This window comes from Nasonia vitripennis, assembly GCF_009193385.2.
Source record: "Nasonia vitripennis strain AsymCx chromosome 2 unlocalized genomic scaffold, Nvit_psr_1.1 chr2_random0002, whole genome shotgun sequence".
NCBI lineage: Eukaryota > Metazoa > Arthropoda > Insecta > Hymenoptera > Pteromalidae > Nasonia > Nasonia vitripennis.
Genome location: NW_022279608.1, coordinates 381,929 through 453,231, shown reverse-complemented (window position 1 = coordinate 453,231; position 71,303 = coordinate 381,929). Strand labels below are relative to the sequence as shown.

The 71,303-nt window shown below is 36.3% G+C and overlaps 7 protein-coding genes across 10 annotated transcripts; 2 read left to right on the top strand and 5 right to left on the bottom strand.

Annotated features, from left to right (window-relative positions):
• Positions 1–839: 839 nt before the first annotated feature.
• Positions 840–3,416, bottom strand: LOC116416247. Its single transcript, XM_031923940.2, has 4 exons — positions 3,175–3,416; positions 2,068–2,193; positions 1,681–1,943; positions 840–1,595 (listed from the first exon to the last, which is right to left on the bottom strand). The coding sequence occupies exons 2-4, from the start codon at positions 2,168–2,170 to the stop codon at positions 1,578–1,580; spliced, it is 384 nt and encodes a 127-aa protein (XP_031779800.1). The 5' UTR covers positions 2,171–2,193; positions 3,175–3,416; the 3' UTR covers positions 840–1,577.
• A 25,997-nt stretch (positions 3,417–29,413) lies between these two features.
• On the top strand, positions 29,414–32,473 carry LOC107981810. Of its 2 annotated transcripts, none has more exons than XM_031923930.1 (7): positions 29,414–29,871; positions 29,953–30,060; positions 30,159–30,362; positions 30,441–30,620; positions 31,399–31,661; positions 31,747–31,855; positions 31,933–32,473. In XM_031923930.1, the coding sequence occupies exons 1-7, from the start codon at positions 29,769–29,771 to the stop codon at positions 32,079–32,081; spliced, it is 1,116 nt and encodes a 371-aa protein (XP_031779790.1). In that variant the 5' UTR covers positions 29,414–29,768; the 3' UTR covers positions 32,082–32,473. The 2 variants fall into 2 exon arrangements, with proteins under 2 accessions (XP_031779790.1, XP_016843981.1); XM_016988492.2 differs by having other exon boundaries at positions 30,423–30,620.
• A 1,210-nt stretch (positions 32,474–33,683) lies between these two features.
• On the bottom strand, positions 33,684–34,852 carry LOC103316736 (putative nuclease HARBI1). The gene is made up of 4 exons (XM_008212037.1): positions 34,644–34,852; positions 34,386–34,532; positions 34,061–34,328; positions 33,684–33,953 (listed from the first exon to the last, which is right to left on the bottom strand). Exons 1-4 carry the CDS (start codon positions 34,850–34,852, stop codon positions 33,684–33,686), a joined length of 894 nt encoding a protein of 297 aa, XP_008210259.1.
• Positions 34,853–38,464: 3,612 nt separating this feature from the next.
• LOC116416234 lies at positions 38,465–39,836 on the top strand. The gene is made up of 2 exons (XM_031923915.1): positions 38,465–39,187; positions 39,682–39,836. Exons 1-2 carry the CDS (start codon positions 38,761–38,763, stop codon positions 39,834–39,836), a joined length of 582 nt encoding a protein of 193 aa, XP_031779775.1. The 5' UTR covers positions 38,465–38,760.
• Positions 39,837–47,929: 8,093 nt separating this feature from the next.
• On the bottom strand, positions 47,930–49,240 carry LOC107981809. 2 transcript variants are annotated; one of them, XM_016988491.2, is made up of 4 exons: positions 49,081–49,240; positions 48,903–49,018; positions 48,611–48,830; positions 47,930–48,534 (listed from the first exon to the last, which is right to left on the bottom strand). In XM_016988491.2, the coding sequence occupies exons 1-4, from the start codon at positions 49,106–49,108 to the stop codon at positions 47,939–47,941; spliced, it is 960 nt and encodes a 319-aa protein (XP_016843980.2). In that variant the 5' UTR covers positions 49,109–49,240; the 3' UTR covers positions 47,930–47,938. The 2 variants fall into 2 exon arrangements, with proteins under 2 accessions (XP_016843980.2, XP_031779797.1); XM_031923937.1 differs by lacking the exon at positions 48,903–49,018 and having other exon boundaries at positions 49,081–49,216.
• Positions 49,213–50,819, bottom strand: LOC116416246. 2 transcript variants are annotated; one of them, XM_031923939.1, is made up of 4 exons: positions 50,330–50,819; positions 50,178–50,228; positions 49,499–49,666; positions 49,213–49,352 (listed from the first exon to the last, which is right to left on the bottom strand). In XM_031923939.1, exons 1-4 carry the CDS (start codon positions 50,435–50,437, stop codon positions 49,344–49,346), a joined length of 336 nt encoding a protein of 111 aa, XP_031779799.1. In that variant the 5' UTR covers positions 50,438–50,819; the 3' UTR covers positions 49,213–49,343. The 2 variants fall into 2 exon arrangements, with proteins under 2 accessions (XP_031779799.1, XP_031779798.1); XM_031923938.1 differs by lacking the exon at positions 49,213–49,352 and adding an exon at positions 49,910–50,105 and having other exon boundaries at positions 49,527–49,666.
• Positions 50,820–52,419: 1,600 nt separating this feature from the next.
• On the bottom strand, positions 52,420–54,590 carry LOC107981811. Its single transcript, XM_016988493.2, has 2 exons — positions 53,587–54,590; positions 52,420–53,409 (listed from the first exon to the last, which is right to left on the bottom strand). The coding sequence occupies exons 1-2, from the start codon at positions 53,877–53,879 to the stop codon at positions 53,316–53,318; spliced, it is 387 nt and encodes a 128-aa protein (XP_016843982.1). The 5' UTR covers positions 53,880–54,590; the 3' UTR covers positions 52,420–53,315.
• Between the last annotated feature and the right edge of the window lie 16,713 nt (positions 54,591–71,303).

The window sequence follows — 71,303 nt, the reverse complement described above, 5'->3', positions numbered from 1 at the left end:
ATCTGACTGAGATTGCTGCAAGAACTCGTCTACCGAGACTATGTTAGCCGTGCATGAATACTTATCGTAGACTTCTTGTTACTCATCTGATTGTTCATGTTTTGCTACGTTTAAAGAAATTATCCAGTTTGGCTTTTCATACGTCCCAGCTAAATACTCTTCGTCTGAATTTTTATCGTAGATTTTAAGTATTTTATTATCCAAATAAATACTCAAATCTACGTCTGCAAAACGTCTGAGAGAGATCAGATTGTCTGAAATATTTTTGGCAGAAATTACATTTGTCAAAATTATTTTGTTATTCTCATTTGATTCTGATTTTAAAATTAAATCTCCTTTGCCGTCTATAGAGATGTTTGCAGATTTATTTTTATTTGCACTTCTGATATATTCGCCTGAACTTTTTCTGAAGTTACTTAAAATTATGCTCTTATTTACTATATGCTCTGTTGCGCCAGAGTCCGCAATAAGTACTAGTTTTGTAGGTGTTTTATTAATTATATGTGTGTTGTTACCTGTTAGCATCGCTTTGACCTTGTATCCCTTCTTCTGATTTCGGCCTGGTGTTTGTATATCGACCTTGCGTTTGAAAGATCCCCTTCTTACATTATTTCCTCTACCTCTGACATTATTATAACCACCCCTTCCTCTGTTACCTCTACCTCTGAAGTTATTACTGTTGTGTTTGTATTGTGTGTTTGTGTTGTTATATGTATAAGATTTTACATACCCATCTTTGGGATTGTCCTTATTTGGACAATTATCCCCTTTGTGTGGAGCTACAGCCTGGCAATAAAAGCAGTACCATAGATTGTACTCTTTAAGAGGACAAAAGGCTGCTCTGTGTCCCACCTTATTGCAGCGATAACACTTGTCTGTGATTATCGCCTGTTTAGCTGCAATTTTTTGCCTGTCGTCTGAAGGCTGACCGTCTGATTTGCGTCTGTCTGATTCCAGCTGTAGTATCAAAGTTTTTATGTCATCAAGGCTCATCTCTGATTTGGTTGCTTGAAGTCTGATAATATTGGCCCATCTGATTTCTTTAAATTTTATACTAACAGCTTGAAAGAAGGCCGATCTTATCTCTTCCTCCGTCAGAGGTGTTTTGGTAATACAATTTTCAAAATCTCTGATAATAGAGTCAAAACGATCGCAAAATTCGTTTACTGATTCTCTATTGTTCATTTTGAGACTATATAATTTTTCTCTGACTGAAGAATCGGTAACATTGGCCTCTGCTCGTCTGAACTCTTTGATTTTAATCACTATTTCTAATGGGTCTTTTATTTGTAAAATCTTATTATGGTAATAATCATCTACGCGACTTATTAGAATGTCTCTGACTTGGTCTTTTCTGTTTTGTCTTTCTATTACTGTCTCTGAAACGTCTGATTGTTGAGAATCGTCAAGTATGTCTGCAAGATTATTAGCTTTTAATTCAGCATTTATATTGTCTAACCAAATGTTAAGTGGTACTTTTTTTGTTAATTTATAATTTCTCTTTATGTTTATTTTTGAATTAGTTGCGTTTAGGGCAATAGATCGTCTGAGTTCATTACAAGCTCTGCTGAGGTCGCCTAATGCGCTTGTTCCGTCTGATAAGTTTGTTGAATTGATATTGTTACTAAACTCTGTATCACTTATGTCTCTGAGTGTGGAACTGGCAGGGTGGATAATTACCTCTGAAGTTAATTTTCCTATTTGTTCTGTGAGTTTCTGTATGACGGTGTTTAGGTTGTCAATATTTTCCTTCATATCGAGTATGGCTACTGTTTGATCTCTGATTATTTCAGCATGATTGTCGAGTATATCGGAGTGTCTCTCGAGAGCATTCTCCAGATTATCCATTCTCCACTCCATTTGTGAGTCAGTAGGTTGAGACTTTCCCTCCATATCTCTTTTTGGGGGTGTACCCGGGGGTGTATACCCTTCTATATCTGAATCTGTATTATAAACAATTTCTCTGATTAGCATTCAATTTTTATTTATTATTTGAACTCTGAATTTTAGGCCTAACTTCTGATTCTGAATTAATTGTTTATATTCTGATTTAAAAACACTTTGTACCTTGGTGGATATTCAAATGATCGTCCACTTGATTTTCGTTGCCTTCGTTGGCCACCTCTTTCTCATTTGATGGTAATGGGTCTGAAAGACTCCAATCAGACATAACGCTTCTGATGTTCTTTTCCTCTGAAATAAAGTTAGAATGCTCACTCTGACAGTTTTCTTTGATTTCTGCCAAGTTAGACCGCACAAGTCAAACCAAGCTTGAAAATCAAGCACTAGCACCGTGCCTCCCGGACGCCACACACGTGCTCCCCCCCAGTCTAAGTAAACGAACGCAATTCACTTAATAATTTGCGAGGGGGCGATCGCACACGCGTATGTCGTCCAAGAAATCACGAAAGAAAGTGTAATTATCTTTTGATAATTTTAAATTTTATAGAAATTCAAATTCACTGCACCGCCGTTTCATTGAAATTTCTATCAAGGCGTGTTTTTAAAATTTATTCGAGTGCATCTGAACACTAATAAGCCAACAAAAAATTGAAGCTTTTTGATTTACTCGAATAACTCTGACATTCTGAATAGGAGTGAGAACGATATAACTGGAATTATTTTTCTCTGATTTTATTTATTACATATATACACCGATAGCCAATCTAATCCGTTACGTCTGGTTCTGATTAGACCATATATTTTGAAACTCAAAAAGGAGAAAAAAAAATTTACGAGAAAAATCCGTGCGTGTAAAATTTGTTTTGATTCCGAGAGAGAGAGAGAGAGAGAGAGAGAGAGAGAGAGAGAGAGAGAGAGAGAGAGAGAGAGCACAACAAACCGCGCGCTCGACTCTGACAGCGTCGCTAGTCGTGGCTCACCTCCCCCCGATTCCCGGAATCGGCTCGTGCAGGCTTTTGCCGGCGAGCTCTCGTGCGTTTCGTTGTCGCGCGCTTTTGTCTCGTGTTAAGACTTTTGATTTTCTATAACCTTCTGATCTATTCTGTAATTATTAAGACACCGCACTGTCTTTTCCTACTATTCTTTACGCAACTCTCATTTTTCTTGTCGATGCGGTAACACAACACACTCCCGAAACCGATTAAAAATTAAACTTTCTTTTGCTATATCTGATTACTACTCTGACTACACCTTACAAAAGCTTGTACTTACGTTTTCTTCTGAAATTTGTCCTCTAGACCTCTGATACGTCTGATTTATTTTCCTCTGAACAAAGATAAAAATAAAAACTTCTGAGTCGTCTTCTTCTCGGTTCTTCCTCTATTCCAGCGAGCTGGCCCACAACCTGTTAGATTAATCCTAGTTGGATGGTTGGTGAGGAGAACTCGTAATTAAACTAGGCTCTAATATTCTGTTTTAACTCTCTTTATTTTCTTCTTATATATAACTCGGGCGACGGAGCTGTTGCTTCGAGAGCGGTCGGCAGGAGAGTGAGTACTTTGCAGAGCACGCGTGAATACCTAGCGCTGCCCGCATGGTGGCGCTAGATTAGCCCTGTAGTCTACTATAGACGGCAAGCGGCGCGAAGACTCGCCAACATATACGCTTATTACTACCATTAGCCTGCATTGTATCGTTAATCTGTTTTCTAATTTTTTGCACAGTGTCTGGTGTATAATATAAATAGAATTTATTTAAAAAGTGAAGTGACAGAATTATCAATTTTTTAGTAACTAGAATGTATAACAACAAATGCAACTTCAAGTAATAAAATAATACAATTTTCATTGCCATTTTCATTGCTAGATTTAATTTGATACTTAATATTTTTATTATGCTTAGCAGCACGAAAATTGAATACTTCTGACGTATTAACAATTTTCTTTTTATTTTTATTTGGCCCATTTAATATTTTTACGTAAGCAAACATTTTCTTACTCTGACATTTTACATTTTCACAACGAGCAATTTTCAACATGTGCATAAATAAAATGGCGTCGCTTTTTTTTTTTTTTTTGTAGAGTAGGTCCAGATGGATCTGGGCCGCGGCTTGACTGACGTCACTTCGCCGACCTCACTTGCTGGTATGAACGTGGAGGTTAGAGGGTTTCCTCTAATCTCCCTGAAGTAGGCTTTGATGGGAAGGAACCCCGGTTTCCTTAAGTGGTTTTATTGGAAGGCTTGGTTTAATTTTATTTGTGTTTTGCGACTTGTTTCCTCTTGGATACTTGCATATGGTGTGTTCCTGTAGCACGTTCCACTTTTCTTGGTTGTCTGTGCTCCTTATTGCGCTGAGTGCTGACTTGTTTTGGATCAGTGCTGTATGTATGTGGTTTGCAGGTGACGCTTTGTGCTTTTTAGTGGTTATGTTCCACCATGTCTTCTGCTGACCGCGTGTCGAGCGTCAGCTGTTTGTTTATACTTCCAGTTTGGCTTCTCTTGTTGTGTTTCCGGATTCAAATTGGTGCATTCCAGACCCCTCACCTCCGCATAAAAGCGAGTCTAATGAGGCATCCGGAGGAGATTGATATGAACCGCATCCATTCCTCCCAACTACACTCTTATGCCGATTTTTAATAGGAATTCACAGAAGCTGTCTATCAAGTCAAAGTTCATTGATGCTAAAACCGCGTTTGTATTATGTGGAGGGAACATGCCGTATTTGAAAAGTTTTTCTATAAATTCTTCTCTTAACACAATGTGCTGGTTGCAGTCCCAAATCAGATGATTCAGATCACAGTGCTCCCAGCCGCAAGTGCATTCTGTGTGGTTGATCATGTTAAATTTAAATAGTGTTTCTGGTGTGCAGTGTGAATTTTTCAGGACTCTTAAGTATATAGTGAGTTTTGCTTTTGTGAGGTGTGTTGTTATTGTCCAAAGTTTGTTTGGGTGGGTAAAGGATATTTTTTGTAGGCATTTAGATCCCTTTTTTTCCAGTTCTAGTGTGTGTTGATTGTGCCATGTGTATTGGTGTTCTGTTAAGTTTCTATCGTATATTTCATTCCAGTGTGACTTTAGGTTTATGAGATTAGACATGTTTAGTGCTCTTTTTGCTTCCCTATCGGCTATAATATTTCCTGTTATTTGAGTGTGGCTGGGTACCCAGACTAATTCAATATTTTGGTTGTTTCTTTGGATAAATGAGATGTTTAGTTTGCATTCTAGGGCAGTTGCATGGATTTTTGAGTGAAACGTTGTCCCTGTGATTTGGTTAAGAGCTTCTTTTGAGTCTGAGAATATTATATTGTTATTTAGTTTGTTAGTCTTGATGAACCTGAGTGCTACCCATATTGCGTATATTTCACTTTCCATAGAGGTACTTAAGCCAGTTATTTTGTATTTTGCTATAAAGTTAGTGTTATCATGGTAAATTGCGCAGCCATGTGCTTGCTCAATTGCAGATGCGTCTACATAGAATCTGTTGAGTTCTGAATAACGCGACAAGATCATTTGGTCATAGTTGAGAATCAGATGATTTTGTGTGTTTTCAAGGAGGTTGCTGTATTTTATATTTTGTTGTTGACTAATTAGTGGAAATTCGTAGTATATTGGGAGGGTTGTTTGAAAAATTGTCGAAAAGTTCTTTTTAATTGTATTATATCTACTTAGTGTTGTTTTCATTAATTCACATGTGTGTGGGTTTTTCCTCTTCTGAATAATCTGTGATAGTTCCTCTAGTTTGGGGATTAGCAGGTGTGATTTTAGGCTACTTATTTTGTATAGATATTTGTCTATAAACATATTACGTCGGTGTGTAAGGGTGTGTTCTTTACAGATGTTTAAAGTCACTGCATTGGATGCAAATTTGGGTAGACTGAGACATATTTTTAGGCCCGTGTAGTGTACTGTCTGTAAGGTTTTTAACTAAGTTTTAGATGCATTTGCAAAGCATGTATGTCCCCAGTCCAGTATAGATCTTGTGAGTGCTTTATATGTGTTCATTAGGATCTTGGGGTGTACTCCCCATTTTTTATTGGAAAAAGCTTTTATTATATTGAGAGTACTGAGCGCTCTAGATTTTATATTTTTGATATGCGCCGTCCAGTTTAATTTGGAGTCGAATAAAACTGACGAATAAAACTCCGAGGAATTTTACCTGATTTTTTGGTGTAATTATTTTGTTTTCTATTTTTATCTGTATGTTTGTTTGTATTTTTTTACTGTTGTGGAAGATAATTAAGCTTGACTTGTGTGGAGCTATGTTTAGATTTCTTTTTCCCAGCCATGCTTTGAGTAAGTTTGCCCCTCTTTCTACTTGTGACGTTGCTTCTAAGGGGTCAGCGTGTGCAAATACTATTGCACAGTCGTCTGCGAATTGCAGGTTTTGGCAGAGGCCTATGTTTTGAGTAATATCTCGTACGTATAGATTAAATAAAAGAGGACTAAGTACTGAGCCTTGTGGAAGGCCTTTTGAAGTGGTTCTGTCTGCTATATGTTTCTTTTGGAGGTAAAATGAAATGTTTCTATGTATGTTTATATTTTGAATAAAAGCTGTGATTTTGCTGGAGATTTTTTGTTTTAAGAGGTCTTTTATTAGAATATTTGGGTTTACATTATCAAATGCTCCTTCAATATCCAGCATGAGAACTGCGAAGGCTTGCTTTTTTGAGATAGCGAGATAAGCGTTTGTGGCCAGAAGGGTGGTGCTGTCTTGGGTTGACTTAAGTTTTCGGAAGCCAAATTAAGAGTCTGGCAGTAGTAGGTCGTTTTCGATATACCAGTCGAGTCTGTATTTTATTATTTTTTCTAACAATTTGAGAGTGTTTGGAGCTAAGGCAATGGGCCTGAAACCTTTATTATTTGGCTTAGGGATCAAGATTGTGGTGTATTCTTTCCATTGTTCTGGGATTTTTCTCTCTTCTAAAATTTTGTTTAAGATGTCTGTCATTTTTTCTTTAGCGATGGGGGGTAGTTTTTTAAGTATTTCGTTTGATATCATATCTTTACCTGGTGATGATCTTTCTTTTAGGCTATCTAGTGCGGTTTGAAATTCCTGGGTTGTGATTGGCAAGTCCAGGTGTGCGTTGGTGAGTTCTTCTGGGATCTCTATGGGTCTAATTTTTTATCCGTGCAAAGTTTGTCTATTGTTTCCGTAATTTTGGGGTCCTTGTAATCGAACTTATCCATGGATTTCGGAGAACCCAGGTGACCTTTAAGGCCGTCAATTACTTTCCAGATTGAATTAATCGGGGTATTCACGCCTAAGGACGACAAGTAGATTTTATTAAAGTTTTTTTTGTATTTTTCGCTAGGATTTTGAATTCTTGGTCGGCTTCCTGGTGGATTAAGAAGTTATGTGTATTTCTTTCTTGACGATATTTCATGGATAGTTCTTTCCTCTTTTGAAAGGCGGATTCTAGTTCTCGGTTCCACCAAACGGGTTTCGGGTTTGTAATTTTTCTTTTCCTGTAGATATCCTCGCTCCACATTCGATAATGGAATTCATTATTAGGGACGTGAGATCATTGTATGAGTTAATACAGTTATCCGGAAACTGATGGTTATTTATTTTGGATTCTAGTAGAGTTTGGAATTTTTCCCAATTTACTTTATTCGTATTAAGCTTTCCTCTATTAGTGTAAAGTTCCTGTTTATTGTTTTTTATGTGGATAAGTACTGGAAGATGGTCACTACCTAATCCATCCTCCGGCACCTTCCACTCGGTTTTATGAGTGAGATTGATGGAAATTAGAGAGATATCTGAGGAACCTGGGGCGTTGTTTGGTTTTGGGATTAGTGTAGCTTGAGAGGGATCGTTTAAGCAAATTAGTTCAGTGTTTATTGTTTCTTCTACTAGCCATTTTCCAATCTTGTCTGGCTTGCCCGTGCTCCATAGCGGATGGTGCGCATTGAAATCAGTGCAGTTTATGCAGTTTTTGAGTTTCGTTAGGAATGAAATTAGTTCCGTAATGTTTTTAAGTTCCAATTTGTATCGGTGGTCTCGGTAAATATTTACTATATTTAGGGTTTCATTAGATGATCGAATTTCTTTGCTTATCGCGGTGATGAGACCGCCACCGGTTGTGTCTGTGTCTCTATCTTGTCTTACTATATTGAAGTTTTTGAATCTAATAATATCTGAACTGTTAAGCCACGTTTCTTGTATGCACACTACGTCATAATCATTTATTGTTAATTCTAAAATTTGCTTTTTCTCTCTCAAGCTACGGCAATTCCATTGGAGGATTTTGATGCTGTTACTATCCGTTTTTCCGGATGTTAAGTTGGAGGAGTTTTTTGTGGTTGGATTTTGAGAGGGAGCTTTCGTTTTTATTTGGGCGTTGTTTCATGGTGGGATTTTCTTTTTTGAGCAAGAAGTTGTGCAATAATTTTTGGAGGGAAATTCGTATCCGCTAGTTTGCTTATTATTTTGTTTGGAGTTCTACTTTCCTTTCTTTCACAGTTGGGTTCGCTTTGTTTTTCTTGACAAGTTTCAAGTTTGTTTTTAGTCGTTTTATTATATAAGGATACAAAGTTAAAGTTGCTGGAAGGGTTTTATTTTTTGGCTAGATTTTTTTTCTTGCTGTACAAATTTGGAGTTATTTTTACGAAGTCGGTTTGTGCATATAGGATTTATGCACCTGTTTCGGAGCTTGGCGCGATCGCAAGTTGTCTCTCTTTGGTGATTGCTTCGGTTAGCATAAAAACCGATTGAACCATTTTTGTGTTTTGTTCGGTCAATGCATAAATAGCCGTCAGTAGGTTATCCAATCTGTTTCCGTGATTTGTGTGTGCTTGAGTTGCGTTAAGTTGGATAATATTGTGTTTGTTTTGATTTGGTCGATGTTCGTCTGTCGTGGGCTCAAGTTCGTCTCCTTGTAATTGAACGATTGGGGATCCGGAACGTTTACGTTTAGCTGTCACATCAATATTTACTTGTTCGTCAAGATAGGTTTCGTTTGAGGGGAGATGGCGATTTATGAGTGATTGAGCGTATGGACTTTCTGTACAAGGATTCTTGTAATGATTTAAAATGCCAGCTTTGAATAAGTCTTTAGCATGTTTTATTGAGATGTTTTTTGTGGCTACCGCGTGTTTAATTTCTCTTTGTTCGAGATACCTGAGGCAGGTTTTATCGAGGGCTGTGTGGTCTCCTTTGCAATTTATGCATCTGGGAGAGAAGGTGCATTTTTCTCCGTTTTTTAACTCGTGTTCCATTGAGCAATTTGGGCATGTGGGCTTTCGTCCGCAATTAACCGCCGCGTGGCCGTATCTGTAGCACTTTTTGCACTGTAGTACGTTAAAAACGTATGGGTATACTTTAGTAGCAACTCCGAATAGCTTAATTCTTTCGGGAAGCGTTGTCGATTTAAAATATAATTTGATTGTACTCGTGGCAATGAGTTCGTCCTTTTCTTTTCTATAAATGCGTTCTAATTCTACATCTCTGTATGTCGCTTCTATCGCTTCTTTGAGCGTTTCTATAGAGTATTCGGTGTCGATTCCATATATCTGGCCAATTTTGAAAACTTTAAAATTGGGAATATAGGGAATCCAGTCATTGGGGAGCACGGTCTGTGGATCTACAATCGCGTTTGCTTCTTCCATTTTGTTGAAGGTAATTTCGATTTTCTTGGGCCCGATTCTACGCACATTATCAAAATTGATATTCCATTTAATTAATTTTTCTCCGAGTTTGAGTGGGTCTATTTTTCCAATGTTTTTGTCTGTTTGTGTAGACTCTATGTATATGATGTAGGGTGCTTGTGCTAGTGTAGAGTATCTATTTTTTTTTAAATCTTTGAATTTATCTTCCATCTTACACTTACGGCTAGGAGTTCCGATTGGAAATGGGAAACTATTAATCGTTATAGTGTATAACCGTGTATTATGGCTTGATATCTGCCCTGATATTTCCGGTATAGGCAAAAGAGCGAGTTGTAGTAAGTGGCTGTTACCTTCATTATAGATTTGCGTCAGTGAGAGGCCTTACGAGATGCTGGTTGCAAATTGGAGTCCTTCTTAGGCCGTTACCCTGGTGTCCGTGATTAGGTTGGCTTTTTGTCGGTGATTAGTCCTCTTTATTTTATTCCTTGGGTATTGTTTGGCTTTCTTTTGTAATCTTTTCACTTTGGATTTTAAAGGATGGCGAGGTTGGCGATTCAAATTGGTTAGTACTTCTAGATTGGCGCTCTAGTCGAAGGCGTCCGCTCTCTACCTCTGCTCGGCTCCGAATCATGGCATCGCTTTAGAAATATAGTCAAGTAGTACATACTAGTCATGAACAAAGATATAAGATAGGTATAGATTTTTGTCCATGACTGTGATTGGCTGTAGATACGGCGAATGTTTTTGGAAAGGGCTTTATATGATTCCATACTGATGTGTGCTATAAGCTATATTACACGGTCGTATATATGTAGGTGCCCCACGTTAGGTGGCAGCACCTCCCGACTGCGGAGAGAGAGAGAGAGAGAGAGAGAGAGAGAGAGAGAGAGAGAGAGAGCAGCCATGCTGCGAGCGAGCGCCGACGCCGAGTAGTGTTCCGCAGACCACGGCACGAGTCGGTCGAGCTGGAGAGAGAGAGGAGAGAATAAAGTGATTTTCAAGAGAAGAGTGTCCAGTCTCTAGCCCAGCCTAGACGTCCTCTTCCCACATTGGTGACCCCGACGCAGGCTTCTCGACGACGAGTCAACGAGCGCCGACGAGAAGAAGAAACGCACATCTCGGCAAGTCTCTCCAGCCGCGGAGTCTTTGTCTCGCACGTCGCGGACAAAGACATTTTGCGATTGCGTCATTCTTCACGCACATCGCACACTCCCGTGTGCACGCTGGCACGCCGGTGCACACGCGGAGTACTATCGACAACCAAGTCGATCTCCTCGACACACGTCTTTTCGTGTCGAGGGCGGCAGCAACAAGTCCTAGCGACGCGCCGCCATTTTGAGCTATACGCGCGCAGGCACGCCGTCGCGTATAGTCTCCCCGCAACTATACGTTGCACAACGTGGAAGCCCTCGCCGATGGACTAAATCTTCTGCGCGAAGCCACCATCACCGGCGCCTTCTCATCGTCAAGGCCGTGACATTTGGCGCTCTACAACAAAGGATTGCGTGAAGCCATCGTCACCGGCGCCTTCTCATCGTCAAGGCCGTGACCTTTGGCGCTCTACAACAAAGGATTTGCGTGAAGCCATCGACACCGGCGCCTTTTGTCCACCCAACCAACACCTCCTCATCGGCAGCAGTAGTGGCGGAATTGTAGCGTCGTGTGTGGCGAGACGTGCGAAAATCTCACACTCAGGTAATTTAGTGCGCGCGAGCGAAATTTCACCGCAAAGCCGCCATCTTGGTTACGAAGCGGCTCTGATTCCGAGAACTGTGTGTGCGAATCGCAACAGTTCGTCGACGTGTCACGCATACGTTGCGTCAACGAATAGATTCAGTAAATCTATATATTTTTTTTTAGAATGCGTAATTAACACAAGTGTGTGATCTTCTTTTAGTTTCATAAGGCTTAGGGCACGTCAGGCCTCTCACGTGCAGACACGTTGCTTCCTTCTCCCGGACGTTGGTTCACGCAGAAGGAACAACAATCATCTCTAGTTGAGAGAGTCCTCTTACACACGCCGCAAGGTCAACTCAACGCCGCGGCATATACAGGTTACAAACTTTAATTCCATAATCTTACGTTTCCTATCTAGGAACTTTGTGATTTCAATCATTTTCCTCTTTTATCAAATAAACAAACGACGATAATAAATAAATTCAAGCAGCAGGCTCCCTCACAAACAGACGCTGTTGCTTCCTCCTCCCGGACGTTGGTTCACGCAGGCGGGACAACACGTCTTTTCTGAGAGCCACGTCGTTTGGCAACGCAGCGTAGCATTAGCCTTTGCATTTGCACCTAGCAATAAGTTAATTTAGTTGGCGGTTGAACAAGTCTTTGCCTTGTTAATGTATGTACCTGCGAGTACACTTTAGTCTATTAATAATTTTGTACGGCTTGTTTCAACGTAGAGTTAGGCTGGTCGTTGCACCCCACCGTTTATGAGCGATAACGAGTCTAGCTTACAATTAAGGTCGGGCAAGCTAGTCCCCAAGACTTTCCTTCCAATTTCGCGTAATTCAAGGTCACTCAGAAGACCCGGGAAAATGTCATTATTCCACTCTCCAGTCAAGACAACGAATACGAAGTACCAGCAACGAAAGCACTCAGGATGCCACCACGAGCGACAGCCAACCAAGTATCTCTCCATCGCTCACCACCCACGTTAATTCGGGTTCATTACCGAGCACTTCGTCAAACACGATTTTTGACTACGTAGAGGTAACGAATATGGCAACCGGCTTTGGCCTGCAACCTAACGGTACGGCAAACGCCTTTCAAGATGGCTTTCGCCAGCCACCTGGCACCATAGCAGGAGGCTTTGACTTCAGTGGAGTGAGCCAGCGATCAAATTTTCCAACTTCAACTTCGTACTTCTGGCCCTCAAGCACCACTGGCACCATTACCAACTACACTGGTGCCACCAACAAAAACAGGCCCTCAGATGGCCAGCGACGAGCGCCTAATGCCGACCAAATCCTGGAATCGATCGACCAAAAGATTGACAGCAAAATGGATGAATTTAAAAGGTACATGGAGGAATGCTTCGCCTCGTGGTCGCAGAAGCAACCCACGGATCACGTCATTGAAAACAAGGCTGTAATGACAACGAACTTGACATTCGCAAGCTCGTCACTGGCAACGACAACAACTGCTAGCACTACCTGCTATAGTTCTTCCAGCTGGACGCCCAACGTCTTCGGCAACATTCCCTCAACTGGTCAAACCTTTCAGCCTGACCTGCCTTTTGCTTCACATAGCAATTCAGGAGCAGACTTCCAACAACGAAATCACTTTCAAGGAAACTCCATGCTTGGACAGCCACACTGCCTTCCAACGGCACCAAGCACCAAGCATCTACAATTCTGGAACTTCACAAACACGATCCTCAAGGATGGTTCAAGCAATTGGAAGATCTGTTCTTGACTCAGAACGTCCATGACGACGAAGCCAAATTCAACTTCGTCGGCACAGGCTTGAGTCAAGACATTCATCACGAGCTCCAGTACAAGATGAACACTCTTGTTAGAGGCTGTAAATATGAGGAACTAAAAAAAATTCTCACGGATAAATATGCTGAGACTCCGGAGCAACAATTAGACAGGCTTTTCAAAGGTCTGGAAATTGGTTGTAAGCGACTATCAGACTTCCTCGCTGAACTGCTCAGCCTAGCGCAGGACCGAGTGCCCAGAGATACAGTAATTTCGCTCTGGAAAAGCCGTCTTCCAGCACAAATACGACTGATGGTTTGGAACTACAAAGAAGAAGCAGAACTTGTCAAAAGCGCAGAATAGACTATTCAAAGAACAAAGACAAATTCAAAGAATAGACGCGATTCGACCTCGGGCAGATCAAAATCCAAGCCGCGCTATTTCAACAACACAAACTTTTGCACCTTCCATCGGAAATTTGGCAAGGAAGCGCGTAATTGTCAGCTGCCGTGTGCTTGGAAACGTGGCCCCGGTCAGGAATACAAGATAAGGCAGCCAAAAGAAACTGACAAACAGGAAAACTATAGAATCCTGCTGTCGAGGAGACTGACAGCCGGTCCAACCTCACCGCACGTCTCCACGTGAGAGACAATCTCTCAAATGAAGTCTTCCTGATAGACACCGGCGCGGACATTTCCGTAGTCCCCAAGCCAGACAATTGGCAAGGTAAGCCAGCTGACCTCAAGCTCTATGCAGTCAATGGCTCTACTATCAACATTTATGGCGTCAAACGTCGCGAGTTGGACGTTGGCCTACCATACAAAATCGCTTGGAACTTCACCATAGCGGATGTTCCGCATTCAATCATAGGAGCCGATCTCCTGAAGCATTACCATCTTCTGCCAGATCTCAAGCTCAAGAGACTGGTAGATGGAAATCAGTTTACGCACGCTCCCGCTTTCGTCAAGTCAGTGCAGCCAGTGCAAATTTCCTTTTTGGCTCCGAACCATAAATACGCACACATCGTGAACAAATATCCCCAAGTCTTTGGCCCTGACCAGTTCAGAACGGTCAAGAAAAGGGGAGTTTTTCACCACATTGTCACCAAGGGCCAGCCAGTCTCGCAGCGAGCCCGTCATCGTGGGCATCTGCCGGCCTTCCAACAGTGCATGGGTCAGTCCACTTCACATGGCGCTGAAGAAAAACAACCAATGGCGTCCTTGCGGCGACTTTCGCAAATTAAATCTAATCACAGTCCCGGATCGTTATCCGATTCCGCACATGCATGATTGCATGACCTTCTGCCACGGCAAGAAGATTTTTTCGGCCCTAGACCTACGCCAAGCCTACCATCAAATCCCGGTAGCACCAGAAGATGTGCCCAAGACGGCAATAATTACACCTTTTGGACTTTATGAATTCCTAGTTATGACTTTTGGCTTTCGAAATGCCTCACAAACCTTCCAGCGTTATATTCACTCGGCGTTGGGAGACCTAGACTTTGTCTTCGTCTACTTAGACGACATTCTTATCGCTTCCACATCTGAAGAAGAGCACCAGAAGCACTTAGATATAGTGCTCAGTCGCCTCAACGAGTACGAGCTGCAGGTAAACCTGGAGAAATGCAGTCTCGGGGTTTCAGAACTCGTTTTCCTGGGTCACCTCATCACGCCTAACGGTTTCAAACCTAATCCAGAGAAAGTTAAGGCGATTCAAGAATTTCCATTACCACGGACCATCGAAGAATTAAGAAGATTCTTAGGTCTTGTGAACAGCTATAGGCGTTTACTCGCGCACGCTGCCGAGACACATCGCCCTCTTAATGAATTCTTGAAAGGTGCCAAGAAGAAAGACAAACGCCCAGTTCCGGAAGCTGAGGATGCTTTCCGCAAATGCAAAGAGGATCTCATCAACTTAGCTTTCACAGCTTTTCCCAGTGAAAACGCTGAACTGCGCCTCATCACAGATGCTTCCGATACCGCAATGGGAGCGGCCCTCGAGCAACGCTCGGATGATGCCTGGCAACCCTTGGCATTCTTCTCGCAGAAGTTCTCTCCTGCGCAAATGAAATACGCCACTTATGACAGGGAACTAACGGCAATTTATGAAGCAATTCATTACTTCCATCACTACCTTGAAGGAGCAGAATTTAAAATTTATACGGATCACACACCTTTGATCTACGCTCTTCAGCAGAGCCACGACAAAATGCCAGCAATTCGCTCTCGCAGATTGTCATATATCGCCCAGTATAACACGGAGATTCTTTATCTCCCAGGGGAGGAGAATGACGTTGCTGACGCACTGTCAAGAATCAACGCTTTCACATCTCCTGCATTTTTCAACTGGAGCGATCCTGAACTCTTGGCTGATCCACAAGTCAGGGAAGTCCTCGATAACATCAACGCTTTCAAGCTGCCAACACTGTTCGACGCCAAACAACTCAGCGAGGAACAGGGAAAGGACGAAGAGCTAAAAGAAATTCTGCAAACGCCGGACCACCTCTTAAAGCTAAAACGTCATTCGTCCATACCTTCCCAAGAAATTGAGAAAGGAAGTTTTTAACAACTTTCACTCACCCTCGCATCCTGGAGTCAAAGTCACAACCCAACTCATCCACCAGCAGTATGTGTGGCCGAACATGAGTCGCGACATCGCCTCTTGGTGCAAAGCGTGCACAGCATGTCAGCCATCTAAAGTGACCAAACACAATAAGTTTGTGCTCAGGCATTTCATTGCTCCAGATGCTAGATTCGATCACGTCCATTTGGATCTCGTAGGCCCCTTCGCCCACAGCAACGGCTACACGCATCTCCTCACCATCATCGATCGCTACACGAGATGGCCAGAGGCAATACCAATTACAGATACCACTGCGGCTACGGTAGCTCGTGCTTTTCATGACAACTGGATCTGTCGTTACGGTTCACCCACGATGATCACTACAGATCAGGGTGCCCAGTTCGAACCCAAATTGTTTTCAGAATTATTATCGATCCTAGGAATCAGCAGGATCAGAACCTCTTCGTATCATCCTGCTTCCAACGGCATGGTGGAGCGTCTCCACCGAGACATCAAGTCAGCTCTCATGTGCCACGGAGACAACCAAAACTGGGTTCGTTTACTGCCCACAGTCATGCTTGGACTACGCACGCGCATCCGTTTAGACACCGATGCTAGTCCAGCTGATTTAGTTTTCGGCAAGTCAATGAGGATTCCCGGTGATTTCTCTCCCTTCACCAACGAAGAGCCGAACGTTCGTGTCTTCTACAACGAATTTCGCGATTACATGAGACAACTGAGACCAGTTCCAGTTAATCACAAGACAGCCACCAAGCCATTCACACATCAAGGTTTAGATACCTGTACACACGTCTGGTTACAGGAAAAACCTATTAAACCTGCATTGACGCGGCCCTATACTGGCCCTCACAAAATAATTTCGCGCAATCTAGCGAACCACACCTTTAACATTGATAAGGATGGCACTGTCAAAACAGTCAACATTGAACGGGTGAAGCCCGCGTTCATCCTGCAAGATGATCCCGACGGCACTAAGGAAAATACCACTCCTGAACCGATCAGGATTCCTTCACCGACGGATATCAACCGCGTTCAACCAGCAGACGACACACGTCCAGCACCCCTCACCACTGATCCGGTGGATCACCCTATTCCTTCCCCACAACCTCATACACCCAAACGTACGAAGTTCGTGCCGAACATTTTAAAAAGGAATAGGCATTCGGACTCGATTCTGTTACAAAACGAGACTTCTAAGAAACGAATCTCTTTCGCTCGTAAACCTCAAGTCAGAACGTTCGTTTCAGAAACTCAACCAAAGAACAAATTAGATTTAGTATACATTGTTAACACGTTACGAGAAATGTTCTCACGTTAGTCAAGCTCATTTGCGCTGGAGTGTAGCGACTAAGTCCTCTCAAGCTCTTTACTTATTTAATTTATCTAATAATCATTATTTAAACGTCTAGTCATGGACAAGGTCAGAGAAGCTCGAACACAGCTGCAGGCATACAGAAATGCCTCTTCCGATGAGCAGCTGCGTGCGGATTGCTTTCGAGTTGATTTAGACCTCGAGCAATTCGAAGTCTTCCTTCAGCAAGCCCTCGAACATCGCGAAACACGAGCACTCATCACCAGATACGCGAGTTCGTCAAACTTTCCGGTCATCCAAGAAGCTCAAGTTCCTCAATTGTTCGTTAACAACAAACCTGTATTGCGACTTTTCCTGCGTGACATCCTGTATCGCGTTACTAGGAAAAAGCTCTACGAATGCTTGTCAGCACAAGGGTGCACCGATTTTTCCATAGATAGTCTTAAGAATACAAGAAAGGGCTCCGTCGCGGTCATTTCTTGCAAGTTGCTGTCATCCTCATGCGCTATTCAGATCAAATCTTGTAAAAAAGAACTGACTTTCACAGATCCTAAAGGCAGAGTCTCATACATCAAAACGAGACCCGATCAATTCACTCAGCAAGAACCTTTACCGAGCACTCAGCCCGAATTCAACAAATTAACGCTTCTTCCCACTCCTCTTGTAGACATTTTACAATGTGGAGATGTGATCAAACGCTTAGCTCACTATCTTACTTACAATAATTTCCTAAATCTTTACACAGCTTGCCATGATGACCCCCAATTCCATGACACAGCACTTCCATTCGACTCTTGTTACGATCGGTACTCTCACCCCAATGGTCTGAATAGAATGCTTGAGGATGTCAATAACTTCAAATTCACTAGTATTTCATTCAATACGTCAGTCAATATAATAGAAATTCCGTTTATTAACAAATTGTTATGGCGCTGCGTCAGCCACAGGCCCATTCCCGACAAGTATCTTCGTCTGCGCGAAATGGACCTATCAGCTGTCACTGTCTCTAAGAAAACTTTCGATTTACTCTCGGACAGTTTTGCAATAAACAAACTCACGTTGGGCAGCACTCCAGGTGGGTGCGACGAATTTCTAACAATAACCAACTTAGAATCACTGAACTTTGTAAATAACAAAAATTTATCGCTTAAGTTTTTAACCAGAGAAAAATGCAGTTCTCTGCGTTCTCTATCGTTTAACAACTACCAAGAAGTGCCTATCGAACGTCTGTTCGACTTCGTAAAAAACAATACACACCTTGCAGAATTAAATTTCTCAGATTCTCAAGGTAGAAAGAGACACACAGTCGATCTTATTATGTCAATTTTCTCTCCGTCCAATGTCACTGAAGCATTTAACTTCAATTATTCAGCTTATAAAGTATTCCGTACTGAGATCATTCCTCGAGTAGTATTCTTGCGTACGAATGCTCTCAGAACACTCAATCTCGAAAACAACGACTATTTTAAAGATTTTGTTACAGACATCATAGACAATGCGCCAAACCTAGTCGAGTTGAACTTATTAGGATTGGACTTCAATTATCCGTTACTTCTTTCAAATTTACCTCAATTACGATCGATCCGGATGAATTACAACCACCATATTGCAAATGCACTCATTAGTGCTGGTCCTAAACAAACCTTTGAAGTATTCATAAACAATACGTGGGGAAAGAAAAGAACTCGAGTAATCAACCTAGCTAACTTAGCTGGAGCGATTCACGCCTGCGAACAAATAGATTTTAAGTTTGTTAACTGTCGAATCAATGTTCCGACGCACGTTCGCCAAGATCTCGCTACACACGGCGTAAGTCTACGAGCGTTAGACAATACGGTCTCTTTACTAAAGACTTTGTAAATACTTTAAGTTCATATTAATAAGTTCATACCGCGAGTTGTTACCATTAGAATTTACACAATCGTTATATTGTAATCTCAGATTCTAATATCTTTAGTTTTAATCATAACTTCTGTAAACGCTCTCCAGCTACTGACACTTCGCAATCACAAAAAACGTTGTAATCTCTCACCGTCATAATTTCATCGATCAAAATAATAAAAATACTTTTCAGTTTTTTTTTTCCTTTTCAGGGGGGAGTACTGTAGGTGCCCCACGTTAGGTGGCAGCACCTCCCGACTGCGGAGAGAGAGAGAGAGAGAGAGAGAGAGAGAGAGAGAGAGAGAGAGAGAGAGAGAGAGAGAGAGAGAGCAGCCATGCTGCGAGCGAGCGCCGACGCCGAGTAGTGTTCCGCAGACCACGGCACGAGTCGGTCGAGCTGGAGAGAGAGAGGAGAGAATAAAGTGATTTTCAAGAGAAGAGCGTCCAGTCTCTAGCCCAGCCTAGACGTCCTCTTCCCACATATATGCGATATGCGAGTGTGTGGACAGTGGCTTATGTATAACGCATTTTTTTAATAATTAATTGATTACATCGAGTTGTCACGAATGAATAAGCCAGCCAAAAATTCGTATACTTTTGGATATATATCCCTGTGACGGTTTTTTAAAAGTATAGCTCTTAAAATGTAATTTATATAACCTCTAGTACAAAAGGTTTTCAAACCTATAGTTTTCATAAAAAATATTTATTATACCATTTTTATTACTACAGATTTTTAATAATCAAATTGAGCTGTAATGGTAATATTTTAATTATAACAGTTATATTGCAAATATAAGAGCATCAGGCGTATACTTTTTTCAACGTAAGTTTGATTTATATATTATGCATATTTTACATATATGTGTGTGAGTGCGTGTAGGTGTGATGTGAAATAACAATTTATTTATTTTTTTATAGATTATTATTTGATATATAGCTGATAATAATGATAGTAGCCCATTTCTAACAAGTAATACCTGCAGTTCTACTGAAAATGAACCAACTATTAAACGGCGAAAACAGTACAAACAATTTTTGTATAAAGAATTCACACCTCACAACGTGTCAGTGCAAACTCAAAGAAAATATGATCGCTTTACATCATCATTTTCTAATAAAAATAATTGTAAGTATATATTTTTATACATCTTAAATTACACGTATACTGTATAATGTAATGTGTATTCATTATATGGTAGATAATAAGTTACTGCAAGTTGTAATTATAATATATATAATTGATTTATACTTTTATTACATTAATTAATAAGAATTTAATGAAAGTATTATTTTAAAATATAGGTTTATATGTTAAAGAAGATATCGAGTCTCCATATTTGTTACCTGTAGAGAAAGTAGGTGATGGAAACGATGATGTACATCAGATTAATGGTTTTGATAAGGATGAATTAATCGAAAATAATATTATATATTTTAAACATACATCTGAAAGAGAAGATGAAGAAGAAAACGAAAAATTGGAAAAGACTGAAGAAGAAAAAGAAAAATTGGAAAAGTCTGAAGAAGAAAAAGAAAAATTGGAAAAGACTGACGAATTCACTGATGCAGGTGACATTTCTGACAATGATTCATTTCATGAATCAAATTCTTTCACCAGTAGTATTGACAGTGAATATAGTGACATGGAGAGTGATAAGAGCAGATATTTTGACAAAATTCTGTTCCCAGCATCGAAATTAACTGTTCGTTGTATTATTTTAATATGTTCAGCTTTTTCATTGCGTTTTAATCTGTCAGATGAAGCAGTATTACAACTAATTGATATATTAATTTTGTGTGCTGCTCCAGAATTTGTAAATCTAAATATATCTAAGCATATGATGTCTCAATGCTTTTCTTCGCAAAACGAAAATGTACTTTATCAGTATTACTGTACGTCCTGCACAAATAATATTATTTATTCTGTGAATGGTATACAAAGACTTTCAAAAAAAGTTATATTTTGTAAAAAATGTAGAAACCAGAATCTTATTACTTCACTGTCGCGAAATTATTTCATTTCGATTAATATAGATTATCAATTACAAATACTTTTTTCAAATGAGAATATTTTTAAAAATATTTTACGTAACATAGAATCAGAAAATAATTGTTCGTTCAAGGGATCAATTTTGAAAAACATAATTAATAATAATGAATCTACTAAAAAATGTGATAATAAGCAAGAAGTAAAAGTAACATTCAATTGTAACACTGATGGAGCACCACTTACTAAAAGTGGAAAAGGAGGCTTTTGGCCTGTTCAACTTTCTATGAATGAATTGTCGTTTGAATTCAGAAATCGTTTTGTGCTTTTAGCAGGGCTTTTAATGGTTGAACATGAACCTAATAGTACTCTGATGAACTTGTATTTAATGAATTTTGTAGAACAAATGAAAAATCTTTATTACAATGGTTTAGAGTTTGTACACGATGGTAAAAATTATTTAGTAAAATTTTTTATTTTAAGTTTGCCAGTTGATTCCGTATGCCGTCCAATTTTACAAAACCGAATGAAGTTCAATGGATATTCATCCTGTAGCTGGTGTTACCAATTATGTAAATATATTAAAACCGTCAGAGGAATCCGTTACATACATGATCAAGAAAGTATACTGCGAAGTCACGAAAGTCATTTAAATGATATAGCTGTAGTTACAGAAACAGGACGAAACTTTAGAGGTGTAAAAGGTTCTTCCGTTTTACTTCACCTTCCACATATTGACATAGTGTGGTCATTCCCTTTTGAGTATATGCATGGTTTGCTTCTTGTGGTAACAATGCAATTAATTAATTTGTGGAAAACAAAAGACTGTCAATTTAAAATCAGCAATAGAAATTTAGATTTAATAGATAAGGAATATACAAAAATTACACCTATTCATGAAATACATCGACTTCCCCGAAGTGGAATTATAAAAGGTACAATAAAACCAAAAGCAGAAATGAAGTCATGGCTTCTTTTTTACAGTTTACCACTTCTAAAAAACATATTGGAAGCTTTAAAACATTATCAATTATTAGTTAAAAGCGCATTCACTCTATTAAAGGATAATATTTCAGAATTAACTGCGAAAAAGATCTTATAAACTTTGTATGCCAATTTCAAGATTTATATGGATTGGAAGCTATAACATTTAACGTTCATAGTTTGATGCATTGTGTTCAGTCAGTGAGACAAACAGGACCTTTACATCTGAATTCAGCTTTTACATTTGAAAGTTCAATATACAGGGTGACCCAATTTAAACGGGCACCGCTCATAACTCGTCAGGGACAGCCACAATCGAAAAAATGGTAGAGACCAAAGTTGTAGGAGATCGAAGGGGCAACCCGATGGTGACCTTGGATTTGACCTTGAACGCGTTTTTCAAGGTCATTTGAAGGTCAACTTTGGATTTTTAAATAGGAACCCCATTCTTTTATTGCGGGAATGGAAAGAGCGATAAATTTTACGTTCAGAATGGTATGTTCGGTTGCGGCACTGAAGGTCATCGCAAGGTCATGCAGCCAGAATGAAACCCCGCCTACGTAATTCCTCTAGCAACGCCAAATTAAAAAAATTGGTAGAGATTAAAGTTGTAGGATATCGAGGGGACAACCCGATGGTGACCTTGGATTTGACCTTGAACGCGTTTTTCAAGGTCATTTGAAGGTCAACTTTGGATTTTTAAATAGGAACCCCATTCTTTTATTGCGGGAATGGAAAGAGCGGTAAATTTTACGTTCAGAATGGTATGTTCGGTTGCGGCACTGAAGGTCATCTCAATGTCCTGCAGCCAGAATGAAACCCCGCCTACGTAATTCCTCTAGCAACGCCAAATTAAAAAAAAGTGGTAGAGACCAAAGTTGTTGTATAGGGGGGGGGGGGGGGGAGAATTGTGACCTCGAATTTGAGCCAGTCCTACAAGGTCATTTCAAGGTCAAATTATTTTTTTTCAAACTTTACTTTTACTTTGTATCCGAGATGAAATCCCTTCTTAGATGTTCTCTGTCCAGCGGCCAAGACGCAAATGAGCCCTCGCTAGCGTCCAAACATAAGTCTCGCTATTCCCCGAATGATCCCTTCCGACGGTTAACATGCGAATGACTCCTCTAGGTGGTCGCCACCTACCTACCCGAACTCCTGATGTGCGAAAAATAAAAATGGCTCCCGAAATAAGCCTTTTAAAATAAGTCCCGCGCTCAGTCTTGCCACCGCGACTCCGTCGAACCTTCCCCTACGACGCTTAACTCACGAATGATTTTCAAGCAGGCGCCCCGGCCCCGCGCCGTACCTGCCGCCCGAACTTTCGATTTGCAAAAATAAAAATAGCCTCCGAAAATTGTCGAAAGAGTCTCACACTCGGCCTTCCGCCAAAAATATTATTTTTTTAATTTGGCGTTGCTAGAGGAATTACGTAGGCGGGGTTTCATTCTGGCTGCATGACCTTGCGATGACCTTCAGTGCCGCAACCGAACATACCATTCTGAACGTAAAATTTACCGCTCTTTCCATTCCCGCAATAAAAGAATGGGGTTCCTATTTAAAAATCCAAAGTTGACCTTCAAATGACCTTGAAAAACGCGTTCAAGGTCAAATCCAAGGTCACCATCGGGTTGCCCCTCGATATCCTACAACTTTGGTCTCTACCAATTTTTTTAATTTGGCGTTGCTAGAGGAATTACGTAGGCGGGGTTTCATTCTGGCTGCATGACCTTGCGATGACCTTCAGTGCCGCAACCGAACATACCATTCTGAACGTAAAATTTACCGCTCTTTCCATTCCCGCAATAAAAGAATGGGGTTCCTATTTAAAAATCCAAAGTTGACCTTCAAATGGCCTTGAAAAACGCGTTCAAGGTCAAATCCAAGGTCACCATCGGGTTGCCCCTTCGATATCCTACAACTTTGGTCTCTACCATTTTTTCGATTGTGGCTGTCCCTGACGAGTTATGAGCGGTACCCGTTTAAATTGGGTCACCCTGTATAATTTGAAACAACATATCAATGGCCCTAAAGGCATGGATATACAAATTGCTTGAAAGCATTTGCAAAAGCTTGTATTTCAATGTGAAGCTAAAAATGCAGTCAAAAATGCTTCTGAAGAAACAATGACTTATTGTTTTAACATATTCTCGCAAAAGAAATTAACATTACGTTATAAACAAATTGAAAACATAACATTCTGTGGCAAAGGAATCCTTAAAAATTACCAAGAAACTGGTGAATGTATTTCATACCAAAAATGTATATACAAAGGATCACTGTACCGTAGTGCAAACTACGTAAAAAATAAGAAAAATGACGATAGTGTTCTTCAATTAAAATCAGGGGAATATTGTCGAATACTAGACATTTTACATTGTCATAACGCATGTGTGCTTCGAGTAATTGTTATTGTACCGTCTATAAACGACCCCTTTTCTGGTGTGTGTCACATAAAAAAGTAGAAAAGGAAGATAAAAATTATTATATAAATTTTGATATGATAAAACAAAAGGTTATATTTTTTAATGCTTTTGACGAATGCTATTTATGTATCATGCCTAATTTTACGGAAGTTCAATATATATATACATCATTTTTATTAATATTTACTGTAAGATTAAAAGTAATTCAACCCGATTAACCTACATGTTTATTATATGCGATGAAATATTTTAAAATTTTTTATATTCTTACTTTTAGATTCTTACTGAAGCCTAATTACAACAAATTTTTCAATCTGACATAAAAATACCCGGTCTATTGAATCCGATCCCTTCCTATTACATTAATTCGGAAAATACCGCATTTAATCTTATTTAGATTAATACTGATTAAATCCGATTAATGTGCTATTTTATTATAACCGATATAGTACTTAGAAATAATTAGAAACGATTTGTACTAATTCAAAAAACTTTTTAAACAAATTAATTAAAATCGATTCTTACTGAAGCCCATTAGAAAAAATTTGCCATTCTGACGCCAAAATATCCGTTGTATTGCATCCGATCTCTTCCTATTACATGAAATCGGAAAAACACGGATTTAATCTTATTCAAATTAATACTGATTACCTCCGATTAATATGCAAATCTATAATATCCGATATAGTACTTTGAAATAATTGGAAACGATTGGTTCCGATCATAAAAATTTCTTAAATTCTTCTTATTAAATCCTATAAAATATAATTTATTAATCCTCCATCCAAATGCTTGATCTATTAAATCCGATTTCTTCGTATTACAGCAAATCTTCTTCTTAATACTGATTAAATCCGATTACCATGGAATCGGATGGTGCTATTTAACCTATTGAATCCGATTAAAAATGATAAAATCTTAATCGTGTGAAATCAGATTAAATTGGGTATTTTTAGCAGGGCTCTTTCACGGGTTTTAATAACAAATTTTTCTCGCAATAAATCGTTATTTTTTCATAAAAATGTCGTTTTACTTACCTAAATAATCCACTGGATCGCAATCCTTGATCACAATTATTTATTTAAATAGTGTGATTCAGCTCTGATCACAGCGATTCACAACGTTGTTCGCAGCAGAAATACACACGTATTACACGTGTATTACACGTATAATACACGTGTACTACACCCGTGCTGGGTGCGTTAACATCCCTGTGGAGGAGAAGGGAGAACCCCCCCTACCCCAGCCTATAAAAGTATATTTTTTGTAATACTAGGAATGAAGGCGCGCTTCGCGCGCTCTTGATTCTATCTCTGTCTAATAGCACTGGTAGAAAATCTACCATAAGTGTTGGGCGGCACACTAACGTCTGCTAATATTTTATAAGCATGTGACATGTTACTAAATCCCTCAAAACTATTTTTTAATAAATATATTAATAATGCTCAATGTCGTCATCATTGGTTTGAATAGTGAATTTGAAGAAAAGTTCAGTATAAGAGTCAGTGGGTTTGTCTATCATTAAAATGCCATTTATTTGCATTATAAAAAAGCTATACAACTGAAATTTTACACAGATACTTACTATGCTACCTAGAAAACATGTAACCTACATGATTATGATTTAACTGTTTTCATTCATATTTTCACATCAAGGTCCATATGAATTTTTTAATTTAGCGTATCAAATTTTGCTGGTAGACAGTTACACAGAAACTACCATGTCTAGCACATTGTATTTCTGGTTTCCAGTGTATTTTTACAGGAAGAAAGTGATAAGTATTTTAGATTTTTTGTCAAGACATTAATTAGAATTTTGACTTTTAACAGTTGTGATAGATTTTGAGACCGATACCTGTTTCTCCATTTTTGCATTTTTTCTCATTCAAAAACTAACAGTTTCTTTTGTGATTGTGGAAAAATATTTAATGTTGAATCAACGTTAACTGAAATACTTTTGTGTTCGACTACAACACCCATGATAAATATTTAGTCGTATAGCATGAGTTTGCATTCACGTCAGTCGGAGTCGAAATCAGAAGTTTTTCAGTTAAGGTCGATTCAACTTTAAATATCTTTTTACAATCACAAAAGAAATCTATATGCAAAATATGAGCTCTCTAGACCTGTTAGTTTTTGAATCAGAATAAATGCAAAAATGGAAAACAGGTATCGGTCTCAAAATCTCTCACAACTATTAAAAGTCAAAATTCTAATTACCTAATACCTTGACAAAAAAGCCAAAACATTTATCACTTTCTCCATGTAAAAATAGGCTAGAAACCAGAAATACAATGTGCTAGAGATAGTAGTTTCTGCGTAACTGGCTATCAGTAAAATTTGACCTGCTCAATTAAAAAATTCGCATGAGCCTGGATGTGAAAATATGAACGAAAATAGTTAAATCAGAATCATCTAGGTTACATATTTCTAGGTAACATAGGAAGTGGCAGTGTCATATTTTAGTTGTCTAGTAGCCTTTTTATAATTCAAAGAGCATTGTATAATGATAGACTTAAACTTACTGACTCGGATACTGAACTTTTCTTTAAATTCACCTCTCGAACCTCACCGAGGGCGACTTTGGGCACAGAGACACAGTATATCTTCAAACTCTTTATTCTTTTAATTAAACTTTTCACTGACATTTAAAAAAAAAAACTAAATAATATTCACACATTTTATTACTACTTCAAATGGGGTTAGGGTGCCACTTTTCAATACACATGTTGTAATACTACACACTCTTGGTAATGATTAATTTTTACTAAAATTTCTTGCTAGTTATATTACATATATTTTATCTGTTAACAAGGTTTCCACATCTCATTTTAAACACCTCAAACATTTCTACCAGGGTTATGAGTTATGACTGTTTTGAGGGTTATGAATTTAAAGCGCGGTTCTGATCACGTTGCCTAGGCAACCAATTAACAACCAATCAGAATCACGTATTAAATGCTTCACAATAAAGGCCATCATTTTTTAAAGAGAGAAATAAAAATACTGACCGATGTATTTTAATTAGCTCTATCCAAAAACATCGCCAGATTAAACTGCTCCACCTTATATTTCTAACGAAAAATCAATAAAGATTTGAGAAAAAAAAATAAATTATCTTAATTTTGATACAGCCATATCTTTTTAAATAAACAATATTTCAAACTGCTCCAAACTGCTCTACATCCATATAATACTGCTCCATAGTAATTTGTATCGGCTCCGCTATAGTTAACTGCAAAATAAGTAAAATTCAGTTTGTCAGAAATGAGCTGACTGAAGCGCGTAGCGCGCAGGCGCGGATCTCATTCATTGCCGCATTGTTGGGATAAAGTTTGAATTAATTTCAAGGTGAACAATTAATTTATATGACAAGATTAAACAGTTTATAAAATAGTGTAGGTAACTGAGATAGAAAATAAATGAACCAAGTAACTTAATACAAGTACTTAATGATTTTATTGTTGTTGATTTTGTAAAAATATTCTTACGTTTCATAAGTACTCGAACACATATTTCCTTTTTTTCGAGTATTTGTGACCCCCAGGGCCATCTATAGGTACTGACGCTAACCCACAATCTTAATACACAAGCTAAGTACTTATAACCTATAAATATATTTCTTTCGGAGCTTGGAGCATGTACCGCAGGGATTCCAGAAACGATCCGTGTCCTGATCGAGATCCCTTGCTGATTCGCGCATGCTCGATATAGCGAAAGAATAGACGTCGCAACGAGCCGAGTCATAATCAGCCCCTTACATACGCTACACGCTATTGTCTTTCTTCGAGAAAATAGTTCATCTCTTGGTTTTTCGCGTGTTTCCGTACAAGTTTACATTTAAATGAGCGCCGAATCGAGGACTCCAAAAGCGACATGTACTCCTGCGAGGATATCCCGGCGCTGAAGTGGTTTTATTTTTGGAACAGTGATTCGCGCGGATAATTAGATCAGGATCTTCTCTAAGTTATGGAAATTTGAAGTTGAATAAATTTATTTTACTGTATTGATATTAGTAAACTTGAAAATATATACTTTTCGATGCAGTGTGTGTCAAGTGCCGCTTTACGCGTCATACGAATTTTTAGTCGCAGTTTACACACCCTGAATTGAAAAACAATATTTGATGCACGTGCGAAAGATAACTCTCCCACTCGTTTGACTGGCAACCTCACACGCATGCCAGAATCAACTCTTTCTCACTACCTATTAGTATTATAAAACTACCATCGCTATTTCTTAGATTATCACAGATTATTTGACTAAAAATCTCCTTCTTATAGTTATACAGTGGCACCTAAGGCAGAATCTAAAATAAAATACGTTTTCATTAAACACCATTGGCAATAAATAATAATAAAAAAATTGATTTCGTTAGAAACTTAGTTTGTAACACATGAATTCTTTACCTTAATTTAAACTTTATCCCGGCAATACGGCAATGAATGAGATCCGCACCTGCGCGCTACGAGCTTCAGTCAGCTCATTTCTGACAAAATGAATTTTACTTATTTTGCAGTTAACTATAGCGGAGCCGATAAAAATTACTATGGAGCAGTATTATATGGATGTAGAGCAGTTTGGAGCAGTTTGAAGCAGTTTGAAATATTGTTTATTTAAAAAGATATGGCTGTATCAAAATTAAGATAATTTTTTTTTTCCAAATCTGTATTGATTTTTCATTAGAAATATAAGGTGGAGCAGTTTAATCTGGCGATGTTTTTGGATAGAGCTAATTAAAATACATCGGTCAGTATTTTTATTATTACAAAAAATATACTTTTATAGGCTGGGGTAGGGGGGGGGGGTGAAGGGAGAGGCGCCATTCCGAGCAGTCTCGGTGCCGTCATTCCGCCGACATCATGCACTGAAAAAAGATTCGTGCACCAGCACCCCTACGCTGTAGAGCGGCAGCACGAAGCGCTAGGTAGCTGTTACGTTTGGTGTTTGAGTTGCTGTTACTCGTTCATCGAGGAGCAGTCCCTCGATAAAGGAGAGCTGCTACTTAAGGTATATTGTGTAGTAGGCCCTCGATAATTTGGGTAATAGATGCTCTGCGGACAGCGATCTGCGCGGAAGAAGCCAGTGAACCTAACCTCCCTTACGCGCGTTTGAATCGCGTGATCGACCCCTCAAAGCTGTCGTACAGTCGACTAGTAGTAAAAAAAATATGTTGCATACAATAGGCATTAATCAAATTTTAAGTTTGTGTCAAGCAATACACAAACGCATATTTATAACTATCAGCTTTATTAAAAATACTGAGCCGAAATCACCTGATCTTCAGCTGACGTTTTGGCATGATTATCAGTTGATTATCATCTGATTTTTTTCAGTAGGGAACTGTGGTGCAGCCGCACAACTTTGGGGGCGATGCTGCACGAATCTTTTTTCAGTGTGTTATCGGGGTAATTTAAGTGCCGGCACGATGCTTGCACCGGGTATGTTCCGATAAGGTAACATCAAGTAAATCCGGCAACAGCGTAATTTCTGTTACCGAGATTTGACGTCTCGAAACGGTCAATAACGATTGCTGACTACCGGAGCTGTGTTCCGCAACCCAAAACATGCATGGCGCTGAATGGGCACTGATGATGACTCGTGTTTCAGGCTGGAAAATTTTCAGTTAAAAGAAGAAGGAAGAATTCGCAATTATGGCAGGTGCAAATAAAGAGCGAGTTGTTTTAGTTGATCCGGAAACGTTGGAAACTTTCAAGGTCTATGTAAATCCTGAGGATGTTTCAAGGATCGAAACTAGTAAGCACCTAACCTAAACAATTTATACAAATGTATGTGAATATTATTATGCTTTTTCATGTATCATCCTTATAATTTTAGATCCAAGTTATCAGCAAAAAATGATAAACGACATAAAGAAGGTTAAAAATCAAAATAATTTAGTTGAACTAAAGTTAAGAGATGCAAAGCGCGATAAGGCTTTAGCCGGTAAAATATTATACATTTTGTGATATCTACTTTTTGTAAATTTGTAAAATAATAAGTAATAAGAAAATTAGTTAATTCTTGTATTCTCTTTATTTCAGATTTACAATATGCGAATGATCTATTGCATGAACACCTATCAGTTTTAGGCAGTTTATCTAACGTTGGACAAAAAACATCAACTTTGAAACAAGGAGTAAATGCTGAAAGTGGTGCAGTATTTGAATTGACGCTGGTAGACTCATTAACGATGGACAGTTACACTCTCTTCGTTGACCAAGTTACTATTAACCGAGTACAAACAGGTATATTTTTCTATTTTTGTTAAACAAGTTGCCAAGAGTAAATGATTTAATTTATTACAGATACTTTGTTTGCAACAGAGCTGTTAGAGAAACATAAGGCTGCCATCAATCAACAAAAATCACATACTTTATCAACGAGCATCGAGAAAAACAATGATCCTGCTAATATTATCAATGAAGTACATAGTCATGATGAATTGGAGCAACTTATTGAAAGATATGAGAATGATGACATTGGTGATGATCCTAGCCCTATACGTGAGTCTATAATAAACACATATATATGGGTACATATATATGAATATCTGCTATAACTTATTTATCTAATATACGAACTCTCAAATTTGGTAAATGGATTGTATGATCTGGACTACGATTACCCAAACATTAATGAAGATGGCTTTTTTTGTAGCAAAGAGCTTGTATCATGAGCCAAAAATAAGAGTAATCATTTGCTAAAATTGATCAATTAAATTTACTTTATCTGTAAGTTCATTATTTTTACTCTTTCCTGCATCCTGTTAAAAATCACCCATAACCATTAAAAGTGAAAATTCTTATCGTTGCCTGGAGAATAATGACAAATATATTATACTTTTCTGCTTGTAAAAATGCATTGAAAACCAGAAATATAGTTTACTAGATTTTGTAGAGTCTCTGTAACAACTCTTCACAAGATATCTGGTGCGGCGTATTCAAAATTCACATAAATCCTTCGGTTTACATTTTAATAGTGACAGTTAGATTAAAACTAATCTGGTAGAAAGTTCTTTAATAATTAATATAATAATTGCCTAGATCATTATGGTAGCTATATACACCTTATCATATCATTTACAGGTTAAATTCAATTTAATTAATCAATTTTAGCAAAGATTTATTTTTATTTTTAGCGCATGATACCAAACTCTCCTTCATTTTAGGACCCATGCTGGTACTTTTTTGCTGAAAAAACCTATCTTCATGGATGTTTAGGTAATCGTAGCACTGCTTATAAAACAATTAGTTTAAATTATAATATTTAACATGTTCAAAGAGACTGGTCGTTATTCTTGGACTGATGCTGCAACGCTACTTCTAATTAACTTATATCAAGAGAACGATGCTGCTTATAGTGAATGGAAGTTGACGAACAAAAAGTTTTGGAAAAAGATTACAGATGGCATGTTGTCTAAAGGGTATGATGTAAGTTACTCCCAGTGCACTTCAAAAATTGATAACCTGAAAAGGTCTTATAAAAATGTGAAAGACCACAACGCTCAAAGCGGAAATGATAAGAAAACGTGTATTTTCTATGAGGTAACTAGCATTTATTTTTCTTACAAAATGTAAAATACTTTATCAAAAATGATTAAAAAAGTTTGAACTTTTTTTTTTAATTTAGGAGCTAGATGAATTGTTTAGTAAAAAACCCTGGATAAAACCATTGTCCGTGGCTGGGTCGAATATGCCATTAGGCGATTTAGATATCAATTCATCAACTAGTAACTTAAGTAAGTATACATGTTTATTACAATATTCATTTGTGTAACTATATTATAAATGTCTAATTTGACGTTTATTCTTATAGAGCGTCCAAGAAGTCTTTTAGAAGTTCTAAAAGCATCGTATCTTCAACAAACCATAGAAATAAAGCGATTAAAAAGGGAATATACCGAAAACTATAGAGAAAAGAAGTTAGCTGTGATGAAGGATTTAGTTCACATTCTTAAAAAATAAGATGAAGATGAAAAATAATTGTTGCTGCAGTATTGTTAAAAATTTTTTTTTTTAGTTTTAAGAATTTGAAGCGATCAAAATGTTCCTACTTATTACGCGCTAAAGATGCACGCTAAAGATGCCAAAATATAATTATAATATTACTTAAGGACTTAACCACCTTAAAATAGAAAAAAATTGAGATATCCATGGTGGCTGATATATATATATATATATAATGAAAATGCTGAATTATTGAAACTATTTAACTGTCGTGCAAAAAATTGAATATCTCATGTTTTTAAATTTCAAGAGAATACACGAAGCATAATGTTAAAATAAAGAACTGACTATCTTTTGTATAATTCTCAATTACATTTTGTTTAATTTGCTCTGTTATAGTGTTGAAATATGTAACATCTATAAATATTGTAAAAAAACTATTACAATAAAGGAGAGATTATTATGTAATATTCAATCGTTGAAGATAATTAAAAAAAATTCCTGATTTATTCTGATTCGCTCATAACTGCACGCATCGGAACTTCTTATTATTATCATCGTCGGAGGGTATACAGTTGCGTCAATTTTCATTTTCCAAGTTGCTGCTGCTTTTTTGCAGTACTTCAGCGCAAGTTTCGCCGTATCTCACCTCTCGGAGAGTTTGAAGGAGCTTTCGCTCTCGCTTTTTTGCGTGTCTTGTAATCCGGCTTTGCGTGGATGATTATTAATCATGGGTCGTGTACACAGAGGTCTCTTTGCGGAGAAAAATCTGCATCGCTTTTCGTTAGACACGGCTGACTTTCAGGCTCTCCACGAGCGTAGCGGAAAGTCCGGGAGAGAGAGAGCTTTCGATGCTGCGCTTTGATACCGATCGGGTATAAACCTGCCAGGAACTTTATGTTCATTTTGAAACTCGCCTTCCAAGTTCATAACGCCGGAAAATTCATTTCCAAAGGGCGTTTAGTTCGACAAAGAAATCAGATAAGTATCCCGCACTCCGCGTCCGACAAGTTTCCACACAGAGGGAGAGAGAGAGAGCTTTTGCCCTACTCATTTTTCTCGCTCCGCCGCGGGTTTCCACTTCGGACTTTTCAGTTCTCTTTCCTTTTATCTTTCTATATACCTTTTATATATCTATATACCGGTATACATCGCCTACACACGCCTACCGTTCCTATCATTTCTTTCGAAACATCATAATTTTGAAATCAAAGTGGGAGGGGGTAATGTAAGCTTTTCTTTTATTATTTCCACACAGCATGTCGATTCCTTTCGAGCGAGAAAGAGTGAGAGAGAAATTCTTATATGGCTTTTCATAGATTTATTATTAGTTACAAAAAAATGTTTACATTATTATTTTTACATTAACATTTCTATTTACAAAATGGCAAATAGCATCTCTCTTTATTGCACCCTGTTCTTGTAAAGCTGCATTTAAAAGCAAAGGTGCAGGATTCACTTCAATAGTATCCGGAATGACAACAGGATATTCAAAAGTGTCTTCTCGCTTTAAACAAATATTATGAAGTATACAGCAGCATAATATATAATAAGGAATCAAATCGGTTCTTCTCATGGGCAATTTTTCAATTAGATATCGCCACCGACATTTTAAAAGTCCTATAGACCTTTCTCCATCATTCTTGTTCCAGAGAGTATTCTATTGAAATGGATTTGATCAAGAGTCAGATACCCATCATCACGATAAGGTACCATCACATGATTTTGTATACTGTACGCTGAATCGCCTAATAAATGGCTATTTTGAGGGAAACATTGCGAATTAAATCTCTGCTGTACTCCAGAGTACTTGAAAACTCTCATGTCGTGTACAGATCTTGGAAGTCCAACATAACAATGGATAAATTCCAGTCTATCATTACAAATGACCTAAAACATGTAAATTATAATTGATTAATTATTAATTATATTACTTTTACGAAGAGAACATCTTTTCCTATTTGTATATAATTCGTATATAATATAAATCAACTTACTTGTAACTGGATGGAATGCACACTTTTGCGATTTATGTAACTTTGAGAGTCTCTTTTTGGAGCAGCAATTTGTATGTGTGTTCCGTCTACAGCTCCTAGTACTTTAGGAAATCCATACCTTGCCTCGATTCTATTAAAAGTAGAAATCACTTCATTTTGTGAAGGCCAACGAATGAAATAATTTCTATATTGGCAGATAGCATTCACATCACGAAGCAGTGCTCGCCAGGCTGTAGCTTTGCCCACATCAAACTTTGTAGTAACTGATCTGCAATTTTCATAATGTTGAATCCAAAAATTTTAGACAATATAAAATTGTAAATACCTATAAGAATCTGGGGATCCAAGCACATATAATGTAATAAATAATTGTTTTTCAGGAGGAATCGGCAGTTTACCAAATCCCAATACTTCACCCATTAAACTTGGCCTTATTAGATGTAGTAAATAATAAAAAGTTGTGCGATTCATTCTAAAAGAATTATAATTCAATAAAAACATTTGCATGTTTTCGAAAATCATTTATATGGTAATAATTAACATGATCTATGGTAATGAACTACCATGATGAAAAAATTTTTACCTGTAATGTTCCTGAAATTCCTTTTCAGTGTACCTATAAATTACATTTTCAATGAAATTTTGTACCCGAGGCCTTCGTTCATTTTGATAGCCACGCTCATTGTCGTTCAATATTAAATTCCATTCATCCTCCATATCACTATCACTGCTTGAACTGCTTGAAGACTCAAATATGATAGCTTGTATTGCCACAGCTTCATCAACGTTCATTATTTATTAAATTAAACAAAAATTCTTCGATTAAATACTCTAACCCGTACGTGCATACATTCAGCCGCTAAGCCATCAATCAGCTGATTATTGTTTTGGGTTGCGGAACACAGCTCCAGTAGTCAGCAACCATTACTGAACGTTTCGAGGCGTCAAATCTCGGTAACAGAAATTACGCTGTTGCCGGATTTACTTGATGTTACCTTATCGGAACATACCCAGTGGCTGAGCACAATGCCGTCATTTCCGGGTCATGGAGCAGGCGTACCTGGACCTCACGCGTGGCCCATTCCGAGCAGTCTCGGTGCCATCATTCGGCCGACATCATGTTATCGGGGTAGGGTTACTAAGGTCTAAAATAATAACGCAAATATACACGTGCGAGAACTAACGTACTTGATCAAATCTAGCAGCAAAGAGAAACAGCGTAATAACGGGTAAACATTATACGTTAAAAATTGCTTAGATGCACAATTTGACTTTCGATCTGGATAGATTAATTTAAACTTTAAGAGAAGCATTGGCACAACCCTCGAATGAAGGGGGCACACCAGCTTTGAAATTAAAATCAAAATTTTTCATTAAAAATTTATAAATACTTATATAAATGAACCAAATTTTTATTACTATTCTTGGATATAATTATCTTTATTTTGATGGTTTTAGACCTTCTATATATCTGTATAATACCTACGTATAGTAGGGAGTCCATAATTCACTTACCGTAAGATTCCAAAGGAACGAATGAAAAAAATACAATAACAATTTGATTAATACAACGAATGCTTGAAACTTGTGTTGAAAGATTGTTTGAAATAACCCTGTTTGACATGGCTGAATTGGAAAAAGTATACATGCTCGAGCGAAAACTTACGTGGTTGATTAAATCTAGCAGCAAAAATAAACAACAAATAAAAGATAAACATTAAGTTGAAAATTGTTGAGATGCACAATTTGATTCTTGATCTACAAAGATTTAATTAAACTTTGAACGAACCATCGTCACAATCCTCGAATTAAGCGTCCTCAAAATTCGGTATACATACATAGATTTGGACTGATAATTAGGTGTACATAGACAATCATGTTCCTGAACTTGGGTACGCGTATAAATGTTTAATAAAGACAAAACTGCTGATTAATATAATAACAATCTGACAAATAAACGGTTTTGAGTTGATGGGAGCTACTTAAGTGTCGTCAATGTATGTACAAAACTTGGCTTGAATAATTGTTTAAAATTAACCTGTTTACAATGGCCTAAAAGAATAACGCAGATAAATACGGTTTATTAAATCTAGCAGCAAATATATACAACAAATAAAAGATCAATATTAAGTTGAAAAATGCTTAGTAGCATAATTTGATTATAATCCTTCGTCAAATCTAAAAAACGTTTTTTTTTGAAACTTGAAAAATATTCTCTATTTACTCTGTAGTTTGGGATTTTTTTGAGGTTTTTCATATACATTTATAATTATTTTTACTGGATTAGAATGTAATTAATTTTCATAATTAAATGAATTTGTTCGTAAAAAGGAATTATTTCCGAGTTAATTTTATCAGTTTATATAGCAGAAATATTTTGTTTTATTAATTAAAAAAATGTACATTATATAATCAATATTAGGTTAGAATATAGTATGACGGGCGATATTAGCACGTCATAAGCTCAGCATGCCGCGAGAAGAAAGACTTGTACTAAATTCACACTGTTACAGGTACCAGCGCTGGCAAGGCGGGGAGAGCCGCTGGACGACACGAGAGAGGCGGAGAGAGAGGGAGAGAGAGAGAGAAAATTCGGCGACACGCGACTGAGACGCGTGCCGCCAGATACGATCCGACCTCTGAACTGACTCCTCGCGAGACGCTTAGTACTTTCGGGAGATAGCTGTTAGGAGAGTGAAAGTTGAAGTGTGTGAGTGTGCGTGCGTATACGACATTGCGTCTCGCTACCGCATCCAGAACTGCACCGACGGGGTTCCGACTGCTGACAGCGAACATTAGGGCGATACCGGCTAACTGTAAGTGCCAGCTCTCTCTCTCTCTCACGCTACACTCGCCAGGGCTCTCCTTATCCTCCCTCGTATCTGCGACCTCGCTTGCTCGCGTGCAAGCCCTGTATATAGCTTGTCAATAAACGATGTGACTGTCCCTCAACAATCTCGGTAGTCGTTATTTTGCGGGTTCCTACGCGTACACTTGTATCTCGCTCCATCACCGACCCAGCCGCCTCCGCGGGCTTGCGTCTCGTATATGTACGAGATCGCAGCGTAACTGGCCTGGCCGGAGCCTATTCAGCACTAGGTGCTATCCCGACGACTCTCCTTCTCGAGAGTAACGAGGTCTACGGACCTTGATTATAGCGGAGCTGGAAACTGAACAACTGCACCCAGCACACCGTTATAATAGATAACATCTTTATTTCAGATTTACCTGATGTAGATGATAAAGATGAGAGTTACGTTCCAAGTAATAACGCCTCAATTGAAGCAAATAATAAAGACTCTATTAATGCTAATCAAAACAACAATTCTGTAGCGAGTACAGGTGATAATTACGGTGAAATTTCAATTTTAAAGGATGGTAATAAAAAATTTATAGAATCCTTGAACAAGAAAGGATCTAGTGGACTCGACGACGAAAATCTTATTGTTGAAGTTTCAAATGATGGTAATGCTGATAAATATCATTTTTGTATTTTCTGGCTACACATGAAAAAAAAATTGGAAGACATTTAGTAACCCATAGAGACAAGAAAGCTGTACAAGAATTTTTGCACTTACCACGTGGATCAAGCGATCGAAAAAAAAATTATTGAGATAATTAGAACAAGGGGTGATTTTTTGCACAATTCACAAGAAATATACAACTCTGGAATCTTGATAGTATCAAGAAGACCAAATGAAAAGCGTCAAAAAGACGCTGATAGTTATAGTGCTTGTCCGCAGTGTGGCAAATATTTAAACAATCGTTCAGCTTACATTCACATAAAAAATTGTAAAAACGAAGAAGATAATTCGATAAAAAATTCACGTACATATCGAGTAATGGGTAGACAAGTTATGGGCAGAATTCACAGTGAAGATGTATTAAGAAACGTTGTATTTTCTGTTTTAAGAGAAGACAATATTACGAAGTGTATAAGATATGACAAACTGATTATTTTATACGGTAACAAATTGTGTACAAAGTACAAACCGCAATATCAGCATGATATGATCCGAAATCGACTTAGAACTTGAAATTAGAAAAATTAACAAAAATATAACAGATTTCACTTCTGTGATTAATCATCGGTACTATGATGACTGTGTAAAAGCAATTTATGCAGTTGCTAATTATGACGATAAGCGAGGCGTCTTTAACAGTGCCTACACAGTATTCCAATTAGGAACGTTGCTAAAGCAAGTTGCTTTAACGTTGCAAAGTCAACTCATTAAAGAAAACAAGCTTAAGCAGAAAAAAATAGTCGACTATTTCTTAGGACTAAAAGAGGACAATATAGCGTACGATGTCAATAAAACAGTAGAGGAGTCACAAATTCTAAGAAAATGTACACAATCAGAAGATGTTCTACCGAGTGTAGAAGAGATTCGTAGAGTTGCTTTGCACATACGAGGCGTGAGAAATCAAAGTTTAGTAGCTTTAAAGGAGTCATATTCTGATAATGATTACAAATTGTTGTCCGAAAGTACTCTTTAAATAATGATCTTTAATCAAAAGAGCAGGTGATATTGAAAGGATTACATTAGATAATTTGAATACAAAATATAATATTACCGAAGAAAGTGATCCAGACCTTTTCAAAAAATTGACTACAGCATCGCGAGAGACAGTATCAAAATACGTTAGATATTCGATGAGAGGAAAGAAGGGTAGATTAGCCTTGCATAGTCACAAATGAAATGCAAGAGTGCATTGATTACCTGAAGGATAACAGACATTTGTTTAGCTTAAGACCAGAGAATCCTTATCTGTTTGGGTTGCCTAGTAAAAATGTTAATCGGCCTCGGTACATAAGAGCGACACAAATATTACCGAGTTATGCAGAAAAATCTGGAGTTAAAAATCATCTTAAAGTTAGAGGAACTTTTCTTAGAAAGCACTTAGCCACTTTCTGCTCTGCGGAATTGTCAGATCAAGAGTTTTCGAGTCTTGCTAAATTTATGGGAGACAAAGATAGCACACATAGAGATTTTTACAGGTTGTCTGACAAATTGAGAGATCTTATGGAAATTTCCCAATACCTTGAAAAAGCCCAAGGTAATCTTCCCAATGAGAGTAAAATATGGCACGATGACAATCAATCTACTAGTACAACAAAGACATCAGGTAAATAAAAGATATAGTATAGTGTGCAACCAGGGAGAAGGGGGTAGAGCTATTTCTAATAAGGGTGAGATTTAAGCACGACTAGGATTTGAGTGCCCAAATGTCACGCGAGCTAGAAAATACACCTTCCCCCTCTTTTTAAACGCTGTGCTTTTCTTGACAAGTGCAGATAAAGGCTCATTTTTCTGTATTTAGAGTGAATGGAAAGTTGTGAATTTTGAGTCGTGCAAATTTTTCTTCAATCGTGTGTCTTTTTTAAATTTCAGTCATGATAAGACTAAACGAATATTTTTATCATAATATTTTTTAAAAACTTCAAAATTTGATCAAATTTGAGTAGCAGTAACGAATGGCCGTTTTTCCCTAGGGAGAGAGTTTATATTTTCTTCCACACGCTCGAACTGAGAAGCTTCCCATTCACTTTAAATGCGTGGGTTATAAAAGGAAATATACTCACGTATTTTCATTGTTTTAAACATTTTTTTGTTATTTAGGTACTCATACTAATACAAAATCTAATAAGAAACAGCAATTATGCAAAATTGAAGAACATGATGAACCTAACGAAGAAACTATGGAATCAGATATTAAACATCAAAGGAGTGAGTTTTATTTGTCAATTTTAATGTATTACAAGTTGATAAGATAATTTAATACAAACATTTAATAATCCGCCTTATTTATCTTTTTCTCCATCTCTTCCTCCTTCTTTCTCTCTACCATCATCCTCCATTCTTTTTTGGCTTTGATGAAAACTGATCTCCCTTCTTCGTTTTTTATTTCCCTCCCTAGCTTCCTTACATCTGCTTTCTTTAACCTGCATTCCTCGTTCCACCATGTATTCCTTTTCTTGCGGCCCATCTTTTCTTCCTCTCCTGTACAGATCTTCCCACCTTTTCCTTCAAGTCTTTCCAGATGCTTGCTTCTTCTCCCTCTTCCAATTTCTTCCTACACTTTTCTATCGCTTTTTCTGACCACGAAGTCACCTTCTTCACTGCACCGTCTTCCTTCTCTATCGCACACCTCCATGTTCTTCTCTATCGCCACTTCTATCTTTAGAGGAATATGGCCTGTCCATCTTTTCCACCCATCCCCGACCTTCTTCATTTATGTATATTCTCTATCTATGTATGTATATTCACCCTTCTTATCCTCTACAGTATTCCCGTTCAGTATGCTTACCAATTCTCTAACCCTCTTAAGCTGCTCCTCTCCTTGTTAATTTATCCTCCTTTCCTTCGATTTCCTTGCCTCTACTAGCCCCTCCTCATCCAGTCCTTTACCCTCTTCACCTGCCCTTACACATATCCCCACACCGAAGCAATTCCTTCCCTCTGGCTCTCTCCACCATTTCCTCTAGCTTCCTATAGTTTTTCCTTCTCTCTTTCCTCATGTGGGATGTCCCTGTCCCATATGATTCTCTTTTCTGCTTCATACGGGCTCCTATGAACTGTTTGGAGTTCATCTCTAACCACACTACCTCATCTCCTCTGCCTCCTAATTTTACTGCCATCATTATACCCCCTTCATTCTTCCCCTTCCTTCTCCTTTTCCCCCCCTTGCTCTAATTTAATACCCTTTTAACCCTTTCTTCCAGGAATCCCCTTCTATATCTTCTATCCATGTTTCTTGTTGACATATTATGCCAAAGCTCCTAAGGTAATTCTAAGTCTCCTCCTTCGCCCCCCTTATCCCTGCCACGTTCCAGCTAATCTCCCTTATCTTAATCTCCTTCTTTGCTCCTCCTTCCTGATAACTTGCTATATCCCATCTTCAACACTTTACACTTTTCTCTCGCCAACTCTCTTATTTTATCTTTATTCCTCCTTTCTTTCCAAGTTGAATCGTGGTCGATAAAGATGTCCGACCCTCTTAGCCCAGCTTTCGTCCTCATTATGCTTTTGTTGTCCTCCCAGTTCTTACATTCCACCCCAAATCTATTTATTTTTTCTCTTATCACCCATGTCCTCTTTAAAGCACAACCAGTCCTAGCCTGCTCTGTAGCCATTTCTCTGCTGCCTCTTTGTCCCACTTGTTCTCTTGCCATCCTGCTATCACGATTTTATTTCTCTTCCTAGCCCCCTTCCATTCCTCTATTTTCTATTCAAGTTCCTCTAGTTGCCTCCGACCTATCCCTACTTCTGCGTTGCCTGCCTCTGCCTCCCTGGCCCCTGCGAAGCTGATCTCTCCGTTTCCCTTCTTCACTAGCTCCTTCCAAGCCTCGAGCTTCTTCTCCACCCCTTTCTGCCCTCTTCTCTTTCTCCAACGAGCCTTCCATCTCCTTCCTTAATGCCTCTCTGCTCCCCCTCTTTCTCTTTCTCTATCTCTCTGCAGGGCCTCTTTAAACTCTACTTTGTCTCTCCTTCTCTCTTCTTTCTCCTCCTTCAATATACCTTCTATTGTCTTCCTTTCCTTCTTTATCATTTTACGGCGACCTCTGTAGTTTTGCGCTTCTCGCGAACGGGTTTTCTAGTACCTTATCTCCCACATTTTCTTTCTTTACCTTATTCCCCACTTCCTCTGGGCTTCTCATCATCCTCTTCTGTCCACTTTCCTTAGTCTGCTTAAAACTCTCTTCTAAATTCCTCTGCCTTGAACCTCTTGTTCCTATACCTCTTCTCCCTCTTTCCCTTCTTCCTTCTCTGGATCCTAGTTTTTTCTCTAATACCCGCCGCTGCCGCTAGGGAATCCTCTAGTTCCCTTGGTGTTCCGAAGATCTGTTCTTTTTTCCCCGCTTCTGGTCCCGTTCCAATAATTCCCCAGATATCCCTATTACTTAAACTCATACTCCGCCAACTTCACTCCTATAGCTATTCTTTTCTCGATCTTCCTAACCTTCCTGTTTAATCTTCTCTTTCAACCCTTTTTTACTGCCTAACCCTGTATCTATCCTTTAACCCTTATTATCTAGTCTGACCCTTATCTTTTCACTACCTCTCACTTCACTCAAACACCCCTGGTAAAAATAACTTATTAAATCCGATTCAAAAGGTAATAGGGTTTAATTGGATTTCTTAATCGGAAATTATCGAATTAAAACCTATTTAATCGATTAAAATCTATTTAATCTGATTATAACTTTTAGTCGGTTTTAATCGGATTCAATCAGTTGTATTTTTCAACAAATATAACATTTTATTTAAAAACACAACTGTTTAAATCCGATTAAGACCGACTAAAACTTATAATCAGATTAAATAGATTTTAATCGATTAAATAGGTTTTAATTCGATAATTTCCGATTAAGAAATCCAATTAAACCCTATTATCTTTCGAATCGGATTTAATAAGTTATTTTTACCAGGGACACTCTTCTCACTACCTATCCGCTCTAAACCTCTCCCAACATACACACCACCGTACACTCTCGACCACTCTTAATCACCCGCCAATTGAAACTCTAAAATGTTTTATTTTTAAAAGCTTAAGTACAATTAGTAAATAAATTTGTATGCACTATTTCAGACAATTGGACATACGAACAAAAAAAGACAGTATTTAATGCTTTTAAATCGTATATAAATTCTGCAGCATATCCATGAGCAAAAGAGAATGACGATCTATTAAGCAAGAATAGTTCTTTGTTGTCTAACAAAAATCGTGCCAAAGTTAAGTCATGGTTCAATAACCAGCAAAAAAAATATCGCAATAATACATTAGATCTTTCACAATTTGAATAGAGAAGAAGAACTAAAAGGATGGACTGAATATCTCAAAATTTTAATAGAGTTTCAAAAGATATCTATTAGTCAAGCCTTTTTTTATGAATAAGTGTTTTTTAATTGTTTCCGTTACATAAACATGTTAGACATGTCATACCTGAAAAATTGAATTAGTTAAATTTTATATTCTTGTTTAATAGCTATCAGAACAAAACCCGTATTAGTTACACAAAGTCATAATTACTTAAGGTTCTTAAGGTAGAACATTTTCACTATAATTTCATTGATCATAATAATGATATTGAAGATTAAATTACATATATATAATAATAAGAGCAAAAAATTGGTATGTTGAGCCAAAGAACTAGAGTAAACATTACAATTGTCAACTTTCGTAAGTTCCTTTCTTATTAAGAAAAATATTATAATTTCTTTTTATTGCTTAAACATGTCTAACATGTAACACGGTAAAAACCGTCCTAAAGCTAAGTTCTGGTTAAATAACTAGATAAAAAAGTAAAAGGCTTTGAAAGTCTAGTAAATAAAACAAAGTTTAAGAGTTATTTTATTTGTCAAGTTGCGTCTATATTAGAATAAGATTAATTGGATGGATCTATTGTTTAAGCATGTAGGCGTTACTATACAAATTTTGATGTCCACTTCAAGATATAGTTATTTGAAGTTTTAATAACTTAAAAAGACCCAGAATTAAAAAAAGGCAAATGTTTTTTATTTTATGATTTCAATAACATATATGTTGTACATGTATTACTGTAAAAATAAAACAAGTGTAAAAATATTATGATTTGTTGATTACCAGCAGATAAATATCCTTTAAATCCTTATGATAGAATTATTGTTTACTTTAGCTGCTTAGACTAACTATAGACTCTATTGACGTAAGTAATTTTATCAATAAAGTATCCATCAAGTCCTGCCGTTTTATCGACTTATAAGAATTATTTCAAGTAAACAAAATTTTTAAGACGCTATGTGATCAAAGGCTTTTCTGGCCTCCTTAAACTGTTTTTGACATAGCAAATCTAACGCGTATTTAATCAATCCAAATAGAAAATTAAATTGTGCATACCATTAATTTTTAACTTGATTTTTATGTTTTTCTTTTGTTTATTTTTGCTACTTAATTCGATCAACTGCGCTAGTTTTTGCACGAGCATATCTACGATATTGTTTCTAGCCATGACTTAAATGTTATTTCCAAACGGTTATTTAAGCCAAGTTTTATGCATACATTAAGGTCGTATAGGTTGCAGTAATCCCCTCAGAAACTTTAAAAAAATTAAATTGTGAATATATCAGTCTGCGGTTTTGTCTCAGATAAAAATTTTTACGCGTACCTAAGTTTAGGAACATATTTGCCTTTGTACACCTCATTATAAGTCCAAAACTATATATGTATACCGAATTTTGAGGACGCCTATTCCGTGGGTTGTGCCGATGCTTTTCTAAAGGTTTAATTCATTCAATCTTGAAGGAAAATTAAATTGTGCATACTATTCATTTTTAACTAGATTTTTATGTTTTTCTTTTGTTCATTTTGATGCTGGATTAGATTACCCTATTGCAAAATCTCACGTGAGATCTTACATAAGATCTCACCTGAGATCTCACCTGAGATCTTATGTCAAAATCTCATCTGTAATTTTGGCCAGGAAGTTGCTGGATCCTCTTATTTAATAAAAAATAAGGTTTTTAATATTGAAGTCGCCTATAAGGAGGTGCTCCTACTCAGAAGAGTTCAAAAAACTAGGTTTCGAAGTATTTAAGATATTTTTTCGATTTTTAAAAATTGCTCATCTGAGATCTCACCTTAGATGTCACCTGAGATCTCAAAAATAAAAATCGAAAAAATGTCTAAAATGCTTTGAAATCCAGTTTTTTGAACTTATTTGGGGGGAGGCTCCTCCTTATAGGCGACTACCAATATTAAAAAACTCATTTTTGAATAAATAAGAGGATCCGGCAGCTTCCGGATCAAAATAACATATGAGATTTTGGCATGAGATCTCAGGCGAGATCTCACCCGAGATCTCATGCCAAAATGAGATTTTGCAATAGGGTAACTATTAAAGCAAAGTCATATGCATACGTTGACGTTATATAGCATGCACTAATCAGCTTTAAAAGCGTTGGTTCATTAAAATGTTATTGTATTATTTAGCGCTTTAGTCTGAGTTGAACATTTATACGCGTACCTAATTTTAGGAAAATTTGTTCTATGTTTACATAATATTAGACTGACACAATAGATAGATACCAAATTTTTTAGACGCTAAGTTCGAGGGTTGTGTTTATGCCTTTATCAAAGTTTAAAAAAATGTATTTAGTAAGAAAATTAAATCGTGCATCTATGCAAATTTTAACTTAATGTTTATCTTTCTTTGTTGTTTATTTTTGCCGATAGATTTAATTAATGACTTGTTTTTTATGTTCTAAAACTTTCTTGAGCAATTATTTGAACAATGTTCTATGGATATAATTAACACTATACAGCATGCACCGATAAGCTCAAGATTCTTTTATCTATCAGATTCTTATTGTAAAATCTAACGCCCTTGTCTGAGTTGAACATATAAACGTGTTTCCAAACTTAGGATCTATTTTGCCTGATTGTAAGCACTTTACCTTTGGTGTATACTGAATTTCTAGGACGCTAGTTGGAGGGTTGTGCCCATATGCTTCTTTCAGATTTTAATTGGGAGTATCTAGATCCAGAACTGAATTGTGCATCAGAGAGTTTTTTTACGTAATGTTTAGTTTCTTAAGTTGTAACTTAACTAAATGTTTAACTTTTGAGCTTATGGTATATTTGTATAGTTGTACGCCCTCAAGTGCCCAAAAATGGATGTATAATTCTAATTACGTCCTCAAACTGCTGATTAGATATATAAAACTCTGGGGATCGTCCTCAAACTTTAGCATACATAATTGAATTTATCCCCAAATTTGTACTTGTATATATTAAACTTTGAGGACCGTCCCCAAAGTTTGCAGATGTCCTCAAACTCTGGTGTATATCATGATTTGTGGTCTGAAACTTCGACTTTCACACACACACACACACACACACACACGTGTGTATATATATATATATATATATATATATATATATATATATATATATATATATATATATATATATATATTAACGATATATCGTAATGTACTATTATGAATTAAATTGGTACATATTATTATTATTATTATTATTATTATTGTTTTTTTTTTTTCAAGAAATGTCTGACAGACAAAAATACAAAGTACAGCTATGTAAGTCATTATACGTTTAATTTCTTAGGTGCTCTAATTTTTCTTGTTGAACGACGAAGAATCTGCACTGTGCATGAGGCATCTTCTAGACTGTCCATTCGTCCTTGGCATTGCACATCAATTGCAAGACTTTATTCTTTTTGCACGGCTTTGCCACGGTTCGATGAAGACGATATGCCTGCTCGTTGAGGTAGCTCACCTAGCGTGCCTTCTTTTTTAATAGCTAGCGCTAGCTCTCGATCAACGGCACTTGCAAGTTGGCACAACCCTACGTGATCTTCTTCCTCTTGACGTTGAGCACCCTGCTAAAACTAGCGGATTTGAACCGATTATAAAAAAATCAATCGTCTTTAATTGAAAATCTTAATCAGAGATTGTCCTATTTAAAATTATTACTATCATTAAAAGTGATTAAAAAAGATTATTGCGAAGAATTTCTTACAGTCTAATCGGTATAAATAGGATTTAATATTACTAATCAGATGAAATCAGTTTTAATTGTTTTAATCTTATTAAATCGGCTCATCTCGGATGAAGATCGCCGATTTGAAATCGGAAGTGATCAGTTTTAATCTATTTGTAAAAAATGCTAGAAATTATTTTCAATCGGAATATATATTTCAGTAGTAATCGGAATAAATTAGCTTTGGGCATTTATATGAAATCGGTTTCAATAAGAGCAAATGTTGGGATAATAATAAATAAATTTTAATAGGATTTAATAAACTATCATTTATTACATATATAAGGTATAATGAGAACAAATATTCTTATTTGAAACTTATACATTAACATATGTTTTTATATCACATTACCTTTTGATCACATGGATATTTCTAAACATTATTTATATAATACACTATACGTGCTATACGTACTATATATACATAATTTATACATCACTTAAATGTGTACTTTGATTAAAACATATGGCACAGCCCTTTTTTGTGGTAAACATTCATGAGATCAATTCTCATCGTTATAAACTAAATTTTTTGGTATTTGATAATAAAGGGGGCCTTACAACTTTGAAAAATAAAAAAATTAATGTAAACTATCACTCACCGCATACTTAATATCTGAGTAGTGAAGTGTAATCATTTTAAAATAAAAAGAATTTAGAAATGTAATATAAAATGTAAAAATATATATATTTTAAAATCCAGAAAATGTTTTATATTACTGTATGATATGCATGTGTATGTATATGTGTGTATATATATATATATATATATATATATATATATATATATATATATATATATATATATATATAAAGTTATATATATGCACCAATACATAAAGTTATAGTTATTAAGATAGAGTCTACGGTGAGTGAATATTTTGAAAAAATCTTTGAATGCATGTTGTTGGAAGTGCATGCATATACAGTTTGTACACCAAATAGTATGTGAAATTTTTCAAGTATTTTTGATTTTAAAGCACTCTCTAGAAAATCCTCTTATTTTTTTAGATAAATGAAAAAATAAAATTCAATGTTTTTTTTTTAATTTTCAAAGGGTCAAAGGTCTCCTTGAAGCCTCTTTTGTAATAACTTTAACAACATAACTTAAAATTTAAGTTGAACAAAGAAGTACTTGATTAACCCAATTATTATTTCAACGTTGTAAAATAAAATTCAATTGCAGTAATCTTTAGTGCGCGACACGCGCTAAACACTTTTTTAAATGAAACTGACTAATAATTAAAATTTAAATAATTTTGAGTGCGCAACAAGCACTAAACATTTTTTGAATGTAACTTTTACTAATAATAATCAAAACCGAAATAATTTTTACTAATCACAATCACTCTTACTTGATGAGCATGCAGGTGACCAATCATACAAATTTTTGTTCGAAGTATCATTTTCATTTACATCAATAAAAAGAGGGTCTGCAGGTAAGTCATTTTCATTTTCTTCAGTATCAGTACTATATTCTGATCCAGATTTATTACTAATAAGGCGCGTTTCATCGTGATTCTCATAATTATTATAAAAATCTTCAATATTTCCTTTAGGCATTCCCTCGATTTCATCTTCTTCAGATTCGCTTTGATTTTCTCCGTCAGCTTTGTTATGCTGACAGTCTTCAGATTTTTCTTCAGACGTCTCCTGAGTTTCATTTTCCTTTTCGTATTCTTCTCTGTTTTCATTCATCTCTTTTCCATTCTGTTCATTTTGTTCTACAATACTTTCGTCATTAACTGTGACATTATGCTGTTTTTCATCTTTTTTTTTGGTCGCTTTCTTAGTAGAAGCAGGTGGCTTTTTAAGGTCTGCTATCATTTTTCCACAATAGTGGTTAAATTTGTTCAAGTCAGACGTTACGTTTACTGCATCTTTTTTAGTTACTGGTATGTAAATATTTTGCAACCAATATTTGTAGTATTCTAGAAAAAAAAAACAGTAATCATATCATACCATTTTTTGAAAAACCTGCTTTTAAATATTTGTCTACAAACATACCTTCACATGCATTTAATTTAACTTCATCTAATTTTCCACACTCAATTTTGCCTGGTCCGTTTTTTCGACTTTTGTATCCTGTTTTTGTACTTGTTAAAAGTTCTTGCATCGTAAACACTAATGTGACAATATGGCCAGCTAATTGGCTTGGTGATTTAGCATCGTTCAACATACCCGTATATTCATTTTCAGAAACCCAGATATCTCGACCAATGTGATACTGTACATAAAATAAATTGTTAATTAGAAGTAAATTATTTATTAGAAATATGAAAGGAAAATAAGTTTTTACTCTTCTTATATTATCAGTGGTTCTAAAGGCACTATAGGGGTGTGACTTTCCAATACTTGGAAAGTCACACCCCAATGGAATTGTTTTTTGTTTCTCGACAAGTTTTTGAAACATTTCTAAAAAGAATAATGAATTATTACATTATTTACATATGTATAAAAATACCTATTATACTAACCATCTCTTTCTTTCATTTTTTCAATCATTGTCAGTTGAAATTCATGATTTAACTTTTGAAGTGATTCAAATTCAGCATTTTTATCTACGTATTTTTTTGTATAGATCTTTAACTTTTTTTAAAGCCTCATTATCACGTTTTACATTTTCTAATTCTTTATTTAATTTACTTATTTTTTCTCGTAAACCTTCTATTTCTGACTTAGATGTTTTCAACTTTGCATCGTATTCTGATATTACGTCAATTGTCGCATTAGATTTAATCTAAAAATACTATAATTATTATACTTATTGAATTGTAGAAGAATAATTCTTATGATATATAATATAATATAACGTGCAATTTTAATCAAACTTTCCCAATTAAAAGCAAAGAAATTTATTTTATAATTATATGCAAATGAATATTATAATTTTACCTTTGGTTGTTCCTTGTCTTTTTTCGTACATGGTTTCAAACGTTTAGGAGACTGTGGTAGTGGCGTAAGAGATTGATTCTTTCTCTTGATTGAGTTATCATTGACTTCCTTGAAACTGTCCTGGCCGACCTTTTTATCTGGATTTTTAATAATTTCTTTGTCCACTGCCTTTAATAATATGAATATTAGACGTGTCAATTTATTTTAAATTGTAAACCCTATCTTTAATACATAGTTTTAAAACACGTGAAATGGTTTTATAAAAGAAGCTTTAAGAATTGATCTAACTACATTAAAAGTAGTTTTAAAACACGTGAAATGGTTTTATAAAAGAAGCTTTAAGAATTGATCTAACTACATTAAAAGACATAAGACTAAATTAATACTATAAAATATTTTAGTAACACGCACTCATATATCAACCACGTGTACATGCACACAATATCTTATTGTTTTCTTTATTTTGAACAATATTTGGTGACTTCAAAACTTTTGACGATGATTTTGTGAACGATTGTTTGATACTGTTTGCGTTGACGGTTTTTTGGTTTTCTGCATTTTCATTAATATCTTTAACAGATAAAGAGTTACTAGTATTATTTGCTAACTGTAATGAATAAATATTATGATTGCCTACAATATTAACTCAAATTTTTTTTTTAAATATTAATTAGCTTACTTTATTCATTGTAGCATAAGCGTCAATCGAAAAACTTTGTGAATTCTTTTCCTACAAAAATATGAAAATAGTAAAATAAATTTAATCCGTTAATTATAGAAAAATGATACATGCGTATAACTAATGATTATTTGAACATGTAGCTAACTTACTGATAAATTATCGTTAAATGAAGAATGAAATACATGAAGCTTGTTACTAATACAATCATCTAATTCTTGATCCTTCAACAATATAACAAAATAAATATGTATAAACATGGTGTATTTGGATACTACGGGTCCAGGATGTTGGAGGATCCTCACCAGGCTCGAGGAGTCGAGAAATAAAAATGTACTCGATGCTTGATGAAATACTATGCGATGAAACTTTATTAAATACAGTGCTCTCTCTCTCTCTCTCTCTCTCTCTCTATTTGCTCTGATGCGCTGCGGCGTTGCCTGTCGGGCGGTTCAGAGCGTTCTCTCTAACATGGCGCTCGAGCCTCGCCGCGTCGCCAGTTCGCCACCCATCGTGGCGGCTCGGAGGGGGCGCCGCGGGAGAGGCAGTGGCCGGATGGAGCGGCTGCTCACTCGAAGTCAGGCCTGGGGATCAGGCGCTGCTTCCTGCGGTGACTCCGGTGGTGGACAGCGGGAGCCCCCACATGTATATTAAAAAAAGAATGATTCAAAAAAAAAGATCAAAACTTCTAATCAGCATTATATGCACATAATATATAATTCTTACCTGCAAAATTTTAGGCTTATCAGATTTTATCTTCTTTTGTGTACTTTTTTCATCTGATGATGATGCAGAACACAGTAATTTGGCTGGTACACTTCTTAACCTCTTTGATATACGCTTATTACTACCATTAGCCTGCATTGCACCGTCAATCTGTTTTCTAATTTTTTACACAGTGTCTGGTGTATAATATAAATAGAATTTATTTAAAAAATGAAGTGACAGAATTATCAATTGTTTAGTAACTAGAATGTATAACAACAAATGCACCTTCAAGTAATAAAATAATACAATTTTCATTGCCATTTTCATTGCTAGATTTAATTTGATACTTAATATTTGTATTATGCTTAGCAGCATGAAAATTTAATACTACTGACGTATTAACAATTTTCTTTTTATTTTTATTTGGCCCATTTAATATTTTTACGTAAGCAAACATTTTCTTACTCTGACATTTTACATTTTCACAATGGGCAATTTTCAACATGTGCATAAATAAAATGGCATCGCTTTAGAAATATAGTCAAGTAGTATATACTAGTCATGAACAAAGATATAAGATAGGTATAGATTTTTGTCCATGACTGTGATTGGCTGCAGATACGGCGAATGTTTTTGGAAAGGGCTTTATATGATTCCATACTGATGTGTGCTATAAGCTATATTACACGGTCGTATATATGCGATATGCGAGTGTGTGGACAGTGGCTTATGTATAACGTATTTTTTTAATAATTAATTGATTACATCGAGTTGTCACGAATGAATAAGCCAGACAAAAATTCGTATACTTTTGGATATATATCCCTGTGACGGTTTTTTGGATATATATCACTGTACCGTAGTGCAAACTACGTAAAAAATAAGAAAAATGACGATAGTGTTCTTCAATTAAAATCAGGGGAATATTGTCGAATACTAGACATTTTACATTGTCATAACGCTGTGTGCTTCGAGTAATTGTTATTGTACCGTCTATAAACGACCCCTATTCTGGTGTATGTCACATAAAAAAAGTAGAAAAGGAAGATAAATATTATTATATAAATTTTGATATGATAAAACAAAAGGTTTTATTTTTTAATGCTTTTGACGAATGCTATTTATGTATCATGCCTAATTTTACGGAAGTTCAATATATATATACATCATTTTTATTAATATTTACTGTAAGATTAAAAGTAATTCAACCCGATTAACCTACATGTTTATTATATGCGATGAAATATTTTAAAATTTTTTATATTCTTACTTTTAGATTCTTACTGAAGCCTAATTACAACAAATTTTTCAATCTGACATAAAAATGCCCGGTCTATTGAATCCGATCCCTTCCTATTACATTAATTCGGAAAATACCGCATTTAATCTTATTTAGATTAATACTGATTAAATCCGATTAATGTGCTATTTTATTATATCCGATATAGTACTTAGAAATAATTAGAAACGATTTGTACTAATTCAAAAAACTTTTTAAACAAATTAATTAAAATCGATTCTTACTGAAGCCCATTAGAAAAAATTTGCCATTCTGACGCCAAAATATCCGTTTTATTGAATCTGATCTCTTCCTATTACATGAAATCGGAAAAACACGGATTTAATCTTATTCAAATTAATACTGATTACCTCCGATTAACATGCAAATCTATAATATCCGATATAGTACTTTGAAATAATTGGAAACGATTGGTTCCGATCATAAAAATTTCTTACATCCGTCGAATTAAAACCGATTCTTATTAAATACTATAAAATACAATTTATTAATCCTCCATCCAAATGCTTGATCTATTAAATCCGATCTCTTCGTATTACAGCAAATCTTCTTCTTATTAATACTAATGGATCGTAATCCGTATGGAATATCCACATGGAATCCACATAAATCCATATAGAATCCACATGAATCCATATAGATTATCCATATGGAAAATCCACCTGGATATCCAGGTATATATTTTCAACAGGGGCTGCATTAAGATCTTCTCCTTCTTGCCCTTGAGCTTCTTCGTCTTTATCCTCAGTCTCATAACCTGTTCTTTGTAATCGTTTCTCTTCTTTCTTTTCGTCAAATGCAATTTGATGTTGACTGAAAATAAAAATAAAAGTAATAATAATAATAAGTACTGCATACTGTACACTTTCCGGGCGGAAACTACACTACACATTTTACGCTCCTCGTGGAGTATATACTATTACACTGTCGAGTATAGGACCGTAAAATTGAATTTTACACTAAATAAAATACTTGCATAAATTCTTGAACCCTAGTCAAAAAATCGTCTTCTCTCCAAGATGGATCAACTGGCCTTCACTTCAAATCAAAGTAATCATTGTAGTAGTTTTTCGATTGTAGAACGTGCTGCATTGCTCGACTCTCCTCTTTCGAAACCTTTTCAACTTGCCTCACTTTGAAAATGCGGCGGTATAGTTTGCTGTTACCAGAGAGCATTTGAAAAATGGATATTTTTCTGGAACTTCTGGTACATTTTTTAGATAGCTGAAAAATATATATATTGGCTTTATTATCATTTTTTCCCAATTGAAAAGACTTATCTTTGTTAATGACAATTTTCATTCGTTCACGAGTAAGTTAAAAAGGACATGTGTCTTTTGACTCGATTTTCAATGGTTACACCATTTATTTATAAGAAATTTTGTATTTAGATCTACTCACTGAATGATGTACAATGCTAAATCTCTGTGACCAGCTATCATTTCTAGAGATGCAGTGCAAAAATGTTGAACTCTGCCAGAAGTTGCAAAAAATTGTGGAAGACAAGCCATTGTAGAGACAGAATAAGTATTACGAAGTCCAAGTCCATTTCTCGTTATTTTTTCCTGGATTTCTCTTGATGCCACATTTTCGTCAGTCACTTCCAAATTATCTTTTAAAAACTGAATAAGTTTTAGAAGTCGATCACGATTCTTCATAAAATAGGAATAATCTATAATGGCGTCAAGCGACATTGCGGTTTCGTATCTGTTCAGTATAATGAACTTTTTCGAACTAACTTTTTTAAATGACCGTGTGTATTTGCTGTCTCTTCGAACGTCGCTATTAATACTTAAGAAATCTTTGAAAAATCAATATCTGCTTAAAGTTGGCGTTTCCATAGTAACTACATATTTCATTTAACGGTGTTTAGAACCATTCTCACGTAAAAAATCAACAATAGACGGACACTACAAGTCGACAACTTTTAATTAGTACAGATTTTTTTATAATTATGTGTTCAATTTTAATATGTGTTCAGACAATTATAAACTGCTAAAAAATACGATAACATTTCATATTTTATATTCCAAATAACAAAATAATCATTTCCGATTGGCAGGAAGCTTCAAAAACTGTTAATTTAAGACAAGGACTTCCAGGAATGGCTAAGTTTTGTTAGGATACTCTGATTTGTGCTTTTCTTGACCATGGGCAGTCGAGTTTTGCTAAAATTTGCAGGAAGCAATCAAGTTGTGCTAGTGTACGCGGGAACTTTAAAATTGTGCTACATAGGAGCTTTCAAGTTGCAAAATTGTACTACTCTTCGCAGAAACTTTTCAGTTGCACTACTCTTTGCGTGAGCTTTTAAGATGTGATACCTTCGCATGAAAAGCTCGCGATATTTGAACTGTATTAGTCTTCGTAAACGAATAATAATTTTGAGAAACGATACAGTGGTCTTCAATTTTATTGAATAAATACATTTATAAAATGTGCAATAGGATAGCAGTTTGTTATAAATCAAATCAAAATATATTTTAGCATAATGAAACAAGTCTTGAGTTACGATTGACTGAAAGAATGAAAAACAAGCTAATTATGGAAGTTACATTTTTTTTCTTATGAATTACAGCAATATTTATACAAATCTTGTAAAAGCTTGTCTAGCATGAATACTTTTGTAGGTAAAATATGCAAGCGCTTTATCGATAGGACCTGATACATTCTTTGTATTCTCGGTCTATCGTTAACGACTGCAGCACTCCGACGACGCCGCCAAAGACGCGGCTGCACGAGTCCGGAGACATGAAATGCGTATAACCGCTGTCGATACCGTCGACGAGAATTGTCACTCTCCACACGCCTCTTGGCTGCCAACGTGGAAAATCACCCTATGACGAGAAAGAAATATTAGCGAGATTTGCTGACGCGTGTGTAGCCTACACATTTTGGTAACTAAAGTATGCAAGAGTTCGATCTACATGTCAAGCTCTCTGTGGTCGAGCAATACTATCAGAAGTATTATCGATCGTCGAGAAATACTCTCGAAGGGATCTTCGATGGTCGACAAATACTCTCGGTAGGGTAGGGAGGTATGCTAGCTTTCGACGTGTCTCTCGGTGGTCTATTAAACGTATTATTTAGACAAAAATTCACGTTTAGCAAGTGACCGGAGAAGTAACAAAAATGCTGTTTTACTTCCTCGAATTCTCGCTATATCGTTAACGACTGTAGCACTCCGACGACGCGGCCAAAAACGCGATACATGTCAAACTCTCTGTGGTCGGTCAATACTATCGGAAGGATTATCGATCGTCGAAAATAGCTTTCGCAGTGTCTCTCGGTGGTCTATTTTAATTTCTTAGACAAAAATTTACGTTCGGCAAGTGACCAGAGAAGTAACAAAATTATGTCTTACATCCTTGAATTCTTGCTATATCATCGCAGCAGCACTCTGACGATGGGGCCAAAGACGCGGCTGCGCGAGCCCGGGGAAACGTAATGCGAATTACCGCTGTCATTGCCGTCGGCGGGAATTTTCGTCCTCCGCACGCCTCTTTGCTGCCAACGTAAAATAATGCCAATGTAAAATTGGGTTATGTAAATGTTAAGTGATTATTAATCTTAACAATTGTTTTTGTTACTTGGGTTTGTCGGACTACACTCTAATCCAAGAGCAGTCAACAAAAAGAAATTTACTAACTGCAGTTGCGTGACTCTCTTTTTACTTAATTATCAAAATGATCTGCATCAAAACATTTATTTAATGACACTTACTTTGTTCGATGGGGGCCTTGGGGGTTTAGAAAATTATTCTGGATCGAAATGACGTTTGGAAGTTGATATAATTTCTCAGAACTTCTTTGGGCTTCCTTCTCGTGAAAAATATTCAGACAAATCCAATTCGACGATCAATTTCAGATAAATCAATTTGTAGAAATAAAGCTTTTGTAGAATCAATTTTATTTTCATCAATCTAGGAGACACGATAGACTAAACTTGACATTACACTCTGTACTCAAATCAAAAGAAACTTTAAATTAAACTCTCAATATAACTCAGAATAAAAATGCGTCCTTACTTTTGGATCGCACACACTGGAATGGAGATTCGGGGAAGGTGGTACTACAGAGAGAGTCGAGGCTTTCTCCCACGCAGGGTACTTCTCCTCTCTTCGCACTTCAGCCTAGCCGCGCTCTCTTTCTTACTCATTAGGCCTTATGGGCCTAAGCTACGGTCAACGGCTAAACTGCAGCGTCGACTGTGCACGCGCGCTTTCACCGGAGGGAGGAGAAGTTTGTTTTTGGTATAGGGTTACTTCTTGCGTTCGTTAAGCGTCGAATTTTCTGGATTTTTTCTACTGACTTTATTTTTCTTGATTTAATATTTCTGAATATTTATGCAGAAACTTCGTCACTTAACAGTAAACAATAACTTGTTGCGCTTGACGACCATCTGAAGTTGCGCGCTCGGTCTCCCTAACCTTGACCGAAACCGGCGTCTTAAATCATTATTTACTTAAAATCAGCTCATTTTTAAGACTTGGGCCCATGGGGACTTTTGTTCAGGAGATAATAAGCAACAAGTCAGATACACTTTCATCCCATTTCATACGAACCCACTCTCCCATTTGATTCTTCCGGGGTCCTCTTTCATCAATTATAATTTATTAATGTTTTTTTTTTACATATCATTTTTATTAATCCAATAGTTGTGAGTACTGTCAAAACCTAACCATTTTACATAAACTCTATCACCACTTTTTTTCAAAACTTTCTCAATCAAATAGACATCTGGATATATAGTCTTGAGAAGTTCTTCCTCGTATAATCCTCCAGCTATTGGTTTGTCTTGATAATCTTTTAGATGATAAGTATAGGGCTTCCTAAGTGAAATTCACGTTATTGTAAAGATTACAGTTGACCAATTAGGTGTATAGCCCTCATCGAAATGCTCCTGGATTCGGCTTACACGTACTGTATATCCAAGTTTAAATTTAGCTCGTTTAAACAAATTTAGGCTGTTCGACTTTTTCCTTTTAATTCGATTAAGAATACGATTAACTTTGCTTTTGTCTACTTCTGCAGGCTTCATTCCTATTGTCCGATGTCGACTATTATTATACTGCAATGTTAAATCTTGTAAAATATCCAACTATTTGTAGCTACCACGCAGACTAAATAACTTCTATATCATGATTTTTAGTACTATAGGTGGATTACTATAGGTGGAGTATAGATGAATTTTATAACTTTTCATTAGTTTGTCGAAATCTTTATTGTAAAGTTCATTTCCGCGATCTGTTTACAAATTCTTGGGTATTTTTTTTTTGCAATAATATTGATTTCATAGCTTAAGTTACACATTTTTCAGTTTTTTGTTTCACTGGCACAGTCCAAGCATACTTTGAGAATACACCAATAACTGTGAGCAGGTACTTAAACCCTTTATTTTGCTTGGCATATGGAATCATTTCAACAAGATCTGCTAGCCAAGTTTCATCGATATCTTTGCTGAGAAAAGAACGGCGTGAATAATTACGTCGAGCAGATTTATGAAGTTCCTCCACTAGTCCTCCTTTCATCATGATTTACATCTTGATTCACAGCATCACCAATACAACACAGTTTTCGATTCTCTAAATCAAAATTTCCATCACTAGTCAGCTTGAATCCTAGTCCAGGCGGTTCTCGAGATGTGCTTGCAAGGACTAGTTGATGTCCAAACACGCCAATACTCATCTTGATACCGAGTTGTTACAAAATAATTTCAGCTTCACGAAGCTCCTCAATGATTGATTGTATTTCATTGATATGGTTATTATTGCCAGCAGATGTTTCAGCTATAAGTAATCTTAAACGATCTACAAGCTCATTTGGATCATCCCAATAATGGTATTCAGTATAGATATTTTTATGAGCAATCTTACATGACATAAGCCCCTTACCATTTTTACCAATCTTGAGAATTTTACTCACAAAATCAGTATATTTCTTACTTGTGTTTTCACGAATATCTTTCTTCGTCTTAGAGTATTTTTTGCGTGTATTTGTGTCTTTTAAAATCTTAGCATAATTCTTCTTATCATTGTCAGTGATAAAAGTATCATCAGGATATTTCTTAAACAACAATTCCACTAGACCGAGATCTTTTTCATATACTTTATTACCAACGATAATTTTATCTTTGTTAAAACTTATAGGATTATTTCCAATCATAAGTTTATCATCACGCATTTTCCGCACTCCATATACTGTATACGGCTCGTGTTTGCCCCTTAAGCAACAATCGAATGTTTTCATCGACATTAGCGCTCATAAAGTTTTTTCATCATCCGAAACATCTGAAACACTAGCAGCGTTATTTTTAATAACAGTTTCTTCGTGATCTGAAATCTAATTTTAATTTTCTCTTCTTTCTTTTTTCTTTTTTAACTACTACTGGCGATAAACTTTTTTCTTGTTTATTATGTTCACTTGCATCGATTAGCTTTTCCAGTGGTTTCACAAGCGGTTTAAACGAGTCCTCCAAACTTTTTTCCACCTCCAATTTACTGTGGTGTATGGTGGTACTCCAATTTAAAGTGACTTTACCAAATCGTACTTTCTTTTTAAAGCTTTTCGAGCTATTCTCAACTTCAGAGAACTACAGTTCAGTAGTACAGTTCAGTACTTCAGTAGAACTACAGTTTGTTGATCAAAATCAGACATCTTGATAGTTTAGAGTCTCACAATCAAATGCTAAATTTATTTAGTATTCTGTATATTTATTACAAACTGATCAAAGCCTTTTCTGTAGCCACCATCATTGATATCTCGGTCTTTGTCTATAACGAGAAAACTATGATTGCTATTATTCCAACACATTGAACAAATATCTCTGAAGCGTTGATATGTCATATCTGTATTAACATGATCGTTAAACATGTTTCAAGTTCATATCATCTTGTCGAAAAATTAGCAACAAGTTGACGCACTAAATGTTTCGGTACTTGCGCATACGACTGACACAAGTAAAACCAATCCACGCTTTTATGTCTGCCCATGCAGTAAAAAGCTTTGACATTATCCTGCTTCTCACAGGCAATATCAACACAGACAAAAATTGAGTTGGGTTGAGCTTCATCAGGTGATACGGCGAGATCGTGTTTACCGAACGATAAGTATGTAATACCTTCTAGAGGCTCAACAAGTTGTTCCAAAAATGTATATTTAGGCTGATTCAAAGATTTCGAGTATATGTAAATATTTTCAGATCTCAAACCATGAGGATGAATGATTAGATATAAGAGAGCGTTCGTTTTACCACAATTTGACGGATCACAAAATACTGCTCTTATACTGTTAGGTAGCAATTTTCTATGTTTGTTGTACTGTTTTTTCTGCTGCTGCTGGGTTAAAAGATCGAAATTAACCACTGGCAACTTTGCTGCCTGCTTCTTAAGATCCATCATGCTTCTTAAAATTTCATATCACGACTCACTCAATATATTATAAATATGAGCATTTACCCTTAGTCAGTCTCGCATGAGCTTCATCGCATCATGCATCAGAAAAAAGTACAGGTTTAGTGAATACATTGATTAACAAATTACCCATTGAACTTCATGTGCCTGGTTATCAGTACTGTGGTCCAGGTACTAAACTTGCTAAACGTTTAGCTCGTGGTGATTCAGGAATAAATCTTTTAGACGCTGCTTGTAAGGAACACGACATTGCCTACTCGAAAAGTCCTGATAACATTCAAGAGAGAATCGCTGCTGATAAAATTTTAGCAGAGAAGGCGTGGCAGAGAGTGAAATCTAGAGACGCTGGTTTGAAAGAAAAAGCGACAGCTTTCGCTATAGCAAATACCATGAAGTTAAAATCAAAGCTTGGTACGGGTATTGGGAGAGGAGGAGGAGGAGGGGGAGGTGGAAGACGTAGGTCTAATAAACTTAAGAAAACGATTTCAAAGAAAAAGATAACACTGAAAAATTTGATCAAGTCAATGGAAAAATATATCATTCCTGGCAACGATTCTCGCTCTAGGATTAAGTCAGCACTAAAGATGGCTTGAGAGCATGTGAAAAATGTTGGTGGAAAAAGTAAAATTAATGTTTCACGCATATTGCCTGTTCCCAGCAAAGTAGGTAGCTTTCTTCCAGCACTTATTCCACTTTTTGTTGGTTTTAGTGCAGTAGGCTCACTTGCAGGAGGAGCTGCGGGAATCGCTAAAGCAATAAATAAAGCAAGTGCTGCTAAGAAACAAATGGAAGAGCAAAAAAGACATAATGAAAAAATTGAAATGTTGGCACTCGGTAAAGGACTGTTTCTGAAACCTCATCATAAAGGTTTCGGCATCTTTCTGAAGAAGAACAAAAAGTGAAAAGAAAGAAAAAAAAAATTCGATAAAATAAGAATGCCTAAACGTGCACTTACCGACGACGATCTGCTCAAATATGTAAAATTAATGAATATACCAAATTTTCGAGGAGTTTTTATGCGAAATGCTCTGCCTTCAAACGGTTATCTTGCCAGAGAATTGACAGTCATTAATCTGGATGATGCAAGTGGACCTGGCACACATTGGGTAGCTTATCGAAAAATTGGTAATGAAGTTACATACTTTGATAGTTTCGGTGATTTACTTAAGCAATGACTATTAGCCTTTCCGGCACCTATTCGATCCTTGAGACGCACTATTTTTCTCCAACAGAACTGGATTCGGATAAGCAATACAGTCTTGGACTTGTTGAGCTGCTAACTTTTAATTCTATACCAAACGTCGATAAAAACTGTAATAAATTTTATGTTGGTCAAGAAATAATTGAACTACCTACTGGTAGTTATGAGATTTAGGATATTGATCGAACTATACAAGGTATCCTCGATACTCGAGGTATAAAAGTTGGTATTAAGCCAAATAATAATACGTTGCGCAGTGTTATTATGTGTAGTTATGAAATAGATTTCCGACCGACTGACTCGATTGGTTGTCTACTAGAATTCACTCCATGACTTTTGAGGCCCTATATAAGTCACGACTTAGATTTACCAGTAGCTATTCTCAATTGTTTTTAAGGGGTCAAGCCTGGGTTAAATTCTGGAAAAAAACAAAAAGATATTCTTCTAACCAAAAAATTTTTGATTTGATGTAATTTGAAAAAAATTCTATTGAAAATATATAAAATATACACCATTTTTATCGAAAAAAAAACATGTATATACCTTGTAAAATCATTGACCAAAATTCATGACATTTCACTATATAAATAAGTGTTTTTAGTCACTTGCCGCGGCTTTTTGAAAGATCCGGACCGTCTTCTTTACTCTATCCGGGCTTAAAATGTACCTCGGACCGATCGAGAGACATTTCTAAAAAATATAAATTAAATATAGTTTGCAACAAATTTTGTTATCTAAAAAATACCAATTAAACATTGCTAGCAACAGTGGAATATCATGAATTTTGGTCAATGATTTTACAAGGTATATACATGTTTTTTTTCGATAAAAATGGTGTATATTTTATATATTTTCAATAGAATTTCTTTTTGTTTTTTTTGCAGGATTTAACCCAAGCTTGACCCCTTAATACTGACAAAAGCTATATTAATAGCTCAGTATGTCGTCAGACAGTCAGTCAGCAACGAGTGATCAAATGATTAACACGTCAGAACAGTCAGTTTCTACAAAGTCTCGGTCTCAAAGTGCGTGGTGATGGAGGAAGAACGGGACCTCAAGCGAGAAAAATACTGAAAAAATAACTTGTACGTTTATCTGTTGTTGCTGTGTGCCTCAGAAAAATGGAATCAGTTCTTAACGTACAACTCCTGTTATCTTTGATGAATTTGTCTCGCATTATGAGGTTCATGCGCATCAACCCTATACCTCACTTGCATTCAACAATAGTGATGAAATTCAAATAGCTATACAACATCAAGATTTGTGTGTTCTACCATCAAAAAGTTCTCTACATATTTATGGAAAGGTTACTAAACGGGATGGATAAGCAGTACAACACACCCTTTTCATGAACAATGCTATTAGTCATCTCTTTGAAGAAATTCGATATGAGATGAATGCGATAGAAATTGATCGATGTAAGAACGTTGCTGCTACAACCTTGATGAAAGGTTACACATCTTTTTCACCTTGTCAACTAAAGTATCTTGAAAATTCTGGCTGGACACCTATTGCTGACATGGAATATAGCTGATAATAATGGAAACTTTGATGTGACAGTTCCTCTGTCAATGATTTTTGGTTTCGCTAAAGATTATCGCAAAATCGTTGTAAACGTTAAGCAAGAACTTATTCTCACAAGATCGAGAAATGATTTTAATGCTGCTTTGCAAGAGGCTTTAATGGCCGACGGGAGACCGACCTATGAAGATTTCAAAATAGAGATCAATCGTATAGAGTGGCTATGCCCTACCTCGTGCTGTCAGACCTATGAAAAATACAACTATTCAACTATATTCAAAAAGATATACCGATTTCGATGAGTTTTCGTTCATGGGAGTTGTATGAGTATCCAGTACTTCCAACAACCATGCAACATGTATGGACTGTGAAAACATCGAATCAGCTGGAAAAACCTCGTTTTATCATTCTCGGTTTTGAAATATGGAGGAATTGTGTACAAAGACAAAATGCTAGTCATTTTGATCATTGTGATATTAGTAATGTCAAACTTTTCCTCAACTCTCAGAGCTATCCTTATGGAAATCTGAATCTTGATATTTTAAACAATCAATTTGCCATGCTTTACGATATGTATGCTAATTTTTAGAATGCGTATTATTCTGATTGAATTGTAATAGATCCCCTTTTAAGTACAGGAGAATTCATTACAAATGCTTCACTCATAGTTATCGACTGCTCAAAACAAAACAAGTCACTCAAACAGGCAGCTGTAGACGTACGTCTTGAATTTGAATGTAAGTGTAACATATCCGCGAATACTACAGCGTATTGTCTAATTCTACATGATCGCATTATCAAGTATAATTCGATCGATTATCATGAAACTTTAAGGCTATACATTTTACATAAAAACCTTAAACGTAAAATTTGTAGATATATATTAAATACATAACTTTTTACCATGACAAATATTTTTTCAAAACACTTATACATAAACAACAACCCTAGAAATGATTTTGTCGGGGAGGCTTTTATGATGTATAAAAAATTCTTTTCAAACGAAGCCATTGATACTTGGAATATTGTCAGAGATAGCAGACGTGGTATGCAAAAAGAGCGCGCAAATCTCCTTACTATTAATGCAAACGTCGTAATTCCTGCAAACGGGTGCGGTATACGAGAAATAGAGACGTATCAGCGGTATTATGTTGCAAAAAATATCGCTATTGTAATATACGATAGTTTATCTTTTGGAAGTGGAGAACCGCCTTTTTACGATGGAAGACCTCTGTTAAATTCAAATTCTTTTGACGTTATAAATCTTTTGTACGACGCGCGAAGGCGTCATTTCGATACAATATTAAATTTAACCGGTGCTGCACGCAATCGTTTTTTCTGCGAACATTGTAATAAAAGCTATAGATACGTAGATGAGCATAGATGCACAGCCAAATGTGACAGGTGTTTTTGTGCGCCAACGTGTAATTCTAATATAGATATTATAAAGTTTGTAGAATGTAACCGAGAATTTTACGGACAAATATGTTTTGACCGTCACAAAATAGATGGGTCATACAAAAAAAATAATAAAAATATATGCGATGTAGTAAAAGTTTGTAATATGTGTTGCAAACGATCGACTGCTCAAAACAAAACAAGTCACTCAAACAGGCAGCTGTAGACGTACGTCTTGAATTTGAATGTAAGTGTAACATATCCGCGAATACTACAGCGTATTGTCTAATTCTACATGATCGCATTATCAAGTATAATTCTATAAACGGTGATATTAAGAAACTTGTATAAAACTATATAAAGCTTGCATAAACAAACAATCATCATCAATATAAACCATCAGTCAAGATAGATCTCAAAAATGAAAAGAAATAGCATTTTGTACACACCTCTCAAGGAGGATAAAAGCGCTAGAAGAGTGCAAGATGATAAACAATGTAATAAGTATCGTGAAGAACCTTGTTCTACTCCTAATAATAAAATTGAACGGTGGAAAAAAAATTTTGAGAAATTTTGCATGTAATGGTCACGACTTATCTCGGTCCTGTAGTAATTAAATTTATGTAAGAATACAAAATCTATTGATTTTACTATCTGAAAAGTCGCGAACATTTACTAATCCGCGTCGTGATTCTGACAACAGATTAAATAGAAAGATTTTAAATTTTTATAATAATTCTCAATTATGATAGTTCAGGTCACGGATATCAGGTAGTGGAGGTTTATCGCAATAAAGAGATTTTTGTTCTTTATAACAAAAATAAATATATTCAAATAAATAAATAATAGAATATTGCGTATATCTTGCATATATTCTAAGTATCACAAAAATTAAATGGGTAAATCCACTTTGATTTTTACAAACAAAAATAAACAGATACGCGTTTAAGTTGCGTAATCTGATTTGAATCGTATTGTTACAAGAAGAGATTTTATGCAGATACGCTTAAATTTGCGTTATCTGATGGTATTCGAAATTTTACAAGTTTAAATTATGTAACGAAATTTTTCTAAGTTATTTTGACAAGAATTAGAATTTTTCTAAGTCTAGGACTGATACGGTTTATGATGCGATATCGTGCCAATAACTCGAAATTTTTATAAATGTAGAAATATTTGAAAATATTTTAAGTCTTTTACCTGATCAAGGCATAAGTCGCTCAAGAGCAGGGACTAGGCACTTTAGTTGCGCTGGCACTTAAGATGCGCTTCGGCTAGTGAGCTCATACTGGCCGTGCGGGTCCTTTTATAGGCCTCGGAGCGAGCGGGGATTGTGCCGCCGAAAATACTTTCGCATTCACACTTTCACACATACATATACACCTATGTAAAAACCCATTCATACAAATAATTTATAATATGCGCGCGCTACGCCGCCGTCGCCGCTTCTCCTACTCTTGCGCCGCTGCGCTCGCCGCTTCTATATACATATATACATGGTGTGTTGCGCGTTCTCCCTCTTCTTTCGGTTTTGCTGCTACCGCCGCTCGCTGGCTCGTGGCGCTGCTGAAGTTGCACTGTCGGCTGTAGCGCGGGCTTATCCTAGTTGAAAATGGGGGAGCGCGATACTCACGTAAAATCTAAAAATGTATTCAATAAATTTTAGTTTTTATTCTGTATAGTTTTTTGCGGAGCTTGTACGGGGCGTTACATGCACTAACACAAAGTTTATGCCAGAACATCAAAGTTATAAGTTCTGAAAGATTTTATAATATACATGTCTTTACAAATAATTTTTTATATACCTATCTTTTTTTGAATAAACTAAAATAAAAATAAATATTTTGATGTATTTATTTATTAATCTCAACCTTTAATCCTACAAATCCTACTCCAAATTATCCATCACTGTCGATATAATAGTAGTAGTAATAGTAGTAGCCGATCCCATCCCAGGTCGATAAAGTAAATCACCGATGCTCACTCTGAGCTATGGAGGGGGATCAGTAACAGAGGCACCACCGTCGACAACACTAGTTTATGGGGGGCGTCACCGTCGACAACACTAGTTCATGGGGGGCGTCACCGTCGACAACACTAGTTCATGGGGGGGCGCCACAGTTTGGAACAGTATGGCACGATCCAACATAATATGGCATAGTTTGGCACAGTTAGGCACAGTTTGTCACAGCTTGACATAGTGTTACTATGACACATCCTTATTGTTTATAATGAGTAGCTAATAAGAAGTCTTAAACATTATAATACAAATAATTTTAAGTTTATGAGACTTGAGAAACATTTATTCAGTTTGACAGTTGTATTAACTATTCTTTATAAATTAATAGTCATATTAGCTTCACAAAGTAGAAATTGATATACTATTGGGAGTTTAAAGTTGCAATACGCCCTCTGGTGGATGCGGCTTTATTGCCGCCATATTTCTGACCGCGAATTAACTTTATACTCCCAATTACTATAAGAAAATAGCTCAGGTAGTTAGTCGTTCAACTGGCACGCCGGCGATCAGGGTTCGGTTCCACCTCGGATCACTTTTTAGGCACGACCGCGACACTGGAGTGCCTTATAGTTTTGTCATCGAAAAATGTGTGAGGTGCGATATCTCGCGCAATTTTTGACCGAGCGAGCTGAAATTTTGGGAGGAATCTCCTCTTGCAGAAACCTAAAAACTAATTTTTTCTTTAACCCGATCGTACAGGTTTTTTAAAATGCAGGCACAATTTGTTCAATTTTTGCGTGTTTTTCGAATAAATTTTGGTGTTACACGATTATCTCTGAGAGATTTTTATCAATCGTGCTAAAAATTTGTGCGCAAACTTCCCTCGTAATAGTAAGGTGCCAAATTTATTTTGGACTTAATCCTGCATGTATACGCAGAATGCGGTCACATCTAAAAATCGCTAAAAACGGTTTTTGGCTCTAACTCGAATTCTATGCGTTCTACAAAAAAAAGTAAACCAGAAAAGTTGTAGGTCTCGAGGAAATACAACTTTTTCCTATTAACACTTAAGCGTAAAATGGTTTGAATTCGAGAACAGGCCAAAATCGATTTTTTTATAGCAATAAACCAGTATTTATCATAAAACTTTAAGGCTATACATTTTACATAAAAACCTTAAACGTAAAATTTGTAGATATATATTAAATACATAACTTTTTACCATGACAAATATTTTTTCAAAACACTTATACATAAACAACAACCCTAGAAATGATTTTGTCGGGGAGGCTTTTATGATGTATAAAAAATTCTTTTCAAACGAAGCCATTGATACTTGGAATATTGTCAGAGATAGCAGACGTGGTATGCAAAAAGAGCGCGCAAATCTCCTTACTATTAATGCAAACGTCGTAATTCCTGCAAACGGGTGCGGTATACGAGAAATAGAGACGTATCAGCGGTATTATGTTGCAAAAAATATCGCTATTGTAATATACGATAGTTTATCTTTTGGAAGTGGAGAACCGCCTTTTTACGATGGAAGACCTCTGTTAAATTCAAATTCTTTTGACGTTATAAATCTTTTGTACGACGCGCGAAGGCGTCATTTCGATACAATATTAAATTTAACCGGTGCTGCACGCAATCGTTTTTTCTGCGAACATTGTAATAAAAGCTATAGATACGTAGATGAGCATAGATGCACAGCCAAATGTGACAGGTGTTTTTGTGCGCCAACGTAATTCTAATATAGATATTATAAAGTTTGTAGAATGTAACCGAGAATTTTACGGACAAATATGTTTTGACCGTCACAAAATAGATGGGTCATACAAAAAAAATAATAAAAATATATGCGATGTAGTAAAAGTTTGTAATATGTGTTGCAAACGAATTAATATCTACAAGTCAAAGCACGAGTGTGGAATCAATTGGTGCAACTTATGTCGCGAAAAACATGATGTAAATCAGCTCTGTTATATTCAACCCATTGGACGTAATGTTAACGTGCAGATTAATCGTAAATCCCCAAAGAAAAACTTATTTATTTTTTATGACTTTGAGACGCATCAAGATTCTGCTTACCGTGAACATACAGAGATAAAAATACACATTCCAAATCTATGTGTTGTACAACAGGTTTGCGATGATTGCATGGATGATGAAAATATAAATATACTATGCCATACGTGTGGTGTAAGAGAGCATATATTTCGCGATGATCCAGTTAAACAATTAATAGGTTTGACAGTACGCGAGAAAACTACCTTCGGTCAAATAATTTGTATTGCTCATAACTCTCGTGGGTTTGATGCGCAATTTATTTTGAGAGAAATCGTTGAAAATACCTCAATAGTACCGAACGTAATATTGAATGGGCAAAATATAATTATGCTTCAATGCGGGCGAACAAAATTTATTGATAGCTTAAACTATTTCCACATGAAATTAAGTGCTTTACCACAAACCTTTTCTCTACCGACAGCTAGCAAAAAAGGATATTTTCCTCATCTATTCAATACTTTAGATAATCAAAATTATGTTGGCGCTTTACCCGAAGCATCGTTCTATGCGCCTAATGCCATGTCGACGTCTGAGAGGGAAAAGTTTATTGTATGGTATGAGGAGAACCGAAATACTTATGAGTTTGATTTTCAACGTGAAATACTCGATTATTACCGTATGGATGTAGAAATTTTAAGACTTGCATGCATGGCTTTTCGGAAAATTTTCATTAAGTGCGGGAATACTTGTCCGTTTACAGAGGCAACGACCATAGCTTCTGCATGCTCCATTGTGTATAGAAAAAATTTCTTACGCGAAAAAACTATCGGTATCATTCCAGCAGGTGGATATCGACGCGCTGATAATCATTCACAAAAGTCAATACAGTGGCTGTTACAGTGTGAACGTGAGATTGGTCGGGAAATCATACACGCGGGTAGAGCACGTGAATTTATGCTTCCAGAAGGGTTTCGTGTAGATGGATATTTACCTCCGGAAAATGATAATGCTAAAGGTATTGTCTTTGAATATCAAGGCTGTTACACACACGGTTGCCCTATTTGCTTTAATAAACGACGAGATAAAATAATGTCATACGGTAGAACTATGGATGAGTCGTACGAGAATACTTTTCGGAAAATTCAAAAAATAAAAGCCCTGGGTTACGAAGTTCGAGAGATATGGGAATGTACTTTTGATCGGATAAAAGCAGAGAATCGCGAAATCTACGAATATGTAACACAGCATCCTCTTATGAGTCGTATAACGTTGAATCCGCGCAATGCTTTTTTTGGAGGTAGAACGGAGAATATAGTTACTGAGTACACGATCGGAAATAACCAAAAAATTCAATATACAGATATATGCTCTCTTTATCCGTATGTGTGTAAAAGAGGTCGATTTCCCGTAGGACATCCGTGAATTTTAATTGGTGAAGACTGCAACGAATTAACGCAGGAGAATAACAATAATCTCAACAATATTGAAGGATTAGTTAAATGTAGTATCTTACCACCGCGCGACCTGCACATTCCACTCTTACCAATTAAAATGCACGGACGTCTTCTTTTTGCTCTTTGCCGCTCATGCTGCGAAGAAATGCAGCAATGTGACTGCAATCACGAAGACCCAAAAATGCGTGAATTCACGGGCACCTGGGTTGCTGATGAGTTGCGTAAAGCTGTTGAACTCGGTTACAGTATTACTCATGCTCCGGATGAGTATAAACCTTTTATTGGCTCTAAACTAGGTGATATGACAGATGAACTTTGTGGTTATGGTGAGAATACGTATATAAGTAATTTTGTTTCGGGAGGACCAAAGTTTTACGCTTACACAGCTGTAACACCCAATAAAGATGATAAAATTGAATGTTGTAAAGTAAAAGGTATCTCATTAAACTTCTCAAACGGTGTAAAAATTAATTTTGATTGCATTAATAATTTGATTAACGATGCCTTTGCAAACGAAGATCACGAATCTGAAAAAATGAATGATGAATGTAGTAAAATAAGCTTAAAATTCAAAGCTATCAGAAGAACTAAAATGCATGAAGTTGTAACGCGTGAAGAATCGAAAACATGTTGTGTTGTATTGAAAAAATGACGATACATTACGTCACGTAAGTCTCTACCTTTTGGATATAAGAATAATTAACTTTTTGGATGTATTTATTATAAATAAAAATAAACACAAATTTTTATATAATTTCCTTATTTTTCCATTTAAAAGATCCCACAAGATAACACAGTTTTATATCCTCAGAATAGCTTCTGTCATCGAAGAGAACGCTTCTTATGGAAATTTAGCTCATTTCAACGCATAATTCAGCTTACTCGCGGTGTTATTTAGCTTATTGGACACGAATATCAGCTTAAACAGCGGTAATAATAGCTTGTGATTCAGCACACGTAAAATTAGCTTATTTTTACGTGTGCCGCGCCGCGCCGCCGCCGTCGCCGCCGCCGACCGTCCGCGTGCCATAAGCTTATTTTAAGGAAAATCTCTCGTATGTGAGAGTACTCGGCGAAATGGTTATGCGATTCAAATATCCGTTTACGTGTATCGTTAGCGGACCCACGGGATGTGGTAAAACAGTTTTTGTCAAAAGGTTTCTTCGACATCTTCCACTCATGTGCAGTGTAACTTTTGATGGGATATTACTCTATTATGCCGAGTGGCAGTCTACGTATGAGACAGACTTTGTTCCAGGAGGCATAAGTAGGGAGAGTAGAAAAAAAATTGTTGAATTTCACGAGGGATTACCTCAGCCTACAGATTATTCTCAAGACAATGAAAAGAAAAAATTATTAATTATCGATGATTTAATAAGAGAATCTTCGAATAACATTATTCTCGATTTATTTACAAAGGGAAGTCATCATAAGAATTTAAGTGTGATTTTTATTACACAAAATCTTTTTCACAAAGGAGCTGGTCAACGCGATATCTCATTAAATCCAAATTACCTCGTTATTTTTAAAAATCCACGTGATCGTTCGCAAATACAATATCTAGCGCGTCAAGTCTATCCCGAAGACCCAAAATTTTTACAAGAAGCGTACCTCGATAGTACGTCAACTTCTCATGGCTATCTTTTGTTGGATTTGAAACAGTCGACCGAGTATGAATTTCGTTTCCGTACCTCTGTTTTTCCCGATGATAAATTGAGTTACGCCTATGTACCGAAGAAGAATAAGAAATTCCGATAAAAGTAGAGGATTCTATGATTAAAGCTTCAGTCTGATTGAAACAATGGCAGGGAGAGGAGCGTCTGCGAGAACCGATAGTCGTAGACGATGTAGAAGACAGCGTGGAGGTGGTGGTGGTGCTGCTGCTACTGAAGAAGAAGAAGAAGAAGAAGATACAAGGTGTGGATGCCTACCAAAGCATTTTACAAAAAAGTGTGTTGCAGTATTGAATGCTCTTTGTCATGCAGATAGTCAACAGCGCTTAGCACTGTTACGTGTAGCTGATAAAAAACTCATTAAAAGCATATGCGAGTGCGTGTTAAATGTATTGCACGGAGTCGTTAAAATAAAAAACTCACACAAGTCAAAGTTAAAAAAACATAAAAGTGTTTTGAGAAAATTATTAAATAAATCCAGTAGTAATAACAGTGA

Coding starts and splice junctions, on each gene's coding strand:
- LOC103316736 (XM_008212037.1), bottom strand. CDS start 34,852: ATGAACGTTGATGAAGCTGTGGCAATACAAGCTATCATATTTGAGTCT. Junction 34,533..34,643: donor GAATTTCAGGAACATTACAG/GTAAAAATTTTT, acceptor TAATTCTTTTAG/AATGAATCGCACAACTTTTT. Junction 33,954..34,060: donor TGCATTCCATCCAGTTACAA/GTAAGTTGATTT, acceptor TACATGTTTTAG/GTCATTTGTAATGATAGACT.
- LOC107981809 (XM_016988491.2), bottom strand. CDS start 49,108: ATGATTGAAAAAATGAAAGAAAGAGATG. Junction 48,831..48,902: donor CCACTGATAATATAAGAAGA/GTAAAAACTTAT, acceptor TTTTATGTACAG/TATCACATTGGTCGAGATAT. Junction 48,535..48,610: donor TAAATTAAATGCATGTGAAG/GTATGTTTGTAG, acceptor TTTTTTTTCTAG/AATACTACAAATATTGGTTG.
- LOC116416234 (XM_031923915.1), top strand. CDS start 38,761: ATGCAAGAGTGCATTGATTACCTGAAGGATAACAGACATTTGTTTAGC. Junction 39,188..39,681: donor TAGTACAACAAAGACATCAG/GTAAATAAAAGA, acceptor TTTGTTATTTAG/GTACTCATACTAATACAAAA.
- LOC116416247 (XM_031923940.2), bottom strand. CDS start 2,170: ATGTCTGATTGGAGTCTTTCAGACCCATTACCATCAAATGAGAAAGAG. Junction 1,944..2,067: donor TCATTTGAATATCCACCAAG/GTACAAAGTGTT, acceptor TTTATAATACAG/ATTCAGATATAGAAGGGTAT.
- LOC107981811 (XM_016988493.2), bottom strand. CDS start 53,879: ATGTCGCTTGACGCCATTATAGATTATTCCTATTTTATGAAGAATCGT. Junction 53,410..53,586: donor TTAGCATTGTACATCATTCA/GTGAGTAGATCT, acceptor TATATTTTTCAG/CTATCTAAAAAATGTACCAG.
- LOC116416246 (XM_031923938.1), bottom strand. CDS start 50,437: ATGTTTATACATATTTATTTTGTTATATTGTTGAAGGATCAAGAATTA. Junction 50,229..50,329: donor CATTTAACGATAATTTATCA/GTAAGTTAGCTA, acceptor ATATTTTTGTAG/GAAAAGAATTCACAAAGTTT. Junction 50,106..50,177: donor CTTATGCTACAATGAATAAA/GTAAGCTAATTA, acceptor TATTCATTACAG/TTAGCAAATAATACTAGTAA.
- LOC107981810 (XM_016988492.2), top strand. CDS start 29,769: ATGGCAGGTGCAAATAAAGAGCGAGTTGTTTTAGTTGATCCGGAAACG. Junction 30,061..30,158: donor GCGCGATAAGGCTTTAGCCG/GTAAAATATTAT, acceptor TCTTTATTTCAG/ATTTACAATATGCGAATGAT. Junction 30,621..31,398: donor TGATGATCCTAGCCCTATAC/GTGAGTCTATAA, acceptor ACATGTTCAAAG/AGACTGGTCGTTATTCTTGG.